Source organism: Candoia aspera, chromosome 14 (genome assembly GCF_035149785.1).
Source record: "Candoia aspera isolate rCanAsp1 chromosome 14, rCanAsp1.hap2, whole genome shotgun sequence".
Taxonomy (NCBI): Eukaryota; Metazoa; Chordata; class Lepidosauria; order Squamata; family Boidae; genus Candoia; species Candoia aspera.
This window is the reverse complement of record NC_086166.1, coordinates 5,279,587-5,351,675: the sequence shown is the minus strand read 5'-3', so window position 1 is coordinate 5,351,675 and position 72,089 is coordinate 5,279,587. Positions and strand designations below refer to the sequence as shown.

Here is a 72,089-nt window from a genome sequence, read left to right as displayed (position 1 = left end):
TCTTAAAGGACCACCCCAGAATGGTCTCCCAAAGAAGCTTTTCAGTGCATCGCCATTTTAAGACCTACAACACCTTAATGCATCAGAACAGGGTTTTTGAAACTCTGTTCTGTGGAACCTTGAGAATGTGGTGGGGTTCCATGACAGATTATGGGCAAAAGAAAAGTTTACTCAAACTTTTGAGGGGTGTCTGTAGGCATTTTTCTACAGTTCCCCAAAAAGGACAAAAATGATGGCCTCAAACTTCCCCTAGAAAATGCCTTGGCTGCACAGCATTCTCCCACAAGGAAAATGCCACGGCCACAGCCATTTTGTGCATGTAGCATTTTCTATCCCTACAGCAGTGTTTCTCAACCTCAGCAACTTTAAGATGTATGGACTTCGACTCCCAGAATTCATGGCTGGCTGGGGAATTCTAGGGACGCGGTGGCGCTGCGGGTTAAACCGCTGAGCTGTCGATCGGAAGGTTGGCGGTTCGAAACCGCGCGGCGGGGTGAGCTCCCGTTGCTCGTCCCAGCTCCTGCTCACCAAGCAGTTCGAAAACATGCAAATGTGAGTAGATGAATTGGTACCGCTTCGGCGGGAAGGTAACGGCGTTCCGAGTCGTCATGCTGGCCACATGACCCGGAAGTGTCCCTAGGGACAACGCCGGCTCCAAGGCTTAGAAACGGAGATGAGCACCGCCCCCTAGAGTCGGATTCGACTGGACTTTACGTCAAGGGAAACCTTTACCTTTACCTTTGGGGAATTCTGGGAGTTGAAGTCCATACATCTTAAAGTTGCTGAGGTTGAGAAACACTGTCCTAGAGCTTTGCCTCTTGATCAGGGATTTCAGGAAGTTTTATTTAACAGGTTCCACCACCCGAAAAAAAAAAAAAACAGGAAACCCCTGCTTTAGAGGACAAAGACTGGCAACATGGTGCTCCTGAAACCCCTGTTAATGATGATGTGATGATAGCAACAATGATGATGATGACAATGATAATTTCACACCATCTTCCCACAGCACTGTAAGAAATCTAAATAACCAGATTTGGTAACGTTGGGGGCTATCATTTAAACATTTAAAATGCCCACATTCTCCCCAGTGCATCACTGCTGCAAGACCCGGTGGGAATTCAGAATGGCAGCACCCAACTCAGAGTGATGCTACCACAGGTTCTGGAAAAATAAGGAGGGTGGCCAATCGCAATCCAACGATGCTGTTCTTCTGAGCAGGTACCTGGAGAGTTTTGCCATGCTTTTAGAAGCATGCTCAGTCCAGTGGAAATGGCTGACCTTTTCTCTTAACAGCGAGCAATTTATCTGAGCCGATATGGAAAGACACCATTCTCTGAAGGTTCCGGACACCACTGCCCAGTTGCCCTTTTCAAATGTCAGTTGCTTTCTGCTTCAAGAAAAAAGACCCTTGGAAGGGGAAAATCATCCTGCCTGCTGTCCACACGGTGTCAAGAGCACCACGAGCTTGTTCATTTCCGTCCATTTCCAGCGAATTTTCAAGGCATCTGCCTTGTTTTTTCTGAAGCTTGCCTTGGCCTGGGTGAGTGTAATAGCTCTTTTCTGGACACACCGGTAGGTTTTGAAGCATGCCTCTTTCCAAACCCCAAATTAGCAAGCAGTCTTGCAAAAATAAGGCAAACAAGAGTAAGGATGTGAGCCTGTAAATGTCGGACCACTATCTGTGGGATTTGGTCAGTTTAATTTCATTTCTCTCCTAGCTCAACACAACTGGAGCAGTAATTGCATTTCCGAGTCTACGTGGGGAAGGATAGATCTATAGAATTTCCATTTCAGAGGCATCTGATGGTGGCTGCCTCTTCAGTCAAGTGGTTGTGACCACCATCTTGACTTTTTTGCCCCCTCTCCACAAATGCCCCCTTCCATTTCTTCAAGTTTACAGCACGTCAATTTAACTGAGGCTTACTGTTGGTTTTTCAACACTAAAACGTATATACACTGTACTTTTGTGCACCTTTCTCCAAACATATCCATTTTGATTTGCAATTCTAACGTGCTCCTAGGTGTGCAAATCAGTTTCCAGATATTATACATGTTTACATCTGTATGCATGTTCATGAATCTATGCATTTTGGTAGAATGCAACCTCCTTTGACTGGCAAACTCTCAAGGTACTCATCCTTTTTCTGCAAAATTTTGGGAGAGGGAGACTTTCAAAGGAAAATTGAGTTCCGTTCATGTAGGAATTTGAAAACGAATTTTCAAAGAATTGTTCAATTGACGCCCAGATGTGAACTAAATTGATTTCTCCCCTGCCCCAATCACAGTGAATCCATTCTGAAGTAGTCACATCAAGATGAATACAACGGAGTCTGGAGTTATTGGCTAGGAACACACACAGCGACTGTTATTCCAAATTGCTGCGTGCAAAGACTACTTTTCCCCCAAGATGGACAAATTGAAATAAGCAAAATCCCAGACTCAACTGAAAAAAACAACAAAAAACAACAGTTACTGTAGGGAATTTGCAGACTTCTCCAAAACGCCAAAGTAAACATTGCATATCTCAGCATGGCAAAGGTTGTGTCATGGGGGGAAAATGGGGACATCCCTGCAGATTAGCTGGTAGCATATTTCATATCTGTTACCATTGTCTGAGAGAGGGGGATGGCTGAAGACTGGAGCGGGGGGGGTGCCTTTGAATTTCCCAGTTTGGTTTCATCAAACACAAGGGTGCTGTTTAAGGACTGCCTTATGCCAGACCTGTTTTGGCCTGCGTGATCAGGTGTAGAACATTAGTAGGGACCCATAAAAAACATCTAAAGATCCTGCTGATGGGAGCAGGACATTCATTTTTACAGCTCTCTTAAGGGGTGGCCCCAATCCTTGGCTCTAAAGCTCTCAAATGGCATCTTTCTACTCTTGAACCGTGTCAGAAAATGCTCATTGTCTCTGCCTAAGCTTTTGAAAAGTCCTGGTGCTTTCAACTGGCTGTGCAAAAATTGTGTTATCCCAGTCTTGCGTTCCTATTTCTTTCCTCTTTGTCCGGCTGCAGATATGAGCTTTCCAGAAAGGTAGAGAACCTGGGACATGGTGTCAAATAGGAAAACATCCCTAAATTCTTTGGGGAATAAAAAAAATCATCCTCGGGATCTCACCTTAATGAGGAGCTGTAACAGGAAAAGGAAAAGGGTGCAGGACTTTTCATTCCAGGATGAACTGATTGTGAGCCGGCCATGAGAAGGTAGAAGACTCACATTGCCCTAGATTGTCTTCATCTTGAGAAGATGCTTCTTCTCTGCTCATTGACTTTCAGTCCAGGAACAATTGTAGGGGGAGACATTTTCAATTGTGAAGAAGCAGCAGAAGCTGCTGCCTCCTGAAACATAATGTTTAAGTGAGCCCTATCTGCAACAGAGGTACCATCCAGATGTATTGGAAGTTACTTCCCCCGATCCTTTGCTATCCCAGCCGCGGCAGTTGGAGCCACTGTGAGTGGAACCCCAAGATGTCTGCAAATCATCAACGGTCAACATCAAATCTCTGATTTTCCGTAACTCAAATCCCCATCGGACATTTGGATGCTCAATGAACAGTCCATAGTCTTTCCCACTTTGAACTAGGATTTAGAACTCCCAGAATTCTCAGCCAGCTGGGGAATTATAGGACCTGCCATCCAAATACAGCACTCAGTTGGAGAGGAGCAATAGGAATCTTGCATTGCCCCTACTTCAGCCTGCTAATTTGGAACGGTTTTATTAAAAAAAGGTTTCAGTGTCTAGCCAGAGATGGGTGGATGGATGGATGGATTTCTAGTTACACGTATTAGAAACCCAAAGCTTGCAGAAGCTTGCTGATTGATGCTGTGGTCATATTGGTGGCCCTAAGGCTGGGATATAGAACGTTCCCAAGAGAATATGAAATTCAATGTATTCTCCCTGCTACTGAAATACTGGCAGGTTTTGATACCCTGGAAAAACAGGTGACTTGCCTGGAGCTTTGCTGCTTTCCACACAATTCTCTCTCTTCCTCTTGTTCACACGTGTGCACACACACACACACACACAGAAGGCACAGGGCCATTCAACGTGACAGCACTCCAGCCAGGTGCACCGGCAGCCAAGTGGCTTGCAGGCTGCTGCTGCTGAAGTGAAGGACTTCATCATCGAAGGGGGCAAAGTCGTGTGAAACTCAATAGTTGCTGTTCTGTAAACAGTGTGCCTCTTCACTCAAGTGGCCTGGCTGCTGATCAAGCACACGACAGACACCGTGTCATGATGTGGCACGAGGGGACAACAGCAGCAGGTCTTTCCAACCAATGAGTAGATTTATTTGGGCTGTCTGTATTTCTAGAACCACCAGCTAGATGGGTGGTTGGATTAGCCTTACTGCTATGAGTGCCCCTCCCTCCCTCCCTCCCTCCCTTCCATCTCCATCTCCATCTCCTTCCTCTTCTCTCCCTTCCCTCCCTGCCTCCCATTTCCATCTCTTTTCTCTTCTCTCCTTCTCTCCTTCCTTCCTCTCTCTCCTTTCCCTTCCTTTCCTTCCTTCCTTCCTTCCTTCCTTCCTTCCTCCCTCCCTCCCTCCCTTCCATCTCCATCTCCATCTCCATCTCCATCTCCATCTCCATCTCCATCTCCATCTCCATCTCCTTCCTCTTCTCTCCCTTCCCTCCCTGCCTCCCATTTCCATCTCTTTTCTCTTCTCTCCTTCCTTCCTTCCTTCCTCTCCTTTCCTTTCCTTCCTTCCTTCCTTCCTTCCTTCCTTCCTTCTTCTCTCTCATTTCCATTTCCATTTCTATCTCCCTCTTCTTCTCTCCTCCCTCCCTCCTTTCTTCCTTCCTTCTTTCCTTCCTCTCTCTCATTTCCATCTCCTTCCTCTTCTCTCTATCTCCTTCCTTCCTTCCTTCCTTTCTTCCTTTGTTCCTTCCAAATTATAATCACCCAATATGCAAAAATCCCTCTGAAAAACAAAAACATGTTGCCATGGGAATGTCAGTTGTGCTGATATAATTTAAGAAAAAAAAAAACTATTGCAGGATCTCCAGGCCTTGCCGAAGCAAGGGCCGGGGATGGACAGGGGGCAGGCCTGATGGAATGAAATGCTGGAAAGGCTGACATAGGCAGAAAGATAAGCCTGATCTGTGGATGGGTGTGTAAGTTGCAAATTATCATCAAGGGCTGCCAGTAATAAGAAGAGTATTATGGGCTGGGTGAAGATCATAAAACTCCTTATTTTCCAAAACAAAACATAAACACAGCAAAATTCTTGCCTCTAGGCAACCATAATGAGATAGATTATCAGAAATAACAGCCTGTCAGCTCTGAGAAGAATGCCTTTTGTTTTCCTTCCACCCTAGAGAAGATGATTCTGCTAGATCCTGAAAAATTATTTGGGGGAGAGGAAGGGAAACTTGCAACAGGCATGAAAATGAGATGGTGATACCACCAGAACAAGCAGGATGGAGTTTGCAGCCTTGTCATTCCTAAACTTGAGTATGTGTTTGTTAGTGTGTGTTTCAATAGATCAATAAGCGTTGTTGAGTCAATTTGGGTAACCTACAGGTTTATTTAAAAGGTTCAAATTATCCTACTTTGGACACATTATGGGAAGACCCAGCTCTCTGGAGAAGGCTCTGATGGGGGGAAAGGTGGAAGGAAGGAGAAGAAGAGGAGGACCAGCAGCAAGGGGGAGGGATGCAATTACAGGCATGATGAGGGCATAACTGGAAGAGCTGAAGGACCAGGTTGGGGACAGATCGTCAAGGAGAAAATGCATCTATGTGGGCGCTAAGAGTCGACAATGACTTGATGGCACATAATCAATCAATCAGTTTATTGGAAAAATAAACTCTTTCTAACAAAAAAGGAAAAAAAGATACTGTTGCAACAGGGTGACACCATGCAGGATTCGGGAGTCGCAAAACAGATTGACAATGAGGTCTAATGGTTAAAGTGCTGGACTAGGAGAAGGGAGATCCACGTTCTCATTCCTCTCATCCACAGAAGCTCCCTGGGGGACTTTGCCCCTGTCCAGTTCCATCAGCCCAAGACACAATGTGGTGTAGGGGGGAAGATGCTGGACCGGGAGGAGGGATACCTCCCTCGGCCATGGAAGCCCCCTGGGGGACTTTGGCCCATCCCAATCTCTCAAGCGAATGCATTTCACAAGGTTTGGATCTTATTTCATTTGGCCTTGCTTTCATTCCCATTTTTAAAGCTCTGCATTGTTTTGGGGACTTGGCCACCATGCCCTAGAAAGTTAGGGGCCAATTTCTCATTATCTTCCACTGGCTTTGGATCTTGGCAAGGTGCATGTGCCACTCCAAGCCTCTTGGTATATCAGGAGACTTGCTGCCTACGCACAGGTGTTGGCATCTTTCCCCTCTATCCCCTGCTGGAATCTATTATTCCAAACAAACAGGGAGATTATAATCTTTAAAAGGTGGGAAATTTCTGGTTGGACACCATTGTCTCTGACCCCCTCGGAGGTTTTTATTTTAATCCAGCCATCTGGAGTTTAAGGGGCCAAACAGAAACTTCAAAAAACCATTCCATCAAAGGGATAAACAACAGAAAACTGATGTCTGGCTGTCTGGCTGTCTGTCCATACATCCACTGTCTGGCTGTCATCAGGCTATCATCCATCTTCCAGTCTGGGCAGATGGAGAGACGGACGGATGGACAGACAGAGAGACAGATGGACAGACAGACAGAGAGATGGATGGATGGTCGGACATCAGGTAGATGGACAGACAGATGGATGGATGGACAGGTGGGTGGGTGGGCAGACAGATGAGTGGATGCACAGATGGGCAGATGGACAGATGGATGGTCCATTCTGTCCTGGTTAGCAAAAGTCCATTGAGGGTTACAGAGATAGCAACGTATCTATTTTAACCTTGATCAAATAGTGTCCCTTCAAATAATGTCCTAGGACTTAATTTCTTTTCATTTTTTTCTTTATCCCTTCTCATAGAATTCTTCAGAACTTTAACAAGTCTCTTTTGTAAGTCCAATATAGGAAAGTTATCCAGATCACTCTTTTGGTTTGTTATTTGTATATCCCTTCTATTATTAAGACATCAGCCCATTTGATTTGTATTTGTATTTTTTATTTTTATTCCAAATCCATCTGGACCCTCAGATCATTTTTAACTTTCCAGAATCAACACTCTAAACACCCTTTTGCTGTTTATTCCAAAATATAATATTTTTCTAAGTCCCTGAAGTCATATTTAAAACTTCTTTCGCTAAGGAGAAGGAAACTCACCCAGTGAATGCAATAAAAACTTGCCATTCTGTTCTTAATATGTCAAAAGGGATAAAAACTAATTCCAAAGGGGATTAAGAAATGAGGCTCAGTTGGACTTTTGGTCCATAAAGGCTGTGTTACGACTGTGAGCTTAGATGGAATCCCTGATTCCCAGCCGCTCAACTTACAAACCAACTGCAAAAAGCTCATTTCCTGTTATCTACTCACAAGGAGCAACCGTCTGGAGCATATGTGGGCAATCTCACCATCTCCCCTTTCTCTGGAAAGATTTCACCAGCCAGGATCCCGCCTCTGGCTGTCGATCTCCACCCTAAACACCACCCCTTTTTGGCAAGGATGTCTAGCTCACCATGGCCTCACCAGAAGTCCACCCCCATAACAAAACCTGCCTTGAGCATTTACAATCACAACAGTCACAGCCTTTTTTCCTGCAGCCCACCTTGCCCCACATGTTTCAAATGTGAGGTTGTAAGTTCCTTGGGTCATGGAATTTTACTTTCTTGCCCCACCCAATAGGGGGGAACAGATGGAGGAGGAGGAGGAGGAGGGACCCTGGAAGCTGATTAACTGAAGCAATTAACTAATGAATTAATTGCACAATTAACTAATGCATTAATCATTAACTGAGAAGCTCCTAGGAGCTGCACACAGAGCTTTGCAAATGGGACAAAACCTGGCTGCCGTTTTCCTGTTTCCACATTGCTAAAGACAGCCTTTGACAAGCAAAGGTTGGAGCCTGATACCCCACCAACAGCTCCCCTTTTTCAGGAGCCTGGAAGAGGAAGAAAATAAATAAAAGGGTCCGTGAATGTAGAAGAGGACTCTCGTGCAGAAAAGGAAAGGGCTAAGGAGCCGGAGAGAATGAAAAGCCAATCTTGTCCAAGCCTCTAGAAGAAATTGATGCCATTGAGACTTGAAAGGCAAACAGTCCTCTGTGTATTTAAACAACTTGTGCAAAGACGGCAACCTGTTGCTAAGGAACCACAAAGCCTCTTCCATTTACGTTCGTGGTCCCTTGCCAAGTTGACCCGCTGGAGCAAAACAAACAAATGGGAAAGAGCCGGGCGATTCCACAAAGAATTCCTGCATTTCTTTATGCCCGGATTTCTTGTCTTACTACCAGCTGGGGAAGAATCAGCCAAAGGAGGGCTTGCTGTCAAGGCAGGACTGTTGGGAGTTGGGTTGGTGCTGTCGCCGGGCCACAGAAGACTTTTCCCAGCAGAGAGTGCCCGCAGGTGGTCCTTGTTCCTAAAACCTGCTGCAGGAAGCTAGACCTGGAGGTGGGGAAGTTGAGGGTCAGCGTCATTGATCTAGCATGCAGTGTGTGGCCATAATAAGGTTGACTTCTTTGGGCATGGAGTGTCCTGTGAATGCTCAATGGTGGTGTTCCTCCATTGTCAAGGGGCAAAATAGTAGAACAGGGAAGCCAACAATGACATGATGCATTTGTAACATGTGGATGGTATCTTCAGCTCTTCCAGCTTCTAGCCCCAACTCTCCATCCCATCATGTCAGGGTCTTGTAATGGCATCAGTTTACAACTTCTTTGATCTGAGTTAGCCGGCTGTCTCCATAGAACTACCGTTTTATACAGCCGCGGATGGAACTTTTTGTAAATGCAGCCACAGTCCAAGTTTTCCACCCTCTAGATTAGAGCTAGGATTCTAATAATAGGCTACCATTCATCTCTGTCAAAAATTAATAGCAGGCGTGGGAAAACCTTTACATGTGGGGCAACACCGGGGAGGAAATCTGTTTGGAGTTTGGTGGAAATTTAAAGAAAATGTGAGCATTTCACCTCTCACAATCATAACGCCTCCATACTTTCTAAAATTAAAGTAATTTTTTTTTAAATTAAAAGCTTCAGACTATTGTGCTGAATCTGTACTTTTCTAAAAAAAAATTGCATGCTGTGATATCATGGCTTAACCCCAAGTAGTTCTTGCCTCAGTATGTTTGCAATATTCTCCTTTTGACGTGTTGTAAATCCTGCTGTTAACAGCAGCACCCCAAGATAGGAGTGTTTGGCAGTCATGGAAATGACCGCCATTTACTCAAACAAGCAATTAATCTGCAAGTTGGAAGAGATGGGGGGGAGGGGATAAAAAGATGTCTGCAGAAGCTATCCCAGAGGTCTTCATTATACCAACGAAACAAAATCTTGATGGCGAACTTGAAAGTTCATGGGCAAAAATGTGATATGAAGAATAACCGCTTCGCCCTTCAAAACCCTGAACGTGCATTTTATTTATTTGTTTATTTATTTGTTTGTTTGTTTGTTTAGTTATTTATATTTTATTGAAAAGATTTATATGGCTGTCCATCTTGTACCATATGACCGTGGGCAGACTAACTATAACAATACAGAAAAACAAACAGGAACTCCAGAGAATTAAAAACATCACTCCCAACAAAGGTGTCATACCATTTCCATGCCAAATACACATGTGCTGGGCTCAACTCCCATCCTGGCCTGGGGCCTGGGGGAAGAACTAGGTCTTCATGATCTTCTGGAAGGCTAAGAGGGTAGGGGCCCTCCAGATCACGGGGACAGGCTGCTCCATAGGGGAGGTGCCATGCAGAAAAGCCCACCTCCTAGATCCTATTATATAAACAATGTTTAATGGAAGGACCTGCATGACACATTCATGGTGCATATCATGGATACCAGTTCTTCACCTGCTGAGAAGCATTTATGTTATGGAAGAGACAATCTTTGGGGCTCCAGTTTAATAATCCTGCAGGATGGTTTTTACCAATTATAAGGTGGAGTGTGAGAGAGAAGGAAGCTGATCTCTGAAAATATCTTAAAACTTACTGCTTAAATTATTTTTAAGGATCCTTAAATTATTTTGAAGGTTCCACCAGAATAGGAAGTGAAGTTTCTAGCACAACTGCTAAGGTTTTTTGCCCATCACTGGGATAGCAATTCAATTTTCAGTCCCCATATAATGTTTTTCTCGTCTTTGCCATCTCAAAGGATGCCAGGAAGATATGGAGATAAGTGTGGTTTATATTCTTTAGCTCTTTCAGACCAGGTTAATCGAGCCCCTATTGTCCAAGTAAAGGCCCCCAGGATCAGTCCCTAGAATTTGTCAGGGCTGCACACAAACCTGGACCTGTGGTTTCCCATCCACCACAGCAGAGCGATCTTTTAACATCCCTTCCAACAGAGAGTCTTCCTGTCTAAAACAGAAAGCCCTACTGTAAGTCTCCATAAGTCTCAACGTAGATCTTGAAAATCCGTGGTTCCTTTTGAAGGAAGTGACCAAAACTTGGTTCATGAAGCTTACTTGGTCACAAGACAACATGGGAACCCAGTCAGGGTAGTTTACAAGGGTATAACTACCCTTTATGATGGCCTGCATCAAGCCACTTGTGATTTATCAGATACAGCATAGCCCAAACAGTAACGCCTGGAAGAAAGTATCAGTCTAGCTTAGACACTGGCTGTGATTCAGATGACTTTGGAGGACAATCCATATATGGAAAGAAGTGTTGGAATCAGACAAAACGGGCGCTTGTGTACAAAGCCTGTTTTCACTGACACCGGAGAACAAAACCGAAGAATCCTGATGGAACATATTCAACGCTGAGAGCATGAAATCCTAATTACCTGAAAACAGCTGCATGTTCCAGTAAAAGAAGTCCACTTTTTCCCCATTCCGTTTCACACTGTCCATATTTGCAAAGGAATGTGACTTCTTTCACCGGCAGCAAGCTTAACCATTTGGAAAGTTGCGTTCAACTTTTAAAAAATTACCATGGGAGAAGAACTTCAAGAAAATAACTCAGTTGAGAGTGAGGGGTAGCAGTTATTGTAAATCCTAGAGATTAGAATTCTACTTTTTTATGGATATTGCTGCGACGCAAGGCAAGCTGTACTATTGGTTAGGTAGCAGTTAGACCTTTAGCTTATTATTGTTTTATATTTAATACCAGAGAATGAGAGAATGAGCTTTGCAGGTACTTGCCTTTCATGGCAATTTGGCCAGATAATGTGGCTGTATCTTGGGGATATGTCTATTTTAATCACAGAGGTTCCAATTAACAAGACTCCCCTCCACTATGTGTGTTTCTTTAACCAAGGACATAAACACACAAGTTGAGTTCCTACAACACACTTGACTAAGCTAAAATGGGAATGGGCAATTTATGGGTCAGCATGTTACAGGAACCCATCATTTTTGAATGATGAGTCAACCAGACCATCCTGTTAAGCCATAATATGGTTTATCTGTTTGGGCATCACACATTGTGTGAACACAGCCCTTGTTCTCATTCAAGAAAGGTCAAAAAAGGGCCTTCAAAATGAAATGCTTCTTTGTGAGATGAAATGGCACCAAAGGATTTTTTTTCAAGGCCAAGACTCCAAAACAGACAATGGCTGTGTCTCCAACATTGCAACAAGTTAGGTTTCACTAACTGGGTTTTCTCATTCGTTCTCTCCACCTTCATATTTTTCAGTCTTCAAGTTCCCCAGGGACAGCTTCATATATTACCTTAGTCCTGCATGGAAAGAAGCAGGAAGTCATGCATGATCAATTGGAAAGCAACAGTCCCTTGAAGCATTTCTGCATGAGCCATGGACATCTTCAAGGAAGGGGCCAAGCCATGGACATCTTCAAGATGGTGGGGCCTTCAATAGCGTGGTTGTGGCTGCAGGTTGCGTGACTATATGGCTGTAGCTGCCGTCTTGATACATTTTAAATCCCGCCCCCAGAACCCCTGCATACATATGTGTACAGGCAGGACAATCTGAAAGTGATGAAGCCCTCTCCAAGAAAGAAAATACAGCCAAGGACACAACTGTGTCCTTCACCAAAGTATTTAAGACTTTGCCAAGGTAAGATTGAAACCTGCCCAGATGTCCTATCAACATTCCTCAATAATGGCTTACGATGATGGGGATCCTAGCCTGATGACATCTGGACATCAACAGATGCCCTCAGGATTTGCCTTAGGTTTCCATACGCATTGACAAATTGCATCTTTCAGGAGCTTCCACAAAACCCAGTAAAAATATCTAACTTTCAAATGCTTTCTCTCATCACAGCAGCATTGCAATGAGAAAAGCTGCAGCAGGTCAAATGCTGCCCACCCCAATTTTGGGGGAAAAGAAGAAAGGGAACTCAGGCAGTGATCCTCACTGTGAGAACCTATTTATCCCTGAATGTATGAATCCACTCATTCCCCTGTGCATTGCATGAAATTATAAAGAAGCGCTGAGCTGGCCAAAATGTATAGAATGCATAGTAACATGAGATCTCCAGGCCTGGCTCTGGGGAAATGAATTCTTATTTCACACAGGGCATGCCAGATGTATTGACTTTCATTCCAGCCCAGGAAGCAAAACAAACTAATATGGAAGAGTTGTTCTACCCGCTAATTGGGAGAAAAGACTGATAACAAATGCTTAGGTTTATTTTACCAAGACGTGCCTTCTTTAGCCTTCTTGGCATTTGTTTGGCTTCGCTCAATGTTTGGGGTTGGGTTCTTCAGTTAAAAAGCTCCCCTCTTTTCATCCAGGTTTTCCAAGATTCCTTGATCAAATTAGAGAAATTTTGGGCAAATGGACCTCCTTCTGGTCAAGTATTCAAAAGGCGGAAGCCTTGTTCCACTCTGCCTCTGATCCACCTGCCTTTCTTTATATCTTTATTTCTGGTAAAGCAAGATTTGTTATATGCACTAGGGAGAGTTTTCAATTTTAAGGAGTTTATTGCGTGAAATGTGGCAGTAGAATTTGCAGATGAAATACGCTCTGTTCTACAGAAGCCCAAGGAACAAAACCCTTTATGTGCCCCACCCGTACACTTGCATAATTTCCAGCCCTGCAGTTAGAAGAGCTGACATTCTCCACATCTTCCTTCTGAGCAACAGAGCATGAGAAAAGATGCCAGTAATCAGAGTTTCTAAGCTCCTTGACAGTATCTACACAAATGCAGGCCCACTGGATATCTCCTGCTTATTTGCTCTTTTTGCAGGCTTGTTTTCTTTTGTGTTATCTGTAAGTAAATACATTACAATCTTAATTGTTTGGTGGAAAGGAGAGAGCTCACAAAGCTTTGAATAACACAGCAGATATCCTCAGGATTCAACTCCCCAAATTGAATCAATCGTTCCTTCCACTTCGTTGCAGGTCAAAAAGGGCTTCTAAGTCGACTCTGAATTTTGCAGTTGGAAAGAAAGGCTGAGAACAGGTTCATGTAGGGCAGAAGAGGTGGGTGAATCTGCCAGTGTTTGGTTCCAGGTCTCATTTTACCATCTTCATCTCCAGCTCTGGCTCTAGTTCCAGCTCCGGTTCCGGTTCTAGTCCTGGCTCTAGTTCTGGCTCGACCTGGCTCTGGCTGCAGTTGTAGTTCTGGCTTGGGTTCCAGTTCTGGTTTTCATTCATTCCAGTTCTAGCTCTACCATCACCCCATCCTTATCTGTGTCCTAACTTTGTGCTGTGAGCATTTCTCTGATGGAATGCAATTTTTTAAAAAATCTGTGTTTTCTATGAGGAAGAGCTGCAAAGCCACCATGCCAACTTGCTTCTTAAAAGATCTGAAGGCCAGAAGCATAATGATGCAAAAGAGCCCAAGAAAGGGAAGGCAGCCTACAACTCCCACTGGGTGGGAGTATTTCCAATGAAATATTTGTTTTACTGCAGTTGCAAATACACTGCTACTCAGCTGCCAAATAGGGACCCCAGATTTGGAACTGATTTGGGGACAGTGAAAAGATCCTCTGTGGACGTGCCCAGTTTCCCATTGCTTTGTCTTCCACAATTAGGCAGTTTTGAGTGAATCAGTCACTGATCTTCCCAGTGATCCTCTTGACTGGAGATGATGGGATCCTTTCCTTTCTCTACCTCCCTCTCTCTTTCTCTTTTCCTCCCTCCCTCCCTCTGACCATAATCAATGGACTTTACTACTACAGAATTATGGGCAATCCTGATACAATTTCCAAGTTGCACTTGAGCAACACTGGTCTTTCTAAGCCTTTGGCCTCCTATATATTTTTAATGAACATGTGGAATCTAAGATTTTGGTTTGGTTTGGTTTGAGGGGAGTGAAAGCAAGTTCAAAGCAACATCACCATTTCAACCATAAATATATAAATTCATTTTTATACAGTTTTCCTTGTTCACATAGCACATACAGAACACTGTTGAGTTACACTTGTTGGAACACACCCGCAGATATTTTTAGTAAAGGATTTCCCTCTCCCAACATGTCCAGATTTTTAATGAACGTGATTTTGAAGTCTAAGCAAGTAGGCAAAAGGAGCGCTTCTTTTGCATTCAGATTACTTTGTTTGGTAAGTACCAAGTTGGTTTAGTAAACTTTAACACCAAGAGTAAGGGAATTTTTTTTAAAAAAAACCAATGACCAAATCCAATTTTGATCAAGATAAAATCAAGGTAAAGTCAGTCATCCATGGAGGAACACAGAGTTCATTTTAGACCGGACACATAAAAATACATCCACATCTGAACATACAAAGTGAAAACAGAAACAATGTCTGCAGTATAGATCCCTCATTTCATACATAAGTGGTGGGACAGAGAGGTCATTTCTTTGGAACTGTTTTGGAAAGATTTATTTCATGTAACCAACACAATTACAACAAAGCTACGCCAGAGCAGGAGGGGAGAAGAAAGAGGGGGGGGGGGAAATCTCCTATGTACGATTTCGTATCTGGGTCCTCCATGGCCCTCTTGCAACAACGGGAATGTTTTAAGGTTTCGACGGGCCTCTGAATATTCTATGAATCTGAAATCTCAGCTCTCCATCTTTAATTCAGCTTTATCTATTGCCCTTTATCTTGACTTTCCTCAAGGGAGTGTAAATGGGGACCTCCCTTACTTTGATCCCCGTGAGGTAGGCTGGATTGAGACAGAAAGGTGGGGTCACAGCAGACTGTCCGCTGCGTGGTTGGAGTGGAATTTATCCCAGATTCCCAAGACCACATCAAACCCCTTAAGCGCTTGTTCTGCTTATTCCTAGTACTTCCACAGTATAAAAAGAAGATAGGGAAGTATGGGTCAAGCCTAGACTTCTAATGGTTATGGGATAGAATGTTGATGGTTACCATACGACGTTATGCCCTATTCCACAGGAACCCTGCAATTAAGCACCGTTATTATTCCTGTATCACATAATAGTCCAAAGTCCCCTACGATTCCTGTGGCCAACTCCCAGAAACGTTGTCCTGTGGACTTCTTTTGTCATCCCCACTGCCATTAAGGCAATCCAGCTCAAGCAAGCAGAAAGGTTCTTTGCAGATAACCTGTTCTGTCATGGATTCCTGATCAAGAGACCCCTATTTCTCCCTCCCCCTCCATCACTGCAACGTTCAGAAGCCTCACTTTTGCTTAGTCTGATCGGACTCTGCAGCCATTTTAGCTGAAATGGTCCAGTGAAAGAACCCCCATAGAGGTTCCTCCCTGTTGTGCCATACACAATAATCCAAGTCAAGGAAGGTCATTTAGCAAATGAAAAACAAGCTGGCAAGCTGGGCTATCATAAATTATATTATTTAGTCCTATATTTTCAGAGAAAAGATGACGTTGGGCGATCTGAGCCAAAATCAATAGGGAAGGAATTCAAGTAAGACCTGAACCCACTTCTGTCCTTGATGGAAGGTTCTCTACCAGTGATGGTGGAAAGCATGCCACCATCAAGGATGGAAGGACCACCACCATCGTGTCAGATGTTCTGAAGAGCTAGCTGCCTCTTGTGCCTTAAAGAATTCCAAGTACAAGCAACCCATTTCTCCTTTGGAAATATAGGACACAATACTTACGGCATTCTCCTTTTCCCCAGTGAAAATAAATATATTTTAAATGAGATAGGCTATCCCTGCTAGAAAAATATGTCCATAAAATGCATATCCCACTCTCATTCACTTTTTTTTTTAATATTCTGGGTCCAGAAAACACAACAGCATTTCTTGGGTATAGAAAACCATTAATTTTAGATGAAAAAATACAAACATCACCTTTACCCCCCAAAAGAAAACACTTAACTTTTTGAATACACATAAAGCATTTTTTTTCTCTTTGTTTAATACCAAAAATAAAGAATTTTATGTTTTCCAGCAAGGTTGTTCCAGGCCACAGCGATATCATACAGTATGAGTAAGAAGAATTTTTACATCTCACACCACCAAAACAGGTGAAATAAGCAAAATGAATTGGTTTTCCACAGTAATATTTGTGGACAACTCAAATATGTTTTAAAAGGTTTCGTTTTTTACTTGCATATAGCCTAAAGCTCGCTTAACGCACAGCAAACCTTTTGTAAATATTCTTAGATTATTCTCAAACTCTGTATCTTCAAGAAAACCCCGTTCCCAGTATCTGCCAAGGAATTTGTGGAACTTATGCACACCACTGAGAATTCAGGTTTTATTTGAAGACACATCTTTTGTTTCCTGGGGGTAGTAATTAACATTATTTTTATAATAATCCACCCTACATGAAGTTTTCTCATTATTGGCCACTGCTCTTGAGCCATGACAAATATGATCTAGATGATCACCAACCACCCCTTCCAGTTTTTCCATCTGCCATGGCTATATTCTCCAAGAGAAGATGGCGGACATGACACTATCCAATGCAGTGTTTCTCAATTTTGTCAACTTTAAGAGGTGTGGACTTCAACTCCCAGAATGCTGGCTGGGGAAATCTGGGAGTTGAAATTCACGCCTCTTAAAATTGCCACGGTTGAGAAACACCGATCCAGTGAAGCATGTCCGCCATTTTTGTTCTTCTCAAGAAATCTCCGGCAACTCTTTGGGGGGGGGGGGGAACCTGCTTTAAATAATATATGTGAAAATGGAAGAGGGCAGGGGAGAAAGGAAAAGGGTACACAAACCAAGAAACATTTAGAACATTATGCATAGGTATACCTTTTTTATTTTAATACATTTCATTAGTCTGCACCCCGCTAGGAGAAAAAAAATGCCATAGTCTTGCATGATCCCCATTTCATTGTCACTACAGCAGTCTCTTATCTTGGGTTATTGGTAAATGTAGTCCAAAAAAGATAATAAAATGCTAGGCAAAGAATAAAAAGAAAGCTCAATAACTTTATGGTGTAAAAAAAAAACCAAAATAAAACGAAACATCCATTTAAGGCGCCCCAGATGGATTTTTTTTTAATAGACTTTTAAATCACCGCCAAGCCAAAATAATAATAATAATAATAAAAAAAACACTCTAGTTTCTGCCATGGCATTTGATACATTCCTGCTCTTGTTGTTGTTTGTGTGTGTGCCTCAACTCCATCTGAATCTGTCCATCAGTATCCGGCCTCAGGCACGTTTCTCGAGAAAAATAAACCGGAAAAGGGTGGGGGGGGAGCACCATTGACGGTTTTTAAGAAGTCTGCTCTCCACTTAGGGTTCGGTTCATTTTTTGTCCTCATCTTCTTCTTGCATTACTGGAGGAATCTTTTAAGCATCCTCCATGCTCTTGATTTCATGGACAGGGAAACATCGTATTATTTTGCAGACCGCTACAATACTTGCTGTGATGTCATGTTTAAACAAATACACATTTGTCCCTTGTGTTCTGGTGAAGGGTGTGGGTATGGGTGTGGGTGTGTTTGTGTGTTTCTCTCTCCCCCTCTCTTTAAACCAGTTTTTTCCCCCCCCCATATAGGAGGATGAGTGAAGTATTATCCAGAAAGCACCATACACAGTAGGTTCAGGAATGTAACAAACACTGTACATTCGTGTCCCAGAGAGAATTTTTTTCTAGCTTATTTTCACCTTACATCTGTAAAAAGAAGAAAAAGAAAGAAAAACATCTGTAATTAGAGAATCATTCAGCTGATTAATCATTTGCTGGAGATAATACATCACTATAAAGATCACTAGCCTTGAATAGATACCTCCTACCCAAATGGGTCACAAATCACTGCATCAGAGAGAAGATGATTCCATCAAATCAAGCAACTCCATGTTCGGCTCCCCTGTTGCCTGCTCCAAACTTAAGATGCTCATAAAGCTGGCAGCCTTGTTCAGATGACTTGAGAATTAAAATCTGAAGAGCATCGTAAGGCTTGAGGTCCATACGATATGGCAGAGACGGGCACCCTTTCTGGCCTGCTGGATGCGAATTTTGAGAGCATCTGATGGACTTGCCACCATAAAGTCACACAATATTCCCTACCAGCCCATCAAGCATCTTAGGAGGCATTGAATCACTCCCATTTCACTGTGCCCATATTTCTAGGCAAGTGGGCACCCTCCCGAAGAACCATTGGGTAGCACTCACTTGCCATCTTTATTTTTCTGATTATGGGTCCCTTGGGGGGGGTCCAGACCCATCCTTGTAAATGATTACATATTCCCAAGACCGTTGCTTTGTTCTGTGGCATGTCAGTTTCCTACCTAAGGTTCTTTTCATTAAAAGAATCACTTAAAAACAAAACAAAACAAAACAAAAGAATGCAGCCAGCCACAGACCAGCAAACAAGCTACTGCAAACAGTTTCCCAAGAAAAAAGAAAAGAATGAGCAGCCATTCCTAGTGTCCTCAAGAATAACCTGAGCCTCTGAATCAACAGTAATTAGATACCAGCACTGATTAACCTCCAAATCAATCATTTTTTAAAGCACCAAGCACAGGAAAGCAATCCCAGAACGGGCATTCTGCAGATGTAACTTTAAAGAGAAAAGAATGGCCTCAGCCAATCACATTTGAATGCTGGGTCGCTCCCGCCAACAGCCACGGCCCCAAATCTTGAACAACGATCAAGTATGGGAGGGATGATAGCCAGATTTTGTTTTCCATTGGTTGTGATCTTAAAAGGTAGTTTCCGTACACGGGTCGTACCTGGTCATTGGCTGCATTTTAAGGAGGTTTATAACATTTTCCGTCGCTGTTTTTTACCTTTTTGCCTACGCCTGCCTGTTGACATAATGGCAGTGTTGGTATATTTAAAAAAAACAAGCAAACCAAGGCATCTGCAAAGAAACAGTTCTCAGAGAAGAACCGTTGCAGCAAAAACACGTTTTGAAGGCTGGCAGAGTAATGTTTATCAGAACCACAGAGTTAGAAAGGGCTAATGAGGTTCTCAGCTACTTGCTCGGGGTAGAAATCCGAATTAAAGCACCCCTGCTACATGTCTACACAGCCTTGATCTGAACATACCCAGTGAAGGAGAACATATCATCTCTCTACAAGTAGTCCTCGTTTAGCGACTGCCTCATTCAGCAACCATTCGCAGTTATGACGGAGATGAAAAAGTAACTTTGTGACCAATCCTTGCATTTATGACCTTCGCAGGTCTGTAAAGCAAAGGAAAGCTGAAGTAAGATCATAAGCACAGTCGCGGTTTCACTTAGCAACTGCTTTGCTTAATGACCAAGTTGCCAGTCCCAATTGTGGTTGCTAAATGAGGACTACCAGTATGTAGTTCACTGTTGGTCTGTTCTGGCTATTAGAACGTTTTTTCCAATACCCAGATGGAATTTTGGGGATACTTAGGGCCAGTATTCCATGTTCTCCTTTGAGGACCATGAAGAACGGATCATGGCCTTCTTCTATGTGATATCACTGAAAGGATATCAAACCCAAACTCCACCTGCCCATGCCCAATTCCTTCATCTTTCCTTGCAAAGCTTAATTTCCCCATCCCTGTCCATTTTCACTGCCTTTCTTGCTGTCCATTCCATTTTATCTAAAGCCTTCTCAAAGGGCCCAGAACTGAGCACAAGTCTTATCAGCTTTGGAGAAGAGTTGTCCCCTTGCTAAAATTCATGACATGTTATCTTAAGCACGGAATGAAATATGCACCCATGGTTAGCTGCAGCTAGCATTTGATATTCCCAGTGGTCAATTTCAATCCTCCTGACATCTGAATCATTGATTTAAAGTTATTTCCTCTGGCATATCTGTGTTGGGCTTGACTGTACTCTCGAAGCAAAAGATTGGGAGTCAGTTTTAATGTTTCACCAGGAACTTTGTAATCTGTCCAAAATTCTGGTTATAATGCACATTAGAAATAAAAATAATAATCATAATTGTAATAGAACAGAAAGAAAGTGCAGGAGAAAAGAGAAGGAGAATTTTAACATCCCCCCGTTTTTAGTATCAATCAATATATAAAAATAATTAAATACTGGCTCTTACCCGCCCCCAAATTTAAGTTCAGAGAATATGATCTATTTCCCATTGCTGTATCATAAGCATGTTTTTTCCAGATTTTTAATGCTCAACACCCCTGGAGAACATCAGAAAACACTGTCACATTGAGCACTACCAACTTTAGTCTCCTAACCCACTCAACATACCTGTTTCTTCTTCTCGAAAATCTGGATTCGAATTTGACGATGTACAAGTGCATTCCATATGCTCCTCTAACTTCACCAGAACTTCCTTTAATTTTGGCTTTTTTCTAACATACTCCACTTTTGCCACCTACGGTTGACAAAGAACATAATATTCAAGACTTGTTAGCCAAACAGTAGCCAAGAACAAGATTTGGAGCACTCATTTGCACAAGAACTCCATGATTCAGTACGAGGACTGCTCATGCTTTGGGGGTGTATCCTTGAACTCACAGATAAGTGAACAAAATCTGTTTGTAACCACCCCTCATTATCCTGGTGCAAAATCAGTGATAGAGCAGCCTGCTATGAAGAAGCTGCACTGAAATCAGATTCTCAATCATTCTGAGGGTGAGATTTAAGATTCAAAACAAGGAAAGTCTTTTTATTATTATTTTTAATTCATCTTTCTTTAAAGAATATAAAATATAAGCAAAATACCAAAATATACTAAAATAACAAAACTAAAACAATCCTTTAAAAAAACTGATAAAAACCAGGAAAAGGTGGGGGGGGGAGAACCTTTAAAAAATCTTATATATTATAGTCACTGGTTTATAAATACCATGTAAAAGTATAATATAATCAGATACAAAGCATTACTGTAAAGTATCATAAAATTTCTGCCAACATTGAATATACTGCTTTATCCTTTGATCAGTGGAAAATACTGTCTTTTCCAGGATGGATAAGTTGCACATTTCCAAAAATCATTCCTTAACCTTTGGAATAATATCGCTTTTCCAATTTCTCAATATTATTTTTTTAGCCACCCTCCCATGCATGATACTATAATTGACAGACAAACCAAACAAGGGAAGTCTTAAAAATGGTTATTGTGATCAAAGACCAGTCCATTTCAAAACAAGGAGTTGGCCCTCAAAAATAATATCCAATGGTATTCATGACTTATGGATTAACCTTTTATCAAATTAAACTGCAATGATATTTTGGAATTGAACTCATTTAATGTTTAAAAGATTCTAGTGCCGCTGAACTCTCTGTTTAACAGCTATTAATGGAATATTATGCTTTGCAACATCTAAGACAGAAGATACTCCATTCCTGTTAATTAAGTTCCAAGGCACAACCATGCTTATATAGCTATGTTGTTGCTTAGATGAAGCATTCAACCTGTTTCCTTCTTCGAACCAGAGATGTCTAATCCAGCGGCTTGCAAAATTGCTAAAATAAATCCATGTGCTGTGAAGATTCACACAAATCCAGAGTTCAGACCAGGCTGCTGAGAACGATTGCTTCCCATTACTTACTGTATATTGTCACTACCAATAACAGCTTTCCAGGTTTAGGTGGGAATTTTTCCAATTTGAACTTAGCATCTTGTAAAGCCTCTGTTTTACCCCCAAACTCTCCCTCCCCCTTCCGTTACAAAGAGCTTGTTGGCATAATAAAATTATTCTGGAAAAGGAAGGCATCTTTCATCAGCCGGATGTTGTCCAAGATAACTTGGCGGGCATTTAAGATGTGAGTGGCATTTAGCCAATTACTGCTCAGGTTTGACTTTGTAGCTTAGCACAACTTCCCTTGTTCAAGTTGGGTTGTTTTTAAAATACTCTTTTGCAGCTGGGGTATTTTGGCAGGCAATATAGACTTGAATACGCTTAAAAAAAAAATTTTTTCCTAATGGCCAAGGTACCAACATTTGCTGTGCTGGAATGCGGACTTGTGTGACGGACGGTTTACCAGCAGTGGGGTGGACGTATTTTGAAAATCAAAGAATCCATAATACATTAACTATCGCACAAGCAGTGGATTTGCAATCTATTTCCCAAGATGGAGAACTGTAAGACCTATTTTCTCCTTACACCAATAAGAAGTTTGAGTCTTAGATCCGGTTTCTTGGGCACCCAACATGGCTTGAATCTATCAAATGCCATGTTTAATGTTACGAAGTGCGCTCTAAACCACCTTTGGCCGATTGCTCTAGGTGCAAGGTCAGACTCTAACAGGCAGAATACAAAACGGAAGATCGAAGAGGAAATCTATTTCTTTGCTGACCCAGATGGGCTGTGGATTCATTTACACACATACACACACCCCTTGTCAGCCTTGCGAGGTAGTCCAGACAAGAAGCACACCAGAAGTACTAGCTCTAATTTTACTGCAAGGTTACATTAACAGAATCTTGCAAGTCTGGAAGTACATCTCTCCCCCGCTTGTCTTTACAGTTCAAGAAACTAGGGAAGGTCCCTTCTGAGATGTTTGCTACATCCCCATTCCTTCTGTGGGCTCAGCTGCCCCTTATCTGTCCATTGTCCAGCCTGCGGCTCTTCCCCCCGTCTCCCAAGGTCATTTCCACAAACCATTATACCCCTTTCCATGTTTATAAATCATTATGGAATACTGAAGGCCAGGATGACCCCCCCTCTGTAATGTTTTCAGGGAAAAACATTAAACGGAAAGTATAGGCCGCTCCTCCCACACTTGGACTGTTTTAGATTCTTTTGCCACTTGGACTTTTTTATTTTTTATTCTTATTTATATTATTTATTATTGTAATTTTATATTGTGGATTTCATTATTGTTGTTTTAATTGGTTACTGTAAACCACCCAGAGTCCCCCGACAGGAGGAAATGGGCGGGGACAAATGAGATGATAATAGTAATAATTTCAGTAGCTGACCGGAGGAGGAGAAGACAAGATTATTTTGGTCTGCACTTACTACTGCCTCCTAGAGTCCAATGTGTAGGCAGCACATGCAATAATAAAAAAAATAATAAATAATTCCTGAGAGGGTTGGTGGTTAGAGAAACATTCTTTTTATGGCTGGTGGTCTATGGACTTTGGATAACTGGCACTTACATGAAGATCTACCAACATCCAAGAGGGACAATCGTTAGGATATTGGTAATAGATTAGAGCAGTGTTTCTCAACCTTAGCAACTTGAAGGTGTATGTGGACTTCAACTCCGAGAATTCAGGCTGGGGCATTCTGGGATTTGAAGTCCATGCATCTTAAAGTTGCCAAGGTTGAGAAACACTGGTTTAGAGGATGACCAGCAGCAAGGTGGATGGGCTCAGTTACAGTGGCAATGAGACTTGAAAGAACAGGTTAGGGAGAGATTTTCATGGAGAAAATCTATCTATGTGGTCATAATCAATCAATCAATCAGATTAGAAAAAAATCAGAAGGGTACAATAAAGGTGGGTGGGGTGAGGTTTCTACCAAGAAATTTCAACATGATTTTTACAGGTGCTTGGCCCTTCCTCACTGCAACAATAAAGTTGTAAATCCAGGAAATTGCTATTCTACATTGACAGCTTCTCACGGGGAGAAACGGTTAAGCATATAAAACCAGAAAATGCCAAACCACTTAATTAGGCAACTTGCAAATTAAATAAAGGCTACAGCAAATATAATCCTTAAGGCACACACAAAGAACTACACAACCCCAAATCTTGAAAACAATCTGAAGGCCAAACAAAAAGGCTAAGCACTGTTACAGTGGATTATAACAACACATTCAGTTGGCTGCAAAAAATGTTTATGCCTTTACTTGCTACCTACTGTTCATTGTCCTCCTCTGGAGGGTACATACCAGATCTAACTCAGTTCAAATGCTTGAATCAATTCAGAAAATTTATTCTGACTAAACCTTTTAACTGGGCCCAATTCAGTTAAGGTAGATTCAGGTAGTTAAAGTGGCTGTGTGGACAGAAATTGTCTGAATTGGTCTGAATCAATGCAGATGTTTGCCATTTAACCAATGGAACTGATCAGTTGATTTGGTCTGTCAAATCTATTTGACCCTCCAAAACAATTCTATTTGTTCTGGACCTTTAAATATTCACTCTATCTTTCTTGCTCTCAAATGAAAATCACACTGGCATTTTTAAACCACATTTAAAGTCTATTCAATTGAAGATGGGAAATCCTTTCCCTTAGTTTCAATCTTGGCTGGAAATTCTGGAATCTGGAGACCCACCACATCTAAAAAACATCAGTGTAGAGGAAACCAGTCCTCCTGCAGACCTTCTAACCACCCCTACTAGACTACTATTTTTTGAAAGAGGTAGTATCCTTCCTAAACAACTCAGAATACACCTTGCAACCAGAATCTTGTGATGAGTAACAAACCATCACCCAAAAATATACTTTCGAGAAGTAATGAAGGGTCACCAAATCTAGACATCTGAAACAGCTTCCCTAGAACTCAAACTGGAAGTTCAACCAGATGTTTTGCAACTATTGAGAAACCAACTTTTCTAGGGGCAAAACTGCTTGCCCTTTTTATCAGCAGACACACATTTGCATCCCTTTCCAAATTGGCAAATTTTTGGTGGAAAAATGACTGATTTGCTTAGAACAACCTACCTGTCAACCAAGCTTTGATCCCCATCATCTGTTTTCTCTGTCACACTCTGACAAAATGAAATAGAAAAGGAATCTAGTGCAACTTTTGAGTCATCCGACATCAAAGGATGACTAATCTGTCTCATTTACAACAAAATACAGTTTAAGACCTTGGTCATCAGACATCCAGACAGAACCCCAGAGATAATAAAACACTTTCACATCAGACGGATAGTCTGATGTGAAATGGAACACAGTCAGGTCATCATCACATGTTAAATGATGCAGTGAATCAATACAGGAGACTGAAGTACTAGAAATAAATTGCAGTCCAATGTGATTTTATGCTTGCATTTTTTTCCCCACAAGGTTGATCAGCTGTACACATGTAAAGACATTTTCTATATATATTACAGGAAAACATGTTTGAATGATGGTCCAAAAGTCAGTTGCAAAGAGCATGTTATACATATTTAGTCTGCAAGTACCATTTTCATTCCGAGTTGAACCCCCCCCCCGCCCCCCAAGATCTCCTTTGCCATAGAATGGCCAGTTTGGGGGTCAGCCATTTTGGGCCCTTCCAGATAAATGTCTGGCTTGAACTTAAACCATCAAAATAAATCCAGAGTCTCCTCTTGTGTAAAACTAACTGAAGAAAAAATGGGATCATGAAGATTGGCCAAGCAGTGTTTGCAAGACCTTGGCTGACTATGTAGACTTCTGTATTTCTAAAAGATAAAAATGAAAATTTGCCAAGTTCTTGCATGAGATCAGACTAGAATGACAAGACAAAGAGTTTGGTGCCACAGATGACAGCGCAAATGTCTACAGTGGAGTCTGTTCTCCCAAAAGGTTGCCAACTTTTGTTGAACTCCAATATTTTGCAAATCCCTCAAGCAGCTTTTTCTAACTTGGGAGCCCTCCAGATGCATGAACCCATTCAGAGTATTGTCCAAACTGTGCAACCATTGCTGAGAATTCTGGCAATAATGTTCACACATCTGGAGGGCCTTCAGACTGTGAAACGCTGCCCTCTTCCCAAGAAACTAGATCTCTCTCCCTCTTTCTCCCTGCTTATTAATGGAGGGCCTTTTAGAACTGGCATTCCCTTTTCTACAAAGGTATTTCCTTGCTGGAGGACCAGAGTGGATTAACCACAGCATGATGGAATGACAGTCAATTGAACTCAGCTATTCCAAAAGGTTTGCAAGGGTCAGAGGGACACAGGTTTGACATTCTGCTGGGGTTTAAATAGACAACACCAAGCCAGAAAAGCACAAAGGGAACAGCTGAGCGGCCTAGATTGTTTGCCTAATGCATCTCGAGAAAGGATGGCTGGATTACATTTTGGGGAGAAAGGAATTAACTGATGGAGATGCTTGGAAAGCAGAGGGATTTACAGCGTTTATCCATCCTCTCAAAACAGCAGAACCAAAGACAGCATTTGAACCATATGTCAGAAAAGAAGACCTGGCTGGACAGCAAAGATGCAGAGGGATCCAGTTACCCAAAGACAATTGGATAAATAGAGATCAGTCATTAATTTAGCCACTGAAGTCTTCATTGCCACGGCCCGTTTAATATAGAACATGGGGACCCATAGCTTTCAGATGTTGCTACACTAGGTTCCCACCATCCTCTGTCATAGCTACTCCTTGGATTTGTGGTTTGGCATCATCTGGAGGCCTTCATATTCCCTACCCTTGAATTAATGCTCTCCCACATCACTAGCAGGCCAACAGTTATCATGCCAGAGTTACGAGTGCCTTTAATTCAGTGGAGGTTAACATTTAAACCTTCTGGCCTCCCTAGAAAGGTAAAGAGGACATCAGAATAATCTTGATGAATCATTTACTCCAACGTTTATTCAGAATATGACCACAGCACTTATACAGAGTTTCACGATGGGGCAGGGGAGAGGCTCAGAGCACAAACAACCAAACCAAAGAAAAGCAGATCCTAAAAATAACACAAAAAGCCACCACCACAAATTGCCCACTTAAAATCTTGGGAGAATAAAAGCATTTCCATTTGACTGCCGAGCTGGTACAACCCATCCAAAAAAGGCTGGGTTTTTTTAACTGCACTTTGCAGGGATTTGGACAATAGATATAGCTGCAAAAAGGTCCATGATTGGGAGAATCGCATTAATCAGGTTCGGCCAACTAGCCAGGGAATATCATACATTTCTCACTCTAGCTTGATTTTTCACACTCATTAGCCAGTTCCCAATCTTGTCCAGATCTCAGCCTTCCCCTCCTCCCCACTCTCCTGGTCCCATAGAAGATCCTCCTCCTCCTCCTCTTCCTCTTCTCTGGCTTGAATGCTATTGACACCTAACTTTCCTTTTATAAGAGAGGATTTTTCTTCAACTTCATCTGATAGAGCAAAGGAGTTATAAATGTTTTGGATGTTAAGTCTAAAGACTTCCATCTCTTTCTTTGGCCTTGCAGCCTTTCATCTCAACACAAGGGCTTCTGAACTCCCTGGAAGTGCGCTGAAGACTGAGGAATGCTCCCACCATCTTGTCAATAACACCAAACTGAGGAACGGAGGGCTTTCCACTTTCAGTTAAAAAATAAGTCAGTAGAAGGGTCTGACATAAACTTGATGCTGTGGAAATAGAACAAGGCAAGCTTTTAACTCCCTTCTGGGAATAAGCAAAACAGAAATCTTCACCACCTTCTGCATGGCCCAAAAAGAGGATCTTCAGGATTACGGGACACAGGGCTCATTCATCCCCCGAACACTGGAATTCCAAAGAGCATGTGAAACAATTAATTATATCAAACCAAGAGAAAGAGCATCCAAGTCACTAAGAAAGAAATATGGATTTTCTGTTGGAAGCCACTGGTGTGACAGAAAGGTCAGAGCACTAACAAAGAACACACCGCTCCCATTTAACTTCTCGTTTTTTAATTAACATTAAGAGAAGGGAGGGTTTTTCTCAAGACCTTTCAAGCATGTTATTGTTATCTTTTTTTGAAGGCGTGACTTGGAGTAAATGGAGATCAATTCCCATTCCCCAGGCAGAAGCATTTGCTCCAGAAAACATAGCCCTGAGAAGAGATCCAAGGAGACTTTTAGAAAATGCCCTTTCCCCTTTTATTATGAACCAAAGTCAGGGATCCACAGCATACCACACAGAGATAGACAGGCAAGGAACACAAGAAGATGTTTTATAGCAAGCCAGTTGATTGGTTCTTCTGGCCCAGCATGATCAGCCATGAATAGCAGGCATTCTTGAGGGTTTCAGACCCACATCCCAGCCCCACCTAGAGACCCCAGGATTGACCGTGGAATCTTTTGCCTGCAAAACATGCGCTCTGCCCCCAAGCTATTTTCTAAACAGCTATTTGCAACCATAGAGCAAAGGGTCTCCAAAAACGTTCTGCATTGCTACAGCGTCAGAGAAGTCTGCTATCCGAAGGGGGAGGAAAACATCTAAATTCCACTGGGCATATTCAAGGCCTTCAACTAGGGTGGTTAAAAACGGTCCTTCCAGTCTTATAACTATCCTCTTTAAAGCTAGAGGTGTCTGAGAATGCTTGGACAGACTGAGTCATAGAAGCTGCCAATCAATTAGTCAGGGAATTTGGTTCAGCAATATGCTATCCAGACTGAATGAGAATAGCCTATCAGGAAACTTTATGTAAAGTGGTCTAACCTATCAGGGAAGTTTATACTGTATAGATCGGGCTCTCTGGAATCACCAGATTTTTCAGGACCAGCCAGCTTGAACTGCTGTATTTCCATTCTGTAACCTATAGGCTGAATGGCATTAGAAATAACCAATCAGCACTGGACCTGCAAGACTCCAGGTCTGAGGTCAGCTGATCCTGAAAGGTGTAGCCTACTGCCCTGTACACTGTACATTGATGCCAGCTGAGGACAACGCTGACTGGAAGTAGAGAGGGTAGCACCATCTCCACCCACACTAGCATTCATCATGTGCTCAGGGCTTCCCTAAGCAAAAATTGCAGTAATTCAGGGAAGCAAATTCACCAATGGCAAATGAGAAGTGCCTGGAGGAAGCATGAAGCGACCACCACACATTTACAGCGTAAGAACCGTAAGGATCACAAAGACTGACAGGACCAAAAGAATTCACACTATTTCCACCTCTAAAGAAATTAGCACACAAGGTAGAAAACAGGCTGCCTATGTAAGTTAAATCTTGATTATATCAGGGTTCTTCAAGGTGGTCGATACTGACCGCTCCAAGGAGTTGTTATCATTATTATTATTTGTGGTACTGTTAGTTAAAGTAGTACTTATTAAATTATTTTCATATAATTAATGTTTGGGGGTCAAAAAACCATCTGAAACTTCATGAAGGGGTCAATGAGCTGAAGAGTTTGGGGACCCCTCATTTAGATTGTCCCATTTGTCCTCTGCTTTTCAAGTTTGCTGGGCAAATTAACAGCTGCAAAAATTTAAAAGTGGGGGCTAGGGAACTGATTCAAGACTGAAAGATATTCCATGCAACAATATTGTTTTTCAACATTGCACTATTTGGGAGAATTTATTTTTTTTTCACCGTAAGAAATACAACTGGGTCAGATATTTGAATGCTTTGGACCTGGACTGATGCATTAATGTATTGCTTTTGGGTCTGGGTGGAAGAGGATCACACAACCATTTGGATATCTTGAACTAAACACCACCTGAAGATCAACTTTGCCTTCAATCCCTGATAATTGGTTTCCTGGAGCTATCTCTCTAGCCACCATGGAGAGCAGAATGCTGGCTGTGGAGGTCAGGAACTGAAAATGCCAGATAAAAGGTGACATAGCAAATAACTATAGTGCAGCTAGCTTGAAGATTGTCTGAAATCTACTTCCACAAGGATCGGTTCACACACAGAGGTCAGTATGTTAGAATCCTGATTGGTTTCCTGCACTGCAACAAAGATTATTTAGGAACCGTGACTATTTCCCTGCATTGCAACAAAAACTTAGGAACCCTTACTGGTTTCTCTGGATTGCAACAGAGGTTATTATTTAGGAACCCTGATTGGTTTTCCTGGATTGCAAGGAATGGCAACATGCTCCCTGCTCTGCCTGGCTTTTAAAAAAGATTCGAAAATATATTCAATAGGAATCCGGCAGGCTGCAAAGCATCATATTTATTTGCGGCAATGTCTTTCAATCCCAGGAAGTCCCATTTGGAGTTGGAGAACATGCTAGGGGCTAGTTCAAATGGCAAACATTTTGGGAATAAGCATATTTCTCATGGCTGCCATTTTTGGGGCACACCCACTTCATGCTCTCAAAATCCCAAAAGTACCCCTCTTGCCTATCCCAGGATCAGGACTAGGATCCTGATTGGTTTTCCTGACGAAGAAGATTTAAGGTCCAACTTAGAGACAGGAACCAATCATGCAGGTGGCAATTCCTCCATAATGTTTTGGTCTGTAAGGTAAGAAATGGGAAGTCCAACCTGTGCAATATTTGGAACAGAAGCCTCCAGTTGACCCCTGTTTTCCTCCATCTTCTGATAAGCCTCCTGAGATAGTAAGCTCTGAATGGGCATGGTGGCAACAAGGCCCAACAAACTGCCAGCGAAAAATCCCTCTCCAATGCGTTTCTAAGCCCAACCCGGTGAATAAACCCCATTCATTCAGCAAAATGTTCCTTTGATAGATTGTGGCAGGTGGGGGTGCATGTCTGCATAAGATTTTGCTTAACCCAGAGTGATGCCCTCAATGTTCTAAATCCCAGGAGAAGAATCCATATCCAGCACATTTCTCCCACTCCACCCCAGATCAAAAGTGCGATGTTTCCACAGACAACAGCACAATTTAGCCTACATAATATTTAATTAAGGAAAACTGACTGAGCAGGGTTTTTTTTTTAACATTCAAAATGTCCCCTGAGTCATTCTATCATTTCAAAATCACGAGCAAGGCTGTGGGAGTCTGCAGGAAGGACATAATCAGGTGTCTTGTCATGCTGCTTAACCTTCCTATGCATCAAGGGTTATAACTAACTCCAGGAGGTATAAAATACCACCTTAAACACACGCACATACAATTAATCTGCACGACTTAATTCTTCACATATTCCCATAAACAACCATCAAGAGGGGGTTGGACATTCTTCAGCCCACCGTCCAAACACTTTTATTTGAATTCCGCCAAGAAATTGACAGGGGCAGCTGGTTCCCTATTAAAATGAACCACAGAGGAACGAAAGCAAAGGTCATGAAAAGAATTTTAAGGTGTAGTGGACCCCACGGAAGTCAGGACTGGTCATTAAACTACACAATAGGTACCTTATCTCGCTCCTATGTTGTGTGTTTAAGGTGTTTCCTGTTTAGCCTTCTGCTTGTGTTCACACATTGGAAAGAGCTAGCCCAGTAGAGGGGGGGGAGCACATGGTTATGAAGCAATGGCAACCAGAAATCCAGAGCTAGGTGGGGCCCTCAGAAGAATGTGCTATGCCCCCCGCCCCAGCAAAAGTCTCCTGCGCATTGCAATTTTCTAACATGATGGGCGAATCCATCGTATTTGTGTACTTAAATTGTGCAATTGCATTAGAGTTCAACGTAGTGACATTTTGTTCTAGAGCCTGCCCCACCGAGTTCTGGGGAAAGCGGCCATCCCTTAAAGGCCACATGAAATGCTGGGTCATCAAGAGGTTCTGTGTTCTCTACACCAGCCCATCATGGAGGAGTTGGCACATCTCGCTCACCCAAAGCAACTAAACCGCAGCCTACCTTAGCATTACATGTACACCTCCTTATCACTCCCTTCCCTACGTGAGGAGGAACCATGATGTTAAAATAGCTTAATGTGGCTTATGTGTTTATTTCGTTATCACTTCTAGCTATCGTCCACTTTTCCTAATCAGATAAAGCTAAAGGGAAATCTCTTCAGGCTAAGGAAGAAAAGTCAGCTGGGCGTGACACGGTTCTGCCAACATGAGCACTAGTCCTCATAATCTTCTGGGCCCAGGAGAGGGAGGTTCACCCTCGAAAAAGGATCATTCATCCCTGGCAGCAGCTATCCCAAAGTTGCTCATCGTTGCATTTATGAAGGTTGGCTCTCAGACAGAAAAACACCCAGGAGGCTGTGGTGTAAACCAGTGTTTCTCAACCTTGGCAACTTGAAGGTGTGTGAAGTTCAACTCCCAGAATTCTGGCTGGGGAATTCTGGGAGTTGAAGTCCACATAGCTTAACGTTGCCATGGTTGAGGAACACTGCCCTAGATGTAAAAAGAAGGTGGGATACACAGCTTCCTCACACTGAGTGCAGCCTTGTCTCAAAGGGGGGAAGGAGGTTTAAATCAGTGTTTCTCAACCTTGGCAACTTGAAGATGTATGGACTTCAACTCCCAGAATTCCCCAGCCAGAATTCTGGGAGTTGAACTTCACACACCTTCAAGTTGACATGGTTGAGAAACACTAATCAGGGGCAAGCTCCTCCATTATCAGTGATGAGACCCACACAGAAACACTGTGTGAGCTGGGGATATCTTATTTTAGAGAGCAAATAGTTCAGTTGCTGGAATTACTGCCAGTCTGCCCCCCTCAATAAACCTTTTTAAAGAGACCCTGAAAGGAGCATGCTCCAAAAAAAACAAAATCGTTTTCAGTTTTAGGCAGCTGAGAGTATCAAAGAGGACAAGGCATCCCGTATGATCGCAAGCCTTGATGAAACCAAGGTCGCTCAGCTGCTCAGGTCGAAAACATGGAAGGTCCTCTGCAGTGGACAGGCTTCATGCTAAGTTCAGACGTGGGACACCCAGCCCTCCCGGGACAACACGCTGCTTCCTCTCACCTTGACGTTTCTGTGGTGTATCCGTGAGGGTTGGCACTTCACACTGCTGGTGTTGCAGCATCCGGTGCATCGCTTCACTTCCACACAGGGCGGCCATATCAGAAAGTTTGCAGATGTCGGATCGATTTGACTCCGAGGAATCTCGTAGATGACTGTCCGTGTCTTGCAGACAGCAGGAATGGCTTCCTCTGTAGAAAGGAGAAAAGAAAAGCATGATGGGAAGGAGGAGATGGGATTCAGAGGAGAATACTAGTGTCGCACACAGAATGCCCTGGGTTCAATCCTGCCATCTCTGGGTCCACTTGCCAAAAGCTGGCCTGAGTGCTTGGAGAAAGGCAGGGAAAATTCAGATGAATCAGAGTTACTTGATATCAGGCAATTATGTTCCTATTTTACCGAATAATTTGGTTTAGGAAATTTCTGTCCTGCTCAATCCCTTAATAGCTTTAGGCTGCTTCACAAAGTATGATAGGAACAATATCCAAACTTATATGAGCAACATTAAAAAGTCTGGAAATATGTATTTTTTATTTATTTTATTTCATAAATTTATTCACTGCCCATCTCTCCCCCTTCTTATTACAGTTGGCTTTACTACTCCGTTATTACTGTTTCTTCAACTCTGCTGGCAATTCATTCCATAAGAATGGACTCTGTATCGTACCTATTCCTGTATATTTTGGCAGGGAATGCATTTGACATAAATAGGTGGCTGAACCAGTTCCTAAAATTGGGAAGAACAGTGTAGAAGTTGTTGGTTTTGGACTGGAAAGAAACAGGTTCAAGTTTCCACTTGATCACACAGCACACAAGGGGACTTTGGGCTTGTCACCCTCTCTCTCAGCCCAATTTATCTCATAGGCTTGTTCTGAGGATGAACCTAGAGGACAATCCAGTATATACCCTGGAGATCTACCAAGGAAGGAAGGTATATAAAGGCTGCTCCCTTCCTCCTCCACCACCACCACCTCCTCCTCCTCCTCCTCCTCCTCATCATCATCATCATCATCTCCATCCAGTAAATTTAGGATCTTTGACAATGCCAAGATTATTCAGGAGAGGGGAACTACCCTCTTTAGCTGGCCTTCTCTATCTTAAGAAATTCTTCTACCACTCAACATGGTCTCAACATTCTGCTTCAAAAGGAAGCAAATGCAGAACCCAAGCAGAGATACAACAGGTAGACTCCCCAAAGGCCAAGTAACTAAGGAACACATAATCTGTCTTTTTGCAGGGTTTCTGCAGGGCAAGAGGTCCCTGGGGGTTCCCTGGGAGATCACGGTTTATTTAAAACATTATTTCCAATTCGGGCAACTTCACATGAAAGAGGCAAGTTTCATTCTTTATGTTTAGTTGAAGAACACTGTTAAGGCATATAGACAGGCCTGTACATGAAACAAATATAATAACTTTGTAATTTCTGGCCTATAGTTGAGCCTGAATGTTTGAGCCTCAAATATTTCAAGGGTTCCTCCAGGGTCAAAAGGTTGAGAAAGGCTGCCTTAGAGGGAGCTGGGATGCCATCACATCCAACGCAGAAAAGCAGAAGATCTGCCTTTTCCCATCAGTAGGGAAAGTGAGTGATGACTCGTGCAAAGGGCCAGCAAGCAATCTCTCCTGCAGGAGAGAACCCTTGTTATTTCATTCACTTTTTAAAGAACCCAGTTGTTACAAATCAGTGAACTAAAACAACCCAGCACCACATTCCCTCACTCAGATTTCACCAGGAGCATGCAGTAACATGAAAACTGAATGTCAAACATTTTTTCAGCACATTACAGCACTGGAAGATGACCGAGCTATAGAAAAAACAATAGCATGCAACCTCTTCCCTTTTGATTTACAAGGTATTTTCCCCTCATTTATGCTTTAAAAAAAATTAAATTCTACACCCACCACAAAGTCCTTCCAAAGGCTATCCCCTGCCTTTCTGCATTAAAAAAAAATCCCAGTTCTTACCAACACTTCTTTTCCTGCGAATAGATCTGGGGTGGTTTTCTTGCAACAGCTTGGCCGAATGAATGGGGTGGGAGATCAAGTTTGTTTCTGCTGCATCGTCATAGCCTAAAAAAAAACAATAAAAACCAGAAGCCAAACCTTCAGGATTTCAGGTTAAGGATTACTTTCTTTGGGGATCACAAAAATATGTGACATTTAACCAACATTCAGATCTTTAGCCAGCCTTTTTCCACAGGGAATCAATATCTAACTTCCTTGTTCTTTCTTTCAGGATCATGAATGGTGACTGAAACACAAAATCAGGAGGGTTTTTTTTTTTAATTAATCATCCTGGAAATTACTGCTTTTCATATGAACCATTCAAAAATTCCATATTTGTATTTACAATGCCAGAAGATTAGTTGCAACACTAAAAGAGTAGCACTTTTCAAGCAAGCTAAGATGGGTCACCTGCAGCCGTTGGATATGGCTCCGCTGCACCAGGTACACTGTTGGTGAGTTTCCAGAGCAAGACATCTTTTCAGACCCCTTGTGAACATGATTTTTTTCCTGCCCTGCAGTCTGTCCAAAAGAGGAAGTGTGGGAGGTAATAAGATATCATTGGGCATGTGAGTACTGGAGAGAATTGTGGCCAGAAGAATGGAGGTCACCTATTTTAGCATGGATCCCACCAAGCTTGTGCTTCAGCCCTGCCCTCCACTGTGTCCCACCCACCATGTCACCACCCTACAGGAAAAAGGTTGCCAATCCCTGATGTGAAAATTCACTTGAATTGTCCTCTCTGACATATCCAGTTCCCACCTCTTTCATGCAGTCTCTCAAAAAAGCAGGTGTGATCGCCATCCCTAAGAACCATGCATATCAACCGGGTGGTGACAAAGCCTTTTCCTTGGCCCCAAATTTTGCCCCTCTTATTTGTAAGAAGCTCTTCCAGCCTGCTGTGAAACGCAAGACCTTCTCTTGTATCAGAAGATCTACCAACCCAGCTACAGCAAGGCTGTGCAAAGGTTCTGGAGCTGATGCAGTTGAGCTCATACCATTACTCTACAGCAGGGTTTCTCAACCTTGGCAACTTTTAAGATGTGTGGACTTCAACTCCCAGAATTCCCCAGCCAACACTACTCTACAGTTACACAGTCAAAAACATTTCCCTGACATTAAACATTTGGCAACAAGTTTTGAAGGACTTTTAACATGTGGGGTCTGTGAAAATCAGGCTTAACAGATTTATCCTGCAATCAAGTAGTATCTGCAAAGAAGGAGGAAGGAGAAGACTTCGAAGCTGTCTCCCAAGAGAATCCAGTCTGAAAATGAGTCAAGTAGCAATCAGACTTGTTTAGACAGGAATTTTCAAGAGAAGTATTTGCATTCACCTCCCCATACAGCTGAATTCAGTGGCGTTATATGAAACCATTTCAGCACTTTCTTGTATTTTATTGGACATGTCAGATTTTTATTATCACTTTTGGCTTTGGTGCAAATTATATTAAAGGAATCTCTCTCTCTCTCTCTCATGTACACACACACACACACACACAATGGCAGGATGATATTGGAGTCACTGAGAATACCATAAAGAGGCAGTATAGAATTTCTGTCTATGTTTTGGGATTTTGAATGTTTGTTTACTATTTTGATTTCTAGAACTGTCTCTCTCACCAAAGCAACTCCAGATAAAATTTAAAATAATTGCAAATCTTTTTTAATGTAAACAATGATACTGTTTTACATCTAAGACTTCTTGGCCAAAATATCATCACTTCTGTATTCTGGCCATCCTCTGAATCTGTTTTAGTTTTGGTTTTGGTTTTTAAACTGTGAACCAAATTTGTTGGCTTCCTAGTAGCTTATGATGAGTATTCGTGGTTGCTGGGAATCTGTCTTGAGATTTTAGAATGATATTTCAATGGATGGATGGATGGATGGATGGATGGATGGATGGAAGGAGGGAGGGAGGGAGGGAGGGAGGGAGGGAGGGAGGGAGGGAGGGAGGGAGGGAGGGAGGAAGGAAGGAAGGAAGGATTTACTAGTGCATATCCTAAATGTCCAACCCCTTTCCATGTATCTTTCTAGTTCTCTTCAGTTGGAAGTTAAACCTTGGACAGCTCATATCCAAAGTGTTCCACCTTCAAAGGATGGGCTGATTCTAAAACAAAGAGTTGCAATGAGCTTTTTTGCCCAACATGCAGTTTCTCAACAAAAGTTTATACATTTTAGCATTCCCATGTTCATCGTTTCCACATAGTTCAGTTTCAAATTCTGCCTTATGCTGTTCAGTTCCAAAAGTCCTGTTATCTACCTTAAATCTTCCTCATAACTGCATATGAAAACCAATGAAAACTAAATCCCTCTGCAGTCAACTGTGCTCTCGATTTCATCTTGTATTCTCCATGCTCTTGATCTAACAGCTTTTGATGTGTTAACCATCTCTTTGCCTGCTGTTTCTTTTCTATAAAATGCTTCTTGTGCCCAACACACAGTTCCTAACATTAAACGAATGAACCCTTTATTGACACGCCTTGGAGCCATTTCAGGTTGCTTTCATGAAGAAGAGGGCCATCCTTGGAAGGGAGAGAGCTGGTTTCCAGGAGCTGCCGTCTGGACAATTTTGCTTACCCTAAACTGCCAATGACTGTATTTAGGCACAAGGAAACCATTTCTGCCAAATGTTGCTGCAATTATTATGGGGAATGGAAGACCAAGACGAAGAATGGAAGAAAAGAATCATCACTTGGTCAATTCTTAAAATCCATTGTGGTTTTCATTTGTAGGCTAGCTTCCAAATGCTTGCCTGCTCACTGGTTACTTGTACAGGTAGCCCTTGCTTAACTACCACAATCAGGACAGGAGTTTTGGTTGCTAAGCAAAGCAGTCATTAAGCGAATCTGACCTGATTTTACGACCTTTTTGCAGTGGGCGTTAAGCAAATCACTGCAGGCATTAAGCAAACCACATGGTCATTAAGTGAATCATCCAGTCCCCCATTGATTTTGCTTGCCAGAAGCCAGCTGGGAGGGTTGAAAATGTCCATCATGTGACCATGGGACACTGCAATGGTCATAAATGTGAACTGGTTGCCAAGTGCCCGAATTGTGATCACGTGACCGCGGGGGATGCGCAACGGTCGTAAATGTGAGGACCAGCCATAAGTTGGTTTTTTCAGCACTGCCATAAGTCCAAACCATCACTAAACAAATGGTCATTAAGCAAGGACTACCTGTAGCTTAACTCTCAAAGAAGAGGCGGTGGGGGTGGGCATAATAATCCTGGTTCAATGTAGAGTTCTTTTTTCTCACTCTACATCCATATTCCACAGTGTGTGTGTGTGTGTGTGTGTGTGTGTGTGTGTGTGTATCCCAATGATGCAACACTGGGAGAAGATACACCAAAAGATCATCTGAGGGCACAGGAGAAATTAATCTAATTCAATGAGCAGAGCAGAGGTATTTATGCAAGGAACATTAGGAAGCTACAAAAATGACCTTGGTGAACTATTTCAGTGGAACATGCTGTCACGTCTAGAAGGCTGGTCTAGGCCATTAAAGGCTTTAAAGGAGAATAGCCATGAGACATTAAAGAAGATCTTGTGTCCTCACATAACTCTGGACATTTCATATGCTTAGAGAGACATGACTATTGCAGAAACCAACCACAAGTTGTTAACTTTTATTATATGATAATAGCTGGCACAGTTTCTGCCTGTAATGTTCTCTTTATGAGGTAGGTGAGGCTGAATGTACACTCCCATTACCACAGCTTCCACTCTGAATTCCTCAAAAGCAGGTTAAGCCAAATTTGCAATTGTTTTTAGTTCCACTGATTCTGTTATTTAGTTGAACCTTTAGGGTTGGACCTCTAGGGTGGTAGAAGAAGAGGAGCCAGGAGGTGGGGTGAAGCAAGAGTCAATGGGGAACAGGCTAGCCACAAGCTCTTCAGAACCTGAAGCAAAACCACCAGCTCTCTTGTCATGTCACGTATACCCCAGTTGATGTGCAGCTCCAGGACACAGGTGATGTTATGAGCCTAGATGAATCTACAGCTGATTCGGTCCTGGTACAAAAACTTGCATGAAGTGCCCTGCAAGGCCCCCAAGATCCTAATCTGGCACTCCACACCAGGCTTCTCCAGTGCCATTGACTCTGGATCTGTGGGGTCCAAAATTCTGAGAGTTGAAGTTGATATATCTGGAGAGCATCCCAGTTGCTTTAAATACTACAACACAGTTAGGAATAGTGGAAAGGAGAGTGAATGATCAAAATATGGACCTGGAAGGTCCACGAAATATGGACCTGGAAGGTCCACAGCTCCATGACAAAGCATCTATTTTAGCCAAATTCTATTCCTGACCAAATTCAAACTCCTACCTAAAACTCAAGAGCATCTCTGCCAGCTACTGTTGACATTAATGGGCTGGATAAACCAAGAATGACTCAGCATTCATGTTTCTGTGAGCCTCACCAAAGAAAGTCTACTTACAATTTCTCAGCCTGACCTACTGCATCAGATTATGAAAATAAAACGGTAACAGGACAAGTCATGTACACTGTCTTGGAAGAAATTTACAATTATCAGTGGAAGAAATAAATAAGAAAGCAGTCTTAAAAGAAAGTAAAATCTCCCCTCAAAAATGTTGAGATCCACAGCCTGAGGGCCCAGACTTAAGATGTTTAATTACCACCATCCAGCACATACTATCTTCTTGAAAGGCTTAAAAAATACATATGATGATTGCACCTTTCCATCAGCACCATGACAATGCAGCCTCTATATATTTTTTTTCTTTTTTCAAAAGCTGGGGGGAAAAATGAGAACAAGCCACAACCTGTTGAATTTTCCTTTGCTGCCTCTTGGTTGCAGAACAAATACTTTACAGAGACCTGTAAGCTTTCAAAGAATGGCATCTGAAACAACCACATCGATCAAAGAGCCAAGAGAAAAAATAGAAAACTTGGCATTCTGTTTTTCAGAGGACAACAAGACAGTCTTAGGGCTTGGCTTCCAAAGTGCATGAGAATTCCTGTGATGTCCTTCTGGGTGGACAAGGAAATATAATAACGTCCTGTCTTTCACACTGTAATCGTATTTTTGGGATCTGCAGCCCAGTTGTCTCCCAAAGCAACAGGTCAAGAGGAAAATTCTTCTACAGGAGCTGTCCAAAGGAATGGCCCAGGCAGGCAGGGAGGTTCCAGAGAGATGGAAAGATGCAGAACGTCATCCCCGAGTCACATCACTTAGCATCTCCACAAGAGTAGGCTCAAAACACTGTCAAGAGGAATCCAAGAGAAATTCTCAAGCCCACTGGAAATAAGATAGAAAAACAGAAGTAGAGGAACAAAACTTCTGGGAAAGTGCAACATTGATTTTGGGACTGCATCAATAGAAACCAGTACTGGAGGGGGAAGAAAAAGTTGGGGATGGGAGAAGAGAGATGGAATTGAAACCAGCTAAGCTTTTAGCACTTGGACTTGCAAAATGTGTTTTCCAGAACAAATGGAGATTCAAATTTTTGTAAACAATTTGTCCTGGAAAATTTCAGGTGGTAAGCTAGACTCTGAAGTCAAAAAGATCTTGAAAGAAGGCGACAGCAAACCAATTCCATATTGCTGCCAAGAAAACTGCATGCATCTCTGTAGCCACCAGGAGCTGAGCTTGACTCATAAGTCCATGCATACAGACCCATCTTGCTGTCCCCTTTGGGGGGAAGCAACATTATGCATTGGAACTGACAGTGAAGATATTAAAGTGTAGATAGTTTCTGCCTTTTAGGACCAACTCTCAACAGTAAAGAGAGTAACAGTCAAGAAGCATGTCATAGACTAGCACTTGGCAGGTTAGCAATGAAGGCCTTGGAAAAGATTTTGAGATGCCATGATGTGTCTATACCTACAAAGATCAGAATCATGCAGGCAACATTTTTCCCTGTGATATTCTGTGAAAGCAAAAGTTGAACTTAGAAGTGGCTGGGTAGAAAGACTATTGATGTGTTTGAACATGGGTGTTGGAGAACACTGAGAATACCTTAACCAAGAAAACAAACAAATGGCTCATCAAACAAATCAGTCCAAGGTCTTCACTCAAGGCACAAATGACCAGGTTCAGATTATTGTATTTTCGACACATTACATGAAAACCTAGCTGTCTTGAGAAATCTATAATTCTGGGAAAGGAGGAAGGAAGGAGAAGAAGAGGATAACCAGCAACAAGGTAGATGGCTTCAATTACAGTGGTGATGGGTGCACCACTGGGAACAGATCATCTTAGGGAAGGTTCACCTATGTGGTCACTAAGAGTCAACGCTGACTTGTTGGCATATAATCAATCAAAACAACATTATGCAAAGAACAGGGAAGCAGTAAGAAAGAGTAAGGCAAAGGAATTAAATCACAAAATAAAAAAAGGAAAAATAGTGAAAACTGGTTTGTATCAACACCATACACCATGTCTCCATGCTTTTCTATCCTTGCAAACCATCCTTGACATCACCACATCCATACATCACTTCACATATTTCCATTTATTCTTTAAAATTTTCACGTCTCCCTTTTTGGGGTCTCCATCCAGCCATGGCTTTCTCCCCTCCATATTGGTTCTGCTACTGAGGCCTCATTCAATGTTTCTAGATGGGAGTGCCTCCACCAAAATAATCCATAGCAATAGGATCGGTGAAAAGAGGCCCCCTTTTCTTCCTGACACGTGAATTCTAAAATAAATCTGGTGATTCTCTGAAGTGGATTCATCCCAGGGAACGTTTGCCTGATCACTCTCCAGCGCCTGGGAGGCTGATTTGTGCAATACTCTCGTAACACAATTCCAACAGTTATATTCAACCCTGAAAAGCATGGAAAATAAAAGGGAGCATGATGCAGCAAAGAGATTGGGAAGATGGCCAGGCACTGTCAAGCAAGGCAGGATTACAAATGCACAGTTGCCCTGAATGCTGGAGAAAATCCAAGGATGTGAGTTTGACTGAAGAGTTGAACAAGAAAGAAGGGTCGGGTGCAAGTCTGGGTAAAGGCTTAGATGAGTTCTGGGTAGACTCAGATTCATAGAATCTCAGAACCACAGAATCACAGGGAGTCTACTTTCACCCCTGTCCAGGGCAGGAATCCATATCATACTATACCACACCATACCATACCATTCCATCAGGAAGTTCACCCAGTGACATTAGGCTTGTCACTATTTCTCAGCCCGACTTTGCAGATTATGAAGATACCACTGGAAGGAGAACTCGACAGCCCATATCAACATGACTAATGGACAGACACGGGGACTGTTGATTCTCGGACACATCAATTTTCAATCCAACATTCTCTCAGAGGACAACCCTGGAAATATTAGTGAAGCGATGGCCATCTCTAAAACATCCTGGAGCTGTCTTCTTTTGGATGCCTACTGGGAAAACACATACAAATCCAGGCTAGATGTAAAAAGTATGAGTCACACTGTTGGGTTTTGCATAAAAGTATCTATTCTGGATAAGTTCTTCATCAAGGCCAGGACAGTGGTTTATCCAGACTAACTGCCATTCTCTGGGGCATCGGGTAGAGAGAGAAGGCAGGGAGGGAGGATCTTCTCAGCCCCTGATGTTTGATCCTTTTTAAATTTAACTGAAATGCCAGGAATGAAATCCATGCAAAGCCAAGTCAACAGTTCCATGTACCACATCATTCAGAAGTTTACAAACAGAGGATGCTTAGGTTGAGTAAGTGCTTGTTGGGGATGAGATCATTAACAGCAGACAAGCTTGCCCAAAAGACATTCACAACTTGCCTACAACAAAATGTTCTTGGTGGTGAAACCCAGTTGCAGACAAGCACTGGATATAGACTAAGACTTCATTGTTATTATCTGATTATGGCCAGGAAATCAACATTATGGAAGATCCCTCTTAGCTTGCAATAAACATTCAAGGTTCTGCAAGTAGAAAAGTTGGACCATCTTTCACCGAGGAGCCAAATTTATTCTAGCATGTAATGGTATGTTGGAATGACCTCGGGAGACAGGAGGGAGAGCCACAAACTGGACAACTGGCATATAGAAGATATCTCAGTCCAAGGAAGGAAAGAAGGCGTGGGAAGCATTTCAGAAGGGACCCTCCCTAGTTTTCCAGAGAATAAAAGGGAAGGAGGGGAGAAAGACTTTCAATCTTGCAAGATTCTGTTAATGTAACCTTACAGTAAAGATAAAGCTAGTACTCCTGGTTGTGCTTCTTGTATGGACTACCTTGCATGGTTAACAAGCATGATTTTAAATGAAAGCTTTTCATCAAGAAAAAAACAACACCATCCTCAGCCTCTATTCTGAAATGGTATCTTTCATGTCTGGAGTATGCTGTACAATCTCACTGTCTTTGACCACATCTCCATTAAATCACATCAGTAAAAAGAAATGCCACCCCTCCCTTCTGAACAGCTCTTAGAACCAGAAAGTTCTTCCTAAGGTTTTGAAATCCAGCAGCGCCTCCCAATGAACTTCAAAAATCCACAACTTCCCATCACAACCCTCAGGAGGTAGACACACTGTGTGCCTGTAAGAGCGAAGGAGCTGTGCCCTTCCCAAATCACACTGCACTGGAAGGTTCTCCGCTCCCTGTAGAGATTTTTCCAAGTATCTCAAGAACAATGGAAAACACAGTTAACCCTTCCAGATGGAAGCAGAAGAAAGAAAGAAAGAAAGAAAGAAAGAAAGAAAGAAAGAAAGAAAGAAAGAAAGAAAGAAAGAAAGAAAGAAAGAAAAAGAGAAAGAGAAAGAGAAAAAGAAAAAGAAAAAGAAAAAGAAAAAAATCTATGGATGCTCCAGCAGTTGTGGAATTAATTCTAAATCATGGGAAGCTGGGATGTGCAATTGTTTTTCAACTGCTGATCCACCCCCAATTCCTTTAGGACAGCTGAAGGATCTCCTTGATAGGCAGATGGCCTCTACCCTTCTGATTTTTTGAAAGGCCATCAAAACCTGGCTTTTTAAGCATGCCTTAGGGGTGGAAATGTTATGAGCTGGTCCCTCTTGCATTTGTTTTCTTTTGGGGGGGGGAATATTAATAGAAGTAGAATAATTATATTTGGCAGTCAACTGTGTTTGTATTGTGTTGCTTATTACAGATCTTGAATCTTTTTCATCCTATTTTGGAAAATAGTCACAGGCAATCAGAGCAGTGCATAACCACTGGACAGAGAGATTTTTACTCTGCTCTGCACTGACCTACTAAGTAAACTTACTTATTTACTTACTACATCTCCTAACTTGAATACCCCAACTAGTTTGGGGCTTCAAGGAAATTGCAACAGGCACAAGAAGTGTTTTCAGGAAGCTTGGAACTGTCTTGTGAAGATAACCCAAGGGACTTGAGTGTTTTTATCCTTGAAAAAAAATCAAAGGATGGGGGACACAGTAATATTTTGCAGGTACCTAATGGGGTATTACACAGAAGAAGGCCCAGAACTGTTGCCCTAAACAGGCTTGGTATTACAGAATAAGGCATGGAACAAATTATCCAGAAAAGCAGTGGGGTCCTCTTCACCGGACGAGTTTGAGCAAAGGCTGTGAAGCCCTCTCTCTGAGATGCTTTAACTAGGATTTCTGCCTCAAGAAGGGTGTTGGATATGATGACCTGAAGAGCCCCTTCCAGTTGTAGAATTTTAAGGTGAAGGCAGCATAGCCCGATCCTCTTCTTTTTGCAACTTCTTTGCCTTCTGATTCCCCCCCCCCCCCCCACCTTCCTGGCTGTGACTTTTCTCCATTTCTAACCCACTTCCTGGCATGGTTCACGTGGCATTCCCCTTAGGCCTACAACCCGTTTTACATCAACCTCTCACTGGGTTGCAAATAAATAATTCTTATTACTTTCCCCTAGGGCTTACACCCCTCCAGGCTCTGCAGTGAAGGCACTTGCTGCTTCTGATGTACTGCAAAGAATGAACAAAATGCCTGGTGCCTTCGCTCCCTTGAATGAATAAATTTGCTTTTGCCTTAAAAAAGAAGAAGAAAGAAACCATGCACAGCGAGTTTTTGAGGGATGAGAGCTGTCCTGGGGCTTTGATTGGCATCTGGGGGAGGCGTCCCCCCAAAAATGGGTGGGGCTGAGACCAAGAAATAGGCAGAGCTAGGACAAGAAACAAGAAAAGAAAGCTCCTTGAGTGAGTTATTCACCTTCCTTTTAACTTTTTCTTAATAATAAAAAAAAAGCATTGGTGGATATGGTCCTCTGCAAAGTATTCAAGGGTAGACCATAGCCATAAATGTAAACTATTTGGCACACTTCCCAAAGTCTGCCATATAGTTATATTGCAGAATTGGGACCCTAAAGTTGGCTAGATGACCTATAATGAATGCTTTTTCTTTTCCTCTCACTGCGAGCTATTGCATAGGATTGTTGCCTGGATTATTCATAATTCCCTGCCAAGTTGCCTAAGTCTGGATCTGATCCTTCTGGAACTCCTGGCAGGATTGTAAGTCCATTTAACAAAGAGCTGCTGTTCTGGGTCAGAAGGAAAGGTCATGTTTCACACTTGTTTTATCTCACTCATCACAGTAATTTCCCAGGATCAGTATTTTACAGTATCAGCCATGGACTTTGTGCTTCCAAGAGGGCATCAGGCCAACGATTGGGCGTCTGCTCCAAGCCTTTACAAAACAAATCAAAACAACCTCCGGAAGGAGCGAGTGATTTTATCATTCCATCCAGAGGTAACTGTGGTACCACACCTATCAAGTAGTATGAACTTTGGAACGTTTATCAAGAGCTCAGTATTCTTCTTACAATGAATACATTATCTAAATAATTTATTTACTGCTGCCTTCAGGGATAGACACATTATTTATGTTATCCACAAGATTCACATTTGATTTGGAGGAGGAGGAGGAGGAGAATGACCACCCAGCTCAGAAGTTGAAAGATGGCACCTTATCAATACAGCCTTCTGAATTGTTTCATATGGGCTTTTATTACAAATTTTGCAATTATTATATTATAGTCTTTCAGCTCATAGTTGAATTGTTTCCATTCTTTTGCCTTCTGTTTTATCCAAGTATCCTTTTGAGAGACAAGCTGGATGCTGAACAGATAGCAAGTAACTGGATGTCGAACAGATAAGAAGAATGAAGCAATGTATTAAACCACATCTGATTTAAAGCTGAGCCTGTGTTAACATTCCAAGTGCATCAAATGTGGTTTGAACACACATTTGGTCAATTAACTGGGAAAACCATCTGCCCACATAATGGCCAATATTTTTAAAGCATTAACAACAGAAGCATCTTAATTGTCAATAATATTGGGTAGACAGTTACATTAAAACTACCAATTTCAACAAATGACATTTACTGTTGGAAACAATGAAAATGATTTTTGCAATGTTTCTAGACTCAGAACTGATTTCTGAAGTGCCCTGAGATGCTACAGCAGCGACCGTTAGTGCAGCATCCAACAGATGTGGCAATTAAAACACTCAGTGAAAGGCACCGGCTTAAAGAATAGTGAATACAACAGCAGAGGTCAACTAAGCTGAAAGACCATAATGCTGCACAAATCTGGACAATAAGGGTCAAAAAGCCTGGGGGAATCACAAACTGGAGCTGAGCGAAGTTGGGACCTCAAGAAATGCACTGCAGATTAGTATTTGGTAGAGCAGCCATGAAGGTCTTAGAAAAGATACTCAAATGCTGTGATGTGTCTATACCGACAAGGATCAGAATTGGGCAAGCTCTGTGACCCTCTATGGAAGCAAAAGTTGGACTTTGAAGAAGCAGGAGAGGAAGAGTATTGATGCCTTTGAACTTTGGTGCTGGAGAAGACTCCTGAGAAGACCGTGGACAGCCAAGAAAACAAACTGAAGGATCATCGGACAAATCAACCCAGAGTTCTCATAAATGACCAGGCTCAAATTATCCTACTTTGGGCACCTTATGCAAAGACCGTGCTCTCAGGAAAAGGCTTAATGCTGGGAAAGGTGGAAGGAAAGAGAAGAAGAGGACGACCAGCAGCAAAGTGGAGGGATGCAGTTACAGGGGTGACGAGTGCACCATTGGGAGAACTGGAAGAACAGGTTAGGGATGGATCATCATGGGGAAAATCTATCTATGTGGTCACTAGGAGTTGAAAACAACTCCATGGCATGTAATCAATGAAGAGTTAGCACCAGGCGGGCCACTCTGGGTAGGGTAATCTCTCTATAGGAATGTTCTTCAATAGAGTTCATTCTCTTGCAGATGCTTTGGCACACAAAGAGCTGATCATCTGCAGGTGATGATCTAAATCCAGCAGAAAGTAAGAGGGAGTTGGGACAGCCTTATGTCCACTTGATGTCTTGTTTGAAGATGCCTACAATTTTAGCAGGTGGGCAGAAAGCAAATCTGTGCTGTGCTTTGCTACAGAAAGCCGAGAGGCTTCTCAAGTGGTGGACCACATGTTTTGCAAACAGAAGAACTTCAACTCCAGGACCTCCAATTAAAAATAGAAGCAGATAGCTGTCGATGGAGAAGCCTGGAGACATGCCGAGTATCACAGTAGGTAGCATGTGATGTGGACAAATAACTGAACCCGGACCAAGACATTATCTTAGTTATCCGATGCTTCTGCAGGCTAGCAAGCAAGCCACCATCACACTCCTGCTCCTGTCAACAAATAAGGAACCAAATGGAGAAGTGTAAAGTCACTCCTTAGCTATACAACACCTGCACAAAATATTTGCACTGAGGTTACTTATAATATTGTGCAATATCCTGTAGAACTTTGTCCCCTTGGATCTCTGGCTATTTCTTTGCATCAGCACAATCCATCTTAAAACAAAGCCACACTGATGATTGCTTCTCGATTATTGTTGTGGGTCAGCCAGCCTCTAATTTCAAGCATATGAGCGGGTGTACATATGAGCTTGAACCCATGGTGTTTCTTTTTTAAACCAGTTTATTGAGTGAACCCAAATACATTAAATACAAACCAAATAAACGACATTGTAGAAACTTGGCTTAAACTTTGGGGCCAGGGGCAGGTTGGATCTCAGCGTTCCAGCAGGAAAGACGTTGTTCTCCCAACCCTTCAGTTGGAGTACAGTAGAGAGAGAAGGCGACCCACTTTTGTAACTGTTGTTGCCTTGACCTATGGCAGTTCTGCTATGGTGATGTTTGAGAAAGTCTGGCATACACAATGAAGTCAGACAAAATTCCATCGTTATGACAATAATTCTTTGATTATAGTTTTAGGCCTTTTGGCAGCTGCAAGTCTGGCTAAAATCTGTGTGTGTGTGTGTGTGAGATTAGTCTCCCAAAAATTTTATGTGCTTGTGGATTGCAACCGTTAAAATATAAAGTATATCTCTGAAGTCAAGCCTGTAAAACTGAAGGCCAAGTCATGCTACCCACTTTGAAAGCCTCTTTACAATTCTGCAATTCAACCTGAAAACGTTGTGTTTGCTTTTTCAGCCACTCCAGCTATCCAAACGTGTTTGGATGCTCAAAGCACGACACCTAGAGCCACAGACGTGTGCTATTGTTTAGGGCCAGAGTTCTGCTTAAACAGCAGCTAAAATAAAATGAGTGCCGATTGTTTAATATATGATCACCACCATCATCATCATCTATAAAACACTGCAGAAGAATGAAAAAAAGAAGGCAGTCTTCGAAGTGGGACGAAAGAAAAAGATGGCTAGAGGAGCATGTGTTCATGCACTAGTTGTGAGTTTTTCACACGCACGTTGGATCAGCTTGGCTGACCAATTGAACAACTGGGGGAAGCCCTTAAACCTGCCACCAGATTGGAGCCTCACAATTTTCAAAAACTGCATTTTGGCTCTAGAGCACTGAAATGCAGGCCACAGCTCAAAGTGCCTTCATCCCCAACTTTGTGTGGACGCTCTATAAGCCAACATCACCCACATATAACAAAGAGGAAGAACACTACGCTGTGGCTTGTATGATACAGGAAGATTTATTTAGCAATTGATCAACTGAATTGCTTAATCAGGTAAAAGGCAGGCAATCATAGAGAAGAGCCTTCAGAAAACTCCGCCATATAAGAAACGCAGCATCTTTCTATAGTTTTCGCCGGAACTGGCTAACAAGAGTATCTTTTAAATCTTTTATACTCTGCTGCATGATCCATGTTTTCAATGAAGCCCTTGAATGTCTGTTTGTTCTGTGCTGTCCTTTGGTACAGCTAAAATGATTTGTGGGTGGTTTTCCCTCCCTATCATCTTGTGGAGCAGCTAATATGTTAAACATGTAAAAGTCATTCTCCCAAGGAAACTGCCACGAGAAATAAAACTTCGGTCTAACGGAGGGGACCCAGAGGAGCAGGTCTTCTGTCGGACAAGCAGATCATTTTACAAAGTGCGCTGTCATGGCGGGACGGGTTGGTGGGGTGGGGGGCGTCTGGCAACATTTAGCAAAGCGAAACCCAGAGCAAAATGGGAGAGAAATGTTTGAATTACATCGAGGAGAAACAGAAGCAGCCCTAACTGCATAGATGTCCTAAGCTTTGATCCCCGAATTCCCCACTTTCATTGGGTGTCCTTGATCTTTTTAGATGAAGATTCCATTCTGTCCATAAGTGCAAAATACACGTTAGACTTTGCATACAACCTTTCCTGTTCTTGCTCACAAGTAGCCAGGAAGGAAGGCAAATTCCTCTTACGTTACTCGCTGACTGAGATTAGATAACCACAATACCTCTTGGGGAAGACTAAAATAGTCCCAGGGATTGGGACATAGTTCTCAATAAAAGTCACAACTGTTCATGCTCAGGATTTTGAAATGCCAGTAATACTGCAAGCCACTGTTAACACCAGTACCTTTCAAGGCAGGTCTGCTGCTGCTTGACTGAGTTCACACTTTACACTAAGCCCAAATGGGATTTGTTTGGCTTGTCACATGATCCAAACCCACAGCTGTGGTTTAGCTAATAAATTCTAATTAAACAAACCATGGCTCAGTGCAATATGAGAACCAAGTCTTTTTGTGTTCTCATAATCCTTGTGTAAGGGAAGTCACATGTAATCTATTCCATTGGAGAAACTGAGGCTAAGGGGCAGTGCTTTATCCAAGACCATAGAACCAGCTGGCAGATCAGAGATTCCTACCAAATTATTTTCAGTAACAATGCATGTACAATCACTTCTACCAAAGGAGACCAGTTTACAGCTCCTTATTCATGGATTGCATTCCAATTTTGTACTACTGTGGTTTACAGTGGCAATGGGAAAAGGAACTGGAATTACAGCGTGGTGTGTATTTTTGAATGCATCTTCTCACACCCATCCTAAAATGCATTTTGTCTGAATGCGCACACATATGTTATGATAAAGCCTACTTTTCAAATGCATTTCTCTTTTTTGTTTTCCTGTACCCTAAAGTTCAAAGTGTAAGATGCAAGTGTAACAAGGTATTTGATCCGCATTCAGCCCAGGAGTGTGAATTAAACTATTCCTTGTCACAATTCATGCATTTCTCAAATCCCACTGCATTGCATTAGGAGTTGCTATAGGGAGTCTATCCAGAGCAAGGTGCCTTCCAATTACGGTAAGAGTGGGCCACTCAAGTGAAGCTCAAAACTATGTAAACACTGGGTTTTTATTACGAAAAAGCCACCGTTTGCTCACTCGCTTTTAAAAGGGCATTGCAAGATATTGTGAGTGCCCCCTGTGTTTTCGTTCAGCTTCTTCTTCCCAGAGCTGAACAAATACAGCTTTAAAATACACACAAACACACACAATGAAACAGCTACACAATTCCCACAGCTGTAGATGACCCATCGTTCAGCTGTTCAATAGACTTTTGTTTGTCCTGTACACAATACGCTGCCAAAGTCCTCTTCTTTTATTTGTCTCTTCTAAGAATCACCAAAAAGTGCTTTTTCAACCTTTCCTATCTTTAATCCCCCAATTGTTCTATTAAAGAACCTGGTTGCACCACTTCTTCTTGAGTGTTTGCAGGCATCATTGTTATAATAATCTTTTACAGGAAGCCTTAAACACTTAGCTAAAGACCATGGACATCCATGGGGGATCATTAGGAGGAGCGATTGACTTCACATGCCCCATGGCATCTTTAGGCATGATGATGCAATGATGCACATTATATTTATCATGGTTTGTTTTAGATCAGCCTTTCTCAGCCTTTTGACCCTGGAGGAACCCCTGAAATATTTTTCAGGCCTCAGAAAGCCCTGCACATTCAGGCTCAAATAGAGGCCAGAAGTTATAAAATTATTTGTTTCATGTGTAGGCCTGTATATACAGTACTGTATGTATTAACAGTGTTCTTAAGCTAAGAATTAAGAATGAAACTGACCTCTTTAATGAAAGTTGCCTGAATTTAAAAATAATTTCTTGAATAAATCGTGATCTCCCAGGGAACCCCTAGTGACCACTTGCAGAACCCGAGGGTGCCACGGAACCCTGGCTGAGAAACCCTGTTCTAGATGTCTGCATCTCACCTAAACTTCTGGATCCCACTGTCCTAACAGTCAGGAACCATGCTGAGAAGAGGAGTAGGTCTCTAGTGTTTTATTACTGCTACATTAGACAGAAAATCCTACCAAACTGAAGAAGTGTGGGAAAACCCAGACAGATAAACCCCAAGAGTCAAGGTGGGTCTGTTCTGTGTCTCTTTGAATGGCTGCTCAAACTCTCTAAACTACGCAGGCGTTTTCCCCCCTGGATAGGGGCCCCCTCCTGCTCACCATCAGTGCTCATGACACCCACCTGTGTTATGCATACCAATGGTTGTAAACCACTGTTCCATTGCTTTGACACCTATTTGATTACTCTTTAAAATCAGAACACATAACTCTTCATGCTCCGCCTTTGAATTTCATACACTCCCGAGTTGTAGGATTCCCAAGGACAAACACAAGCTTTGATTTCATTTACTTCTATATTAAAGTACAACTACATAGGGACGCGGTGGCGCTGCGGGTTAAACCGCTGAGCTGTCGATCGGAAGGTCGGCGGTTCGAAACCGCGCGGCGGGGTGAGCTCCCGTTGTTAATCCCAGCTCCTGCACACCAAGCAGTTCGAAAACATGCAAATGTGAGTAGATTAATTGGTACCGCTTCGGCGGGAAGGTAACGGCGTTCCGTGAGTCATGCTGGCCACATGACCCGGAAGTGTCCTATGGACAACGCCGGCTCCAAGGCTTAGAAACGGAGATGAGCACCGCCCCCTAGAGTCGGACTCGACTGGACTTTACGTCAAGGGAAACCTTTACCTTTACCTACATAGGGTTAATATGATTTTATTTATGCATTTACTGAAATTTCTATGATGTTCAATTCCTGCAGACTTTGAGCAGCTTAGAATCATTAAAAAAAGGTTTGTATTTAATAATTCCTCTCCTGCTCCATAAAATAATTATACTTCTGGAGATCTTTGAGGGTCATACCTAATTTCAGAAGCCCAATAGGATCTAGGAGCATCCATGTCCCCTTAAATTATATCCAGGGAGAGGGGACAATCACCACCAGGACCACAGAAAGAAGAAAGGAGCAGCTTATGCGGCTGATATCTAAACTCTCTAGAAGCACCCTTTACCTAACCTTGGTTGAACTCTTTCTCCCAGATGTCATGATCCCAAATCCACTGTACATTCCATGTTAAGAGTGTACTATTATCACTGTTGATGCTCTACTGCCTGGTATAAACTGTTAGATGTTTCTTTACCCCCAACCACGACACACACCCTTCAAAAAATGTCTTCTGAAGATGGTGGTCATTGATCAACTTTGCCTTAAAAGCTGTTTTCTTTCTTAGATTATATATAATTTCTTTCTCAGAGCATGATCTCACTGATGGGTGGGATTTATACTCCTGTTTGATACCCTAGTGACTCATGGCTCGGAGCTGCACCACATTCATGATTGGCTTTGAGGTTACAGCTGTTGAACTCAACAGATGTTTCCATACAGATTCTTCTCTGATGGCAGACTGGTTGGTCCCTAACAACCCTTTCAAGGGCACCCTCCAAACGGCCATGTTCAGCTAACCTTCCATCCATCGTCGTTATGCCTGCAAAATCCAGATCTCACTGTAGGCTCAGGAAAACTGAAAGCCAGCAACATTTTGGAAGCAAGCCAAATGCCAGGGAAGCTCTGCGATACAGGAAGAAATTGAATTAAGCCTTGTTGAGGATTGAACCTTCTCAAGTCCCTCAGAACCATTGGCAAGGTACATCCTTGCAGTAACCACTTCCAAAATAGCGTTATGAAGCATTATACTGGTATAAGCTTTCGAGTTAAGAAATTCAACTGACTTTTTCTGTCTTCTAGGAATTCAGTCTAACCTAAAACAGAACCCTCTCCAACTTTCCCACAGATCCTTTACCAAGACTCGGGCAACCACAATCTGTTACATCAGCTCACATTTCTGGACTGGCATGAAAGAGCAACACATACACTCATATTTTTCCCCCCAGTTCTGGGTCCAAATCTCTGCAAGACCAATGAACTCTGAAGGATGAAACAATTAGAATAACTAAGAATAAGTCCAGTTGTGTGGCATTATGGGGTTTGGGCTGAAATAATAGGAACAAACAAATACAAAATTTGTGCATGTGCCTGGAGAGGCAAAATTACAGAGGAGATGCAATACAGTTGAGTGCCAGCAGGTAAAGCCCTCTGATAAAGCTTTGGTTGAATCTAAAAAAGCTAATCGGGTTAAAATTTGGACTGGACACCATCAGAAAATCCTAGAGCTGTAGATGAGGCTAGGAGATGAGAAAACATTCCATAAATAGATACAGTAATGACAAATCACTTCTGCATTGTTGTCAGGAACTCTCCTTGGGTGGGTTAATGAGGTCACCAAAAGATGAGTTTAATTCAAGGAGACTTTACCTAGAGCACAACTCTCTACTCCTGCTGGTGAGCCTCTGAACATCTTCAGGAATGATTCCCCTCCTCCCCTCTTCATCTTGACCCCACCTTAACCCACAAAAGACGGCAATCCCACCCTGAATCCCAAAACAGTAGAACAGATTGAGAACTGACAGGCAACATGTACTATAGTAAGAATAGCAATGAAGGAGTAATGGCTTAGAATGTCTTAGGTGCAAGTGCAGAACTAATAAGGAAATGTTCAGAGGGTCTTCTTTTGCAAACACAAACCATACTGTGAGAGCAACATCAGGCAGGTGGTTCCTGTGTCCAAAATGGGTCTTGGGATAGCTGGGTTCCAATTTGAATTGCCTGCTTTTGTCAAAAGTATACGGCGTGTACTCCGTTAAGTGTGCTGAAATCCTCTGCATTGTGTGTATTTAGAAGATTATGAATAAAATAATGCTCAGCATCCTTTTCATTTTGGAAGGAAAGGAGCTTTTTCAAGACATTAAAAAGGACACAGCCGAGCATGGAAGAGCAATCCATCTCAAGAATGGATGCTCTAATTGTTTTAAACTACACTAGGAAACCACTGTGAACAGCAAGCAGAGCTGTTAAGGATGCGTTTACAACTTCCGTTCTGGCCGATAGCCGAAAGGATGAAATTCTGGACAGCTGACAACTATAAGCTGAGCGCAAGTGAAGATCTGACTCCTGGTTTGCTGCAGGATCGCAAGGCAGGGCCCTCATTCTCCCTTTTCCCTGAATTCTCCTGTTCATCAAAAAATTGCACACTGCTGCACGCTAGGACCCATGGTTCCAGGTCTATTTGGGGGTGGGGTGGGGGTTATCAAATGGCCTGAACTAGGCAACGAGCTGTTTTTTTATTGTTTAACAATCACTTTGGTCTCTCCCTTAGTGATAGCACAGTTGATCAGCTCCTGCTGGGTTCATACAACCCAAAATAAATCTGGGTTGAAGAACCGTAATTCCTACATTCACCACCCCACCATGCCCTGCCCAAGTCAAGTATACAATGGCTCAAGGGGATGATCAGGTTCACCCCGTAGGCCATGACAATGGCTGATTCCCGCAAAGTAATGGACACAAAAACACAACCATATTTTTAGCGCAGACTTAACATGTGGTGCAAATCGAACCTACATGCCACAATGAACTTCAGCAAACGTGAATCTGCACACCGTCTTCTGGAAGCCATTGGCTTGCCGCTAGGATGTCCCAGAAGGGAGGCCACAGAGGGAAGCCAACAGCAAGGCACCGGAAAGAGAAGGTGGAAGTGGAGCAGCTTCTGCGGAATGGAACTCTTCCCAAACTTTGTATACGCTATTGAATTGTAGCTGCAAAGAATATTATGAGCATCTTTGTTAGACGTGACCAAATGACTGATCCATCAACCTCTTTCTCACAACAGCCAATTGATTGCCACAGATACAATGAGGCTTTCAAGGGAGGAAAAAAAACACTGACCAAGACAGAGGAGGCAATGATATTACCTAACATTGCAGATCCTGGGGGTATCAACATGTTGGAAAGTTGGTATGATACAATGGTTTAAGGCATAAGACTGGACCCAGGGAAGCTCCCCACAAGCACAGAGCCCACCAGGTGACTTTGGGTTGGCCATAATTTCTCAGCCCAACCTGAGAAATCAAAGGGCTCTTGTGTGGGATAAAATGGGGAAAGAGCCTCCTGCCCTGAATGCTGTCTTGAGTTTCTGGAGGAAAGGTGGAAAGGAAATATAAGATCCTAATATAAGAATGTAGAATCAGCCCAGTAGAGGACCCTAAGGGTAGCCCACATCTGTTGAAAGTGCAAAGCTGGCCCTTCAAAGGGGAGATGCTGATAGGCCAACAGACTCAGCTTAAAGAGTTTGGGGGAGGATCTGGAAATTGGTGAGAGCCCATCCCCAACAGCGGCCAGGATCCACAAATAAATAATAAGAGGATTGGAGAACACAAAAACAAGGGCAGTCCCATCTGGGACTCCAAGGCCATTTTCTTTCTTCTTAACAGGTGTTTTGAGCAAGCCTTTTGCTTCCCCCACCTCGGTTTCCCATTTGTGAAAAAGGAATGCTAACAAAAAACTGCTCTCTGGGATTCTGACATGGGTGGAAGTGATAAGAGCTCAAGGACAACACGTTTAACCTGGAAAGTGCTGGGAAGAGATGAGTAAGCAGGTTCTGTGGTCCATCCTGACAACATGGATACTCTGAGTGAAAGCCTTGTTAGAACAGCAGAAGGCATTCCACTCTTCCGCTGACTACCCAACATTTGCAACAGAAGAGAAGGCAAGAAGACAACCAGAGTTTTTCTGCTGAGCTGCCAACCACCAAAAGGTAGCACTTCACTGCTTTTGCCACTCAAATGTCCTTCAACAAATGACAGCTCCAGAGATGTGCTGTTCATCCCCACCCATAATTCCCAGCCAGTCATGCACTCCCCATCCCAGCATAGCAGCAAAATAACTGAAATCTCTCCACTTGCTGTTGAAAATTATGAGCGCTGAAATCCCAGTGGATGTCACACTGGAAAAACTCTAATCTAGGAATTCCTTTGAAATATGGTTGAAATATTTTATCCCACTTTCCAACCTGAAAAGCAATCAAAAGCCGCCCAGAGTCACTTTTATAGTGAGATGGACAGTGTATTAAACAAACAAACAAACAGATAGGTTAGATGGGGGCCCCCAAAAATAAGCCACATTCTTAACTAGGTATCTCACAAATCAATTCAGTCTTAGGAACCTGCAAACAGTAAGTTGTTCATTTGTTTGTTCCTTCATTAGGGCTACTTAACAGGCATACATTTATCATTGTTGCTTTTTGTGCACTACCCAGAATCTTTTGAGATTGGGGCAGTTCAAAAAAAGTCAACGTCAGTCTCAAGGTCTGGACATGCACACATTAGGCAAGGCAAACAAACAGGCTGGAGAGTGGCCGAGGGTATTGTGAGAATCAAGCCATTGGCTTGGAATGTTGTGTGAACACCCTATGGCAGAGAAGCATGTTTTGTTTGATCGTAGGATATTCCATGAGAAACTCCTGTACTTTGTTAAATGGAGTTTCTGGCCTAGAGTGCTGGGGGAACCCAGCCAAAAAGTTACAAGCACGTGCCTATCAATATGTACTTTACCATTCTGACATGTAAAGTTCAAACTATGCCAGGCAATATAATATATCCACTGCCCAGGATAGTCTTAGCTGTCTATTTAGCTACATTTCAAAAAGCTATGAAGAGTTAGTGCATACACATGAGCTCATCACTCACTGACCCACAAGGCTGAGACAGGCAAAGAATCTGACATGGCTGATGAAACACCAGTCAGAAAAAAACACTCAACCGTAGCCAACATCAACTCCGACATGCACAAAGATCCTTTTTCATGATGATGAGCAATGTGTTGGTCCAAAAGGTATCCACTCTCTTGCTGGTGGGCCTCCTGGGAGTGTCTGGTCAACCACCAGTATAACAGACGGCAAAGATTGTTGGGATTGGGTGTCAGCCAGCAGAGCGCAAACTTCTGCAGGGGATGAGACTTCACAGAAGAAGGTTTGAAGCAGAGTGAGGACACAGACTTGGTCCCCATGCCCAGATCCTCTCCAGGTCACATTAAAGTCACAGGTGGCATTCCCAACTAGGTTGGGTTTATATTCCACCAATCATGGATTCCTCAAATCTCCATCTTATCAGGGTACACCAGTATCTGATTAGTGTTACCTCTCCTAAGCCTTCAACAACCAAATCGACAATATTGTTCCTGCTGAAGTCTATACAAATTGCTTCCAGATAACGCACTGCAGAAAACAACCCTGAAAACCACAGATCTTGATTGGACTGAGCTTGGCTGAAAGGATTGAAATAAACTCAACTTCACTTAAAACCATGGGTATCTACAGGGAGGGCAAGTGATGCCTTGTGCACAATGACAACATCGTACAAATGTGCTTGCGTCAGACATTAGGGAGCAAGTGTGTCGTGGCGACATTTGCAATTCTGATGTCACTGTACACATAGTGACATTTGGAACCAGTGCAGTTTGCTTAAACATTTGCTTAAATGATGTTGATAGCAAAGTCTCCTTGTAAGACTTCCTATTACCTTGCTAGCTGCAAATGGAAATGTGTCAGTCCTTTTTGTTTACTTCAAATAGATTAACAGACCAGAAAAGCCACCCTTAATTTTGTTTTTAATATGATCCAGAGTATCAGTTGGGTTTCTGGTTTTACAGAAAGGCTGTTTGGGGTATTTGGTGAAAGTGTAATATCAGAATCTACCATAAACCAAGATAGGGCATCCTTTTCTGACCCAACGAATCTAAATGAAGGCAAAGGAATTTAGTTTATTTCAAGAGAAGATTGGAACAGAATGCTTGCTAGGGACAGATTTACATAGAGAATTATCCATCCTGGTACTTTCAAACAGAAATTTCCTAATAGGAGTTGGCAATATAAATGACTTCTCACTTTAATGGCCCATTTGTGGGGAAGGGGTGTCTGTTATTCCTGAATGCCTGTTAAATACAAAATTTACATTCATGGCATTTGCTTCATGACATCATTCTCCACCTGCTGCAATTTGTGTCAAGTTATGATGTAAACTGATGCAAATGATGTCATGACACAACCCATGTGAGTTGCTGTGGTTGTTGTAAAATGGAAGACAATAACCAGCAACAAGGTGGATGGACTTGATTACATCAACACTTGACTTGATGGCAAATTTAAAAAAATTAAATCAAAGTTTCACTGTATTGGAAGAAAATGGATATTACCAAGTATGCTTGGTAGAGACAAAAATATCCCATTTAATGCCCCCAAGAAAATGCAAGACCACCATATTTGACCATTCAAATGATGTACCCAACAAACAAATCCTGATCACCAAATCCTCATGGCCACAGACATATGGCATACCTGAGCATCCCTCTTGATGCACCATCCTGTCAGAAGTACGGCACTATCAAAGCATAGTCCAAGAAGCATGATACCATTCCAGCTTTACCCAAGGTCACTGGCCAATTGTAGGAAAGGATAAGGAGGTGCAATGCTCCCAACCCACAACTAGTGGATACTCAAATTATGGCCAAATTGTGCTTCCATGCAACACAGGTGACCTTTACTACATGAGGACAATGGGCTTGGAGGCACATCAATCCAGAGCACTCTCCACCAACATCATCCTGGGCTCCTTGGCAGTTGCCTCCCCCTACCTAACAGCAAGGCTGGTCCAGTCCTTCTCAGACCAGAAATTCCACCTGTTCACACTCCTAATCTGAAGCCATCATTCTCCCCATAGAATGGAGCTTTGTGTCCAGGATAAGCGGTCATCGGTTGATACTCATCTGGACCAAATATCTCCATGCCTTCCTTTGGAAGGAAGAACAGCAGAAAAAGAGAATTAACGGTTGGCCAACACTGACTCATTTCTTCCCCTCGCTGCAAACCAAACCCCAGAGCTAAGAAGGATGCACGTTCTACTGGTAATTTGGGAAGAACCTTGGCATGTTCTGCCCGCAAGAAATTCGCCTGGGAGAAGGAGATGCCAGCAAGAATTTAATTTCTCCAGCTCCCAAATGGGCATTTGTCAGTTCTGCAAAAGTCAGGAGGAGTGGAGACCCAAACTGTCTGGAAGGCAGGTAGTAACAAAGGGAAGGCCCTCACTGACTCGCACAGAGCCCACCTTGAAAGGGCTGTATAAGCATTACGCACATTACTATGAGCTGCATGGAAAAACCAAGCAAGCAAACAAACAAACAAATAAAAATAAAATAAATCTAATACACCATGCTACTATTATGAAAGGTGAGCAAACACAGTTCTCTTGTATAAAGTCCCCTTTGAGTTAGTTAAGGGTATGTTCATGTATTTCTCTTGGCAGCAAGAGAAAAGTAATTTGCCAATGATTCTGGGGGAGAGGGATGTAGCCTGGAACTTCCAGTGGTCCACTATCCAAGCTTCAGCCAGATCTGACCTTGATTAGCTCTTCAGGATCTGCTATGGTTAGTAAGTGTGCAACTTTCTTCAGGACTGAGGCCCCACTGGGCCTCTGAATGACATGCCAAGGCCACGCGCTCCCCAGGGGACAGGGCCCAGACCAGTAAACGCGACACAAGCAGATTTTCCTTTCAATTAATTCAGCGGTGTTCATAGATCCATAACAATTGTTCCCTTCAGCTGGAACAGGAAAAGGACAACCCAGTGGCAATTTTTGCAGGCGTTCAGGGACCACCAATGAGATTTTTCAGGGGTTGAGTTCACACTGTGGCACTGGGCATAGTTGCACACTGCAGCCCTTGCGCTTGCTATAGAGGAAAGGAAAAGAAATGCTCACAGGCAGCATTTGCCTGCCTGCCTGCTGTAGCACCTTGTGCAATTCCATTGAAATGGAAAAAAAAATACACAACAAAATAACTTGATGGATTGAGCCTTGGGCATGCAAAATTAAAGTCACTCCCCCAAAGCAGGCCTGCTGAAATCAAGAGTTTAAACTTTCAAAGGCGCCTTGTAATTCTTCTTTTTTTAAAAAATAATAATAATAACAAGCATAACAACTATGCTGCCTTTGTTTAAATGGAATGGCTCTGCTCTTAACAGCACAAGCAACAACTTGCTAGATTCTTGGCTCAGCATATGAGATGGGTAGAAACTTCCCTTAATGTTAAAGAAAAGGGTGGGGGGATGGAAAGAAACCACCGTTATTCTTTCATACTTTTGCAAAAATAAACACAGCCATCCCTCCCCAATGCTGGAGATCATCGTGAATCCACTTTGCCTCAATTCTGGCAAACGGCACGAGATCAAATTTAATAACAGGATGGCTCCGTTGCAGGGCTGAAATGTTAGCAAATTGCACGTCTGCCCTTTTGAAGCATTTGTCAGTCTAATGATTCAGAAAATAACCTTGGGCTATTAAAAAGCAATAACAAGATGGGCAGTGTTCGCTGGAGAAGGTTTTCTGGTCAGAGTGGAAAGGATCAAGTTTCTTTTCCCTTTCACTTTGCAAAAACAAAAACATTGTCTTGTTTAGACGTGACTTCATTCATAAACGTAGTTCGGGATACCCACATGCACACCAAAGGTTTTAAAAACAGCAAGATAATGGCAATGGGGTGGGAATGCTTTGTGGCTAGAGATACTATCTAGCGGGGGGAGGTGGGTGGGATCTGACACTCACCAAACCAGAAAAGTCATATTCTGCCTTTTAAAGGGCCTGTCTCCATAGTAGAGTTGGCATGAAAAGGATCCTCTGAAAGATGGGGGCACAGTGAATGGCAGTGCCCGTTTTCTGAATCGGACAGATTTGGAAATTCCCATCCATTTGGAAGAGGCGAAGATCTTTGTTCACAAATAAATGCCCCCTTCTATATTGAAATATGCACACGCAATCAAATAAAGTCACCTTCTACTTTGGGGAGACAGTACTGAATAACTGCCTCTTCCCAAAACTGCGGGGTCAAGGGTAAATTTAGGGCTCACCCACCCTGCAAAGTGTATATAAGGTTTATATACACATATATACCCAGGTAGTCCTCGGTTAATGACTGACGGTTCAGACTTATGACAGTGCTGAAAAAAACAACGTATAACCAGTGGTCACGCTTACAACTGTTGCAGCATCCCTGTGGTCATGTGATCATGATTTGGACACTTGGCAACCAGTTCGCATTTATGACCATCGCAGCATCCCATGGTCATGTGATTGCCATTTGCAACCTTCCCGCCCGACTTCTGGCAAGCAAAATCAACGGGGAGCTGCGTGATTCACTTAACGACCACGTGGTTTGCTTAATGACCTCAGTGATTTGCTTAATGACCACTGCAAAAACGGTCATAAAATCAGGTCAGATTTGCTTAATGACCGCTTTGCTTAGCACCTTAAATTCTGGTCTCAATTGTGGTTGTTAAGCAAGGACTACCTGTACATATACATAGTGATACAGCGCAAGTCAATTTCAACACAAAGTTGGTTGGATCAAGACATTCCACACCTACCCTTGGCATTCATCAAACAACCAATAGTGCAATTCTACACATGTTTACTCAGAAGCCGGCCCCACTGAACGGGGAAATCATTAGAGCCCGTGGGCTAATTATCCGTATGAAAAACAAGAGCAGTCCAGGTTTGTGCAAATGCAAAGTGAGAAACCTTTTGCCTTTTCTTTTTGATCAATAACACCCGCCAGGGATTTCAAGTCCTAATGTCAATTTCTCTGAAAACTCAGCCTCAATCCGTATCTGTAAAATGGGAGCGTTAACAGCAGCCTGCCCTGCCGGACTGTTATACTCATGAGCTCAATAAGGAAATCGAGTGCATGTTCCATATTTTTAAAAACACAGAAAGAAAATGACACAACAGAGGAATGCCGAACAGACAGAACAGTAAATACGTTGTAAAAAGGTAAGGTATATACATAGCAAATGATGCATCACCATTCATAAAATACAACCTGTTCCCTGCTAAGATGTGTCACTGCAAACAAGAACCATTTGGATGTCAAACAATCAGAGCTACACATTGCACAACTGTCACAGTACGGTGGAACTTCCACAGTCCAAGGCAGTGTATCTCCAAATTCTAAACTGCTAGGAAGAGGACAGGTGGAGGCACCAGGACAGAGAGGGAGGCTGTATTTTCCATAAATAAATGACCCGCATTGGCCTGCCAAAAAGGCCAGCGAAAAGCGCAAGAATGAACTAGGAGCCCTTGTCTTGGCCAGGAAAATACTTCAGTTCCGTTCGGCTGCTGTGTGGTTTTAACAAACGTCCTTTAAAGAAGACTTGCAGGAACACCACAAGCAACTGGGCAGCCCAGTCAGGGGACAAACTCTTTCTTGTGGCTTGGAGAGGGAAAAAAGAAAGCCAGACTCAACCTCTACCCCTAAACACTGACTGACTGGGGTCACATCTCCCTCCTTGCTAAATGAGAAATGAATGAAGGCACCACTCCATTCATTGTGGGCCTCACCCTGTGCCTCCCCAACAGGCACACCTGCATTTTTTATTTCCCAAACCAGCTCTTTTGAGCCCATTCTGCACGATGGGTCAACCCCCACCCCCACCCCCCCCACCACGCCACCCCCGTTTTTTAGGATATAGGAAGAAATGCATGGGAATAATTTACCTACGGAATCAATTTCCAGGAGACGCTGCAGATCCCGAATGCTGTGAATCTCACTGTGAGCCAGTCTTTCAATTAACTCTTGGGGAATCTCCGCTTCCTTGTGCAAAAAAAGAGAGAAGGACCTTCCAGTTAGTCAGTCTTTCTCCAAATCACCTCTGGAGCAGACCATGTGGCCTTGGATCTGCTCCCATCTTTTACCTCCAGGTGCTCAGGGAAAATGGAGAAAGGAAGGCTTATGTTTTAAATAAATAAATGAATAAATTCTCATCGATCCCAGAGCTGCCCCTAGCCCCGCAACAAATAATGAACATTCAGATAATGCCAGCCATAGACCGTGATTTGGGAAGCATGGAACATTCTGCCCTTTCCATTTTTTTCCCTTTATTCTGGTGAGTTTCTGGAAGGTGGGATTAGCATTCCTTCAGTTGCTCTGATCTTTGGGAAAAGCTTGAGACGGTAAAAAATGGAGCAGGTACTGCTTCAAGCTTGGGGGACAATCCCACAATATTTAGGGAGGGGGATGTTTGGGCACAGCGTCCCACTGCGCCATTGCAAAATTGTGCCCACTGACTAAGAGAGGGCTTGTCTTCTGAGCACGCACATTTCTTAAACCAGCATTCCCAGGGCCATGCAAAATATTAAAAAAAAAAAAGGAATGGAGATCAAGTTGAAATGTGCCACAACAGGACAGTCAGCACCATTCTGCAGGTTATTTCCCTCCCCCCGCCCAGGTGGGAGCAAACCTTTTTCCATCTTATCTAAAATAAACTCTCTGAACTTAATGGAACTTCTTCTACATGAATGGGATAATAAAACAGCCAAGAACTTTTTTTTCCCCTTTTGTCTGATTCTTTTTTTTTTTTAATTGCCCAGCATAACAAGAGCTTGATCCAATGCAAATCTTTTCAATAGCAGGAAACTTGCAAGAAAATAAAAGTTTCAGCCAGCAAGAAATTATGGTGTTGGTTTAATACTTTCTCCTTCTCCAAATTTTCCCTGAGTTTGAGGGGGAGGGGGAGAATGGTTTTAGAATGAACAGAATCCTACAGGTTGGAAATGAGCAAAGAAAACAGCTTTCTTTTCTTTTAACATCACCAGTCTTAAGAGCAAGGAAATATAGCCTACTTGAAAATAGACTCCTTCCTCTTGGCCATTGAATCCCTACATTCATTCTCCCCCCCATAATGGCCACCATTGTCCCCCCCCCCCCCACAACAATCTTCCAATTTGGAAAGAGGCAAAGAGGAAGGGGGGGGGGAATACCACTGTTAACTAGAGTTCAGTTTGACATTCAGATCGTCCCAGCCTTCCAAAACCAGAGACTTTATACAGCAAACTCAAGGGCTGCGTCCACAGATCTCACCCAACGGGCTTCCTAAAATGACCCATTTTCTAGGTTCAAATACACCGATCCATCAACTAACCGAATAGGTGAGTTCAACCCATGCACGCCCCCACCTCCAGCTTCAGAAAAACTAACCACGATTCGCCCTGACCCCACTCCCGTTGCAGAACTCTTAATCCCTAGTGTGGAAACCCACCTGGGTTAAGCGAGCTGTCTGAATACAGTCCGCGTGGAAAACGAACGCCTTTCAAAATGGAAAGTCCCAACTTTTAAGAAAACATGCCAAGTCTAGCTGGGAAGCAGCCGGGTTCCCCCCACCCCCAGCCCGTTTTTAACCTTATAAAGTGAATTTACAGAGCGGAGGGCGGTAACACGGGGTTGCACCTCAGAAGGGCAGCGTGAGATTTTACACTCATTCGAGCGCTACCGCAATTCCTCCTATTTTAGCCATTTCACGTTGCCTTCCCCAGAGACGGAAGCCCACTCGCTTCTCGGCTCCACTCCCCACCCCTCCAGCCAGGCGGACGGCCAGGCGACCGAGGGGCGCGTTTGCAAAACCGCGCCAGAGCCAGATCGGATCGCCTTGCAAGGCGCGTTTTCCAGCCCTTCCTCGCACGTCTGCACGCGCGCCAGAGCGGACGCGAGGCAGGGCGCGGGCCGCTTAGCCGTAGCCTACATATACTACGACTCTTCAGAACGAGGGTGAAGAGCTCACGCGGCTGGGATGGCAGTTTTGCAGCGCGGAAGAGAAGCGGATCTCTTCCCACATCACCACTTCGGGTCTCCCGGCAGATTTGGGGAAGGGAGCCCTCTTCTCCCCCTCGAGGGTCCAAGGTGAAGCCAAGCCCATGCACGGGGGGAAGCGGGGGGTTCACGTAAAAGGTAGAGACCGGACGCGGGAGGGAGAGATGGACGGAGCCTTCTATGCAACATATTGCAAAAAAATAGAGAAAAGAAGAGGAACAGTCGTCTGCCAAAAGATGCAAGAAAAGGTTTTGGAATCAGCTGGGCATTTTAGAAGGGGAGGGGGGCATTCAGCCTTCCCTGCCTCCCCTTCCCCTCTCTCCCGCCTTCCTTCCTTCCCGAGGTGTCCACCTACCTCCGCAAACACGAGGGCCAGGTAGCAAAAGCCTGTAACCCAGAATGCTGCGCTGATCCTCATTGCGTACACATCACTGTGGTCGGCCACACGACTCAACGGTGCAGCGCAGGAGGCGCACCACCCCGCCTCCTTGGGTTGGGAAAATAACAACCATTCCTCAAGGGGGGGGGAGGGAGCCACCGGCGGGGGGGGGTGTCCTCGGGCTCTGGGGAGGGGGCGCGCGGGCGGAGGTCTCCTTCCGAATTTGCTATGGCATCTAAATCCCCCTGTGCAGCGGGCTCTGCCTCTTCCTTGGTGGCGCGCCGGGGTTCGCCTTGCAGAGGCGAGAAGCTGGGTGGCTGGCTGGCCGCTTCGCGCGCGGCTGCCCCCCTTCCAAACCCAGAAGGCGAAGGGAGAAAAGGGGGGCGGCGGGGGGGGCGAAGTGAGCGAAGGCGCTTCTGCAGCCGGACGGCCGGGCTCCTTCGGGCGCCGCCGCCTCTCCTGGCTTCCTGGGACCTGGAGAAGCGCCCCCCTCTACATTTTGACCGAGCTGGCGGCGAAGCGAACCCCAACCAGCGACGCGCGAGCCGGGCCAGCGTCCATCACCTGTCTGCGAGCCGCTCGCCCCTTCCCAGACAGGCGAAGAGTTCCCAGCCCCTCCTCTCCCTCTTTCCCCCACCCCCTCCCTCTCCCCACCCCTTCTAAATACCCACCCACCCCGGAGCCAGCGGCAAAGCGCAGCAGCGAGAGCGGGCGACGGGAAGGAGAAGCCGGGGAGAGCGCCTATTTTGTTCCAAAGCCCCAAAAAGGGGGATAAGGAAAAAAAAAGGGGAAGCGGGGTGGGGGGGGAGAGAAAGGAAAATAAAAACCAAGAGGGCGCCCTGCAGCTTTCCCTGTCCCCGGGCTAAGCGAGATCTACAAGATCTTTCCGGGAAGGACCGTCAGGTGATCAGCGATCCTTCTTTCCTCCTTCCCACCAGCGCGGCCGCTTCGCTTTCCTGGGAGGAGAGGAAGGTGCGGGGGAGTTCCCCGCCGGTTGGCATTCGCGTCTGTTTTTGCAGAACGGCGGGCGAGATCAAAGGAGGGAAGGACGCCCGAATCGAACGCGGAGCGTTGGAAAGGGAAAGCCGCTTGTATCCACTTTCTCTTCCCCCCCACGCCCATTTGCATGTTGCAAAGGCTCGCTCGTTTTTGTTTTTTTGGGTTGCCCCCCAAAGGGAGGGGAATCGCCCGAAGAGGGATGGGTCGGTTGGGGAATTTGAGGAGCGGGGGCACGCGGAGGGCAACGGGGGGAATTTCTGGGGGGGGTCTCAGAGGATGCGCTTGAGAGCACGTGAAGGATCCCTGGGGGAGAGGCGCGCCGCCATAGGGTGGGGGGGGGCGCCCTCCTTCAGTCCCAGGCGAGGCGCCTCCTTCCTTCTCCCCCCCACCGCACCCCGGGCACGCTCCACCCTGCTCGACTCCCAGCAGGCGGCCCTAACGAGAGCGAGGCGTGTGGGGGTTGCTGCAAACGCAGCCCGGCGCGCCAGGCGTCGCGGGTTGTGGCAAATTAAAACAAGAAGAAAATCAAGCAAGCAAAAAAAAAAAAGAAAGAAAGCAACACACGCACACACCCGAGCGCTGCACCAGCGTTGCACGCAAACACACGCACGCACACACGCCCAAAAAGGAGCGCGGGGAGGAGGGGAAGAGTGCGCGTTGCAAATTGCCACAACTCATACTTTAGGGAGATGTGGGGAGCCGCGGCCTTCCCCGGCTTACCCCCCACTTCCTTTTCCCCTCCCCCCTCCTCCTCCTCCTCCTCCTCCTCCTCCTCTCCCTCCCGATCCCACCTTTCTCCGCAGCCCCGGCGGCGGAAGAGAGCAACGGCCTCTTCGGGGCGGCTGGGCAGCGCTCCCCCCTCGCCCCGTCGCAACCTCGAGGAGCCCACCTGGAGCTTATCTAGGCGGAGGAGAAGCGCCATGGTTACGCGGCAGCAGCGCGCTTGACGGCCAGCTTCGGGTGGAAGTGGAGGAGGGCTCTTTTTTCTCCGGGGGAGGGGGGGGAGCTATGCATCCCCACGCGCGCACTCCCGCCACACGTGGGTTGCCCCGGGCTGCAGAGGAGAACCAAGCAGGGCGAGCTAACCTGCGGAGCAAAAAAAGCCGGCTTTAACCAAGCCAGGATTGAGCCCCCCGCGTTAGAAAGATGCGGAGGGGGCTGTCCTCTGGGCTCCCCGCTCCGTTTTTTTCGTTCCCCTGAGGTAGAGAAAGGGATGGACGCGCAAGGTGCGGGAGAGAGAGATGCGTGGTCTGGTCCTCCTCTATAGACTGTTTCTGTAGCCCAGCGGGGGTTCCCCAGCCCGTAGCCCCATCTTGGGGTCAACAGTCCCAGGATTTTTTTTATCCACCCCGAAATAAAGATAAAGAAACGTGCACAAGGATTAAGAATCGGAGGCTTTGATCCGGATCCAAAATGCCCTGTTCCAAGCTTGGTTTCTCCCTCAGAATGGTCTGCTTCAGGATCCAGAAATTTTGATTTTGAACATTCTTTTCTTTTCTTTTCATCCTCCTCCTTTTCCCCTTACTTCTCTGTGGGTTTGGGGTGCTTTAAACTGTAAAACTAAAGGCACTGCCTTCTGCTGTAGGACCTTTGCTTGCAACTTTGCCTCTAGATCTCTGTGACCCCTAAGAGATCTCCGGCCACCCAACCAATTCCTTTCTCCCTCAATTGGGATGCATTTGAAGCCAGAGTAAAGCTAGGCTGTCCATCAACTTTTATTTTAAAGGCTAGGGGAAACATCTACATTTCCTCATTGGTGAGAATGCCAACTTCATTGCTTCTCTGCCTTTGAGGTCTTAGAAGGGGAAAGGCAGCTTGCCTTTTCTGCTGTCTCATAACAACTGGGTGGATTTTTCTTAAAATACAAACCAGACAAATACAACATGAAGGATGTCTTGGGAAGGATATTGACTGTGTACAAGCAACTTATTTTATTCTCCTTTTGCATGGAGGCAGGGGTGAGAAGATGTTAGTTTCTCCCAGATCTTTGGTACGTAGAGCAGACCGTGCTGTCTTGCTCTACTCAGCATTGTGAGATCAGCTGAAGAGAAGTCAATGGATTATTTGTAAACTCTTTCTTATGGACTGGTAGTGGTGTGGGTATGGCGTGCCCTAAGAGGAAAGGGGGCCAGAAGGAAAGATGGGGGGAAAGGCCCTTCAGATGGCCTACCCAGCCTAACATAAGCAGAGCCCTCCTAAAAACATCACCTGCACATAGATGAACATTTAGTCAATTGCAATTCCTGATTAATTCAATTTCTTGTCTTGGTGCTGAAGCCCTTCAGTAAAATCCATGTGATGGATCCATCTGTAGGAGAGAAATGGAAAAATGTTTCTCTCCCACTTCAGGCCTCTCAGCCCTGGGAAGATTTTTGATCTGACGTCAACTGGAGCTACTTGGATTTCTGTCTATCTTGGTGGTGGTTGGGTCTGGGCCAATGCAAGTTCAAAGTCAATTGCCTCATTCTTTGGTTACATATTAATCCCACCTCCTATTGATTCAGCCCCTGCTTCGCCTTCTTAGGAGCCAAAAACTTACCCGTAGTATCGCCGCCCTTGTTAAAAATTAATTTTTGGATACTTTCTCCAGCATCCATGACATCTTTCTTTCAGGACACATATTTTTTCTTGTACATGTATTTTGATTCGCCCATTACTGATGAAAACGGATGTTTATCTTTTGGCATTTTCCTAGGCAAAACCAGGAGAGTTTGTTTTGTCTTTCAGGGCCCAATTAAAGAGCTTGGGGCCCATGGATCGAATAAGCTTTCATTTAACCCATCTTCAGTTTGCAACTGAATATGAGCGCTGGGTCGCGAAACATCCTGGGGCACACTTCTTAGACCTTATGTGCAAGGTTGAGCAATAATCTGCAGAAGTTTGGACGGAGCCAAAGAATTGGGCCCAGGGGGGATTTTTGCTGGGTTTTTTATATGGCCCAAGAACAGGTGCTGTGAAAAAGTACCCCCCCCCCCCAATGCTCTTCTCTGGAAAGGCTTTCTTTTATGCTCTTCCCTTTCAGGATAAACCAACTTTATTCCAAGAGATTATAGAAAACTGGAGGCTGGAATTGCTAGGATGGGACAGCACACTCCCTGATACATCTGGTGGACCTTTGGCCATATCTCGATGGAGCTCTGTTTCCGTGGATTGTCCTTTTGCAAATTCTGCTTTCACTTCTCTGTTCTTCACCTGTAGAATGGTATAATTCTGAGGTGCTGCTTTCCAGGGTGATAAAGGAGACCAGTTGTGCACACGCACAAGTGCTGTGGAGCTCTTACACTATAAGAGAGGCACATGGCAGCAACTGTATAAAGGCCAGAGAGCAAGTGAGGCCGGACAGCTACACACTCCAGCACCTCTTAATTTAGAAATGCACCATCATAGCTATGTACCCATCCTGCCCTTTGGTCATGCTAAGCTCTGGGTGGTGGTGGTGGGATGCGCGCCCGCCAGTGTTTGAAAAAACAGCTCTTTTCTCCTAGGAGCAAACGCACGTAAATAAAAGGAACAGGCCTCCCATGGCAGGTCCAAGAATCCCTTAAGTGGATTAGATGCAAGAACACAATCAAAGACGGGTAACTAATTTCGGAGTGAGACAATTGGACTGTAAAATGCGCAGCTTTCCACCTGCATTTGAAAAAGAAGGCATGCTTTTCTAGAAGGGGGATATCTGATTCCACAGCTTTAAACACTTTGGGGCATGTGGCTGCTTGTTTTGACTTTCCTTCTTTTAAAAAAAAACCTTTTTGAAAAAGCATTTCTTTCAATGGGCCTGCTTACAAACTCCCACCCAAAGTTTTTTTTTTTTTTGCAGCGATCGGTGATGTCAGAGGCCTGGCAGGCAGTCTTTGCAGTAAAACTGGGGGTTGGGATTTAGCTCTTCGAAAGCAGGGGTGAGGTCTGACCATTGACCAGAGTTTTATGTTATGGGTGCAGAAAATCCTTTTAGGAGAAGGTGATGTTTGCAGCTTCCAGCTTTAGTGGTTTATGCAGCCTTCTAAATCAACCCACTGGCCCACACAGCACGGAAGCAACAGGGGTTAGGAAGGTGAGCGATCTATCTTACACTAAGTCAGCCCTATCTCTAGCAGCTTGCGACATCTGTAGGATGGTGGGAATATGCAATTCAGGAACGAGATTCAACAGTAACTCAACAGACCCATCCACACCATTCAGGTTCCTGAATCGAGTCCCCAAAGCAATTTGGATCTGTCAAATTGAGCCAAATGCCTCCAAACCCATTTGGAAAAACCCGGACCCAATTTTGAGACAAGACCACCTCTGCCCATCCGTATTTGCCCTTTCTCCAAAATGATCTGGAAGATCAAAGATCAAAGCAAATCTGACAGATTGCAAGTCAGCTTGGAAACTATTCTTAGACTATAATCTAATACGTGGATCAGTGCCGCATCCGAACTTTGGGTTTAATTATGCACGGAATCCATGTTTCATTTTACAAGAAATCTAAATTAGAATATTTTTTTTCCGATATGGATTGATCACACTACCGGGTATAATTCCATCTGGGGTGGTTTATACTGTGTGGGCCATGATTCATTTTTAGGTTAAGTTTAATAAAGATTCTTAGTCTGGAGAATTCTGGGGGTTGAAGTCCACACTTCTTAAAGTTGCCAAGTTTGAAAAACACTGATTTAGAGTATATGACCCAGAGGCTGCAAAGAGACAAAGTAGCTTAGGCAGGCTGAAAGGAAGAAAATCTGGAATTGCAATATCTAGGAAATTGTGAGGCTCACCTGAGCAAATTTTGCAAGATGCCCTTCCACCCTGGAAACGCCCCCCCCCCTTTTAGAGAAAGAGGCAAATCTACAATTGTACTTATAACTGCTGTAAAGAATCGGAAGCCGCTTATTTATACCTTTTTCCTTTCTTATTTTTCTTCTAACTTTTTTTCTTTTTGCCCTTTAGCTTTCCCTTTTATTTCTTCCTTTCTCCTTTTTCCTTCCTACTTTTAGTTTGCATTAATTTTGACTCTTGCTTTTAAAACTTGCAATAAAATTGTGTGTAAAAAAAAAGCCCCCCCCCCGCCATACACACATCACTGCCACATCCAGAAACACAATCGATACCACCTTGATCATTGCAAAAGATAAAAACGAGGGGTAAAAGTGGAAGGCGAAAGATGGAAGAAGTGTCCCTACCATGCTTACAAGAATTCAGCGGAAAGAGGGGTGCAAATGTGCAGCCCACTTAAAGCGAGTACGTTTGCTGTTTCAGCAAGCTGGGGAAGAGAATTTTCACCTTTAGATAATAACAGCAAGGAGGGTTTTCTGTTTTTTGTTTTTTTGAAAGAAGATAAAATGCATTCTTTTTGGAGGGGGACTTGTGGGAGGGAGGTTTTGCTGTATGATTAAAATGTTTGATCGTTCATCCTTGCAGGCAGAAGAGTAAAAAGTGGACCAGTGCCAAGCAGAAAAAGAGTTACCACTTCTTTATCTCCCCACCGGCCCAATGTCCCGAGCAAGGCGATGACATCATGCAGCTTGCCAAATAATAATACTAATAATAGCAATAGAAATAATAATGCTAACGGTGTCCGACCGATGGAGACTGTTCTCCAGGGTTACAAAGTCCCACCATCCTGATTATAGTTGTCATGGCAATAACAAAAACAGACCCTCCTTCTCAAAGGCCTTGAAGATCTTCTTAATCAGCATCTCATGTTTTCTTCCCCCACATTAGTTTTGTTGGCAAGGGCTTATCTAGAAATGTAGTTGGCTGGAAGCAAAACAAGAGTTGGGGGGGGGGGGGCGGGAATTGCTGCTGGTTTGAAATTTGGAGAGCCAAAGAAGCAGCATCTAACCTGATGAGTAATTTTAGCTGCCTTTTTTTCCTCTAGCGATGACGTAGTTGCTGGTCAGCAGCGCAATCTGGGTAGGATTTGGGGGCAGACCTCCAAGGCCAAGATGGGCAGGGGTCTTCCATGCACAACCACCCAAGGCTTCCAGCTTGAGATGAATGTGCATTGCTGTCTCAAGAGTTTGCTCCCCATAATTCCAGCCTCCAAAATTATCTACTGTGACTCCATCAGCCCTGC

General features: G+C 43.6%; 1 protein-coding gene across 2 annotated transcripts; it reads right to left on the bottom strand.

Annotated features, from left to right (window-relative positions):
• Window positions 1-17,114: 17,114 nt before the first annotated feature.
• Window positions 17,115-65,635, bottom strand: PDGFA (platelet derived growth factor subunit A). Of its 2 annotated transcripts, XM_063314799.1 has the most exons (7): window positions 65,009-65,635; window positions 62,565-62,661; window positions 34,617-34,721; window positions 32,658-32,845; window positions 20,523-20,649; window positions 19,063-19,137; window positions 17,115-18,001 (listed from the first exon to the last, which is right to left on the bottom strand). In XM_063314799.1, the coding sequence occupies exons 1-6, from the start codon at window positions 65,069-65,071 to the stop codon at window positions 19,091-19,093; spliced, it is 627 nt and encodes a 208-aa protein (XP_063170869.1). In that variant the 5' UTR covers window positions 65,072-65,635; the 3' UTR covers window positions 17,115-18,001; window positions 19,063-19,090. The 2 variants fall into 2 exon arrangements, with proteins under 2 accessions (XP_063170869.1, XP_063170870.1); XM_063314800.1 differs by lacking the exon at window positions 19,063-19,137.
• Window positions 65,636-72,089: the final 6,454 nt, after the last annotated feature.

Coding starts and splice junctions, on each gene's coding strand:
- PDGFA (XM_063314799.1), bottom strand. CDS start 65,071: ATGAGGATCAGCGCAGCATTCTGGGTTACAGGCTTTTGCTACCTGGCC. Junction 62,662..65,008: donor TGGCCCTCGTGTTTGCGGAG/GTAGGTGGACAC, acceptor TTTTTGCACAAG/GAAGCGGAGATTCCCCAAGA. Junction 32,846..34,616: donor TCGCAGGAAAAGAAGTGTTG/GTAAGAACTGGG, acceptor TCCTTTCTACAG/AGGAAGCCATTCCTGCTGTC.